Here is a 71,543-nt window from a genome sequence, read left to right on the forward strand (position 1 = left end):
TCCATATCCAGGGGTTCTTGGCTGGGCTTCCAAGCACTGGGGCAAGTTTCTGGAAACCTGAGCAGAAATCTGTAGCCTCTGCATATTTATATTTTTCTGGGACGCAGACTCCCTGGCTTTCGACCATTGTGAAGGGCCACTGAGGGTCTTATCGCAGAAGGTGGAAAGTAGAGATCGCTTCTCAAATGTGCACCCAGATCTCCCGGGGACCTTGTTAAAGTACAGATTCTGACTCTGTCTAGCCGGGGTGGGCTGGGTTAGTCCCCCTGGATAATAGGGAGGGAGAAGTCACCAAAGCGCCTCTCGGGTCTCAAAGGCCACGTGGCTCTGACGTCACCTCCCCAACTTCTATAGCTTAATGTCGTATCACACGCAGAGTCTTCCAGAGAAACAGTGCGGGGGTCGGGGGAATGGGGCGCGTGGTCTGGGGCAGACGACCCGCGTCCACTCCTGGCTTGCAAGTTACCATCTGCGTGGCCTGGGGAGGATGCTGCACGTCTCTGCGGGGCCTTGGTTTTTCCATCTGTAAAATGGAGGTGATCATCGTACTTCTCTCCTAATGTTGATGAGGGGAACCGAAGAGTTCATACCTGGAAAGGGTCAGACCATCGCCGGGCACACCAGAAGACCTCAATTCTGACAAATACTATTCGTAAAGTGCCTAACACTGTGTGCAGGGCCTGAATAAACGGCAAATCATCATCCTTTTCTGCCCCTTTCTGCTGTTTTTATCTTCATCCCGGGGACCAAGAGATGTCGTGTTTCATCGGACAGAACCTCCCCGGTCTCCTGCACTGTTGCTCAGAGGGAAGGCATCTTTTTCATCCAGATGAGGACCGGTCCTCGGCCCAGCTAGACATCCGGCATGTGCCTTCTGGAGCTCTGTTCTATGCCCCACCCAGAACTTGATCGCATCAAAACTTTTAAAGAAAAAAGTCACCGTTGCGAAGCAGCTCCCGTAGTAAGGAGCTTCATGGACGGCCACCCTGGGTCCTAGCGCATTTGATTCATTCGCGAGGCCTGGAAACCTTTTAGCCTTGCACTTGGAAGCTGTGTATTCGCCCCTCTCCTCTCTGTGTCGTGTGTTTGGGCCTCGGTTGTAACGGATTTTAGGTTTGCAGCCTCACGTGATACTTCTGGTTTTGCTTCGCCTGACCGATGGGGTCCAGAAGACGACGCGCTCACCCTGCGTGAGACATTGCACTTCCAAAGCAGAGCTGCCCGGCGGAAAGGCCTGGAAAATGATTTATGGCTGGTGGGGAGTTGCCTTGCATGAAAATAAAGGACGGGTTAACGGGCCGGTCCCCACTCGGGAAAGAGAGTGTTTTTGTTCCAGGAAGCTGAGGACCACAGCTATTTCAGACAAGCGGGCTTTTGCCAGTTCGTTTCTGCAGAGCCCCACAGAAGGTTGCAGAGCTCATCAACTTTTCCAGGCTTTGAAGCGGAGAGGCAGCTGTGGTGTGGCGGGAAGTCGGCCAGCGTCGTAGCCGCGAAACCTGGCGTCAGGTCCCAGCTCTGCTGCTTGCTACCTGGCCTCCGTTTCCTCACAGGTGAAACGGGGGTAATCCTACATGGCCCCTTCCCCACCCCCAAACCCCCAGTTACTCTGAGGATGCAAAGGAATAGCGTGTGAGATGGTGTGTCAGACTTAGAATTGGGGCGTCGTAAATGTGTATCGGACCGAAAACCATCAACCAAGCACCCACCGTCTTGGGGACGAGAGCTTCTCAAGCTCTGTGGCTCTGAGAACAAAAATGCCGGAAATCCCTGAATTCAAAATGGCTGCTGCGGCCGCAGTGAGGGCTTCCTCCGGGCTCTCCGTGGTCAGTGTTGCAGGGGTTGTGAGGCGAGAAGGAATCAGGCCTCACTGGCTCCGGGCTGGCCGTGCCCCGACTCTTCAGGGAATGCCCTCTGTGGGTGGATATTGGATATTTTATGCTGGCTTAGGAAGGATGGCCAAGAGTTCTGGGCTCATTGACTGGCTGTTTTCCTTGCTTTGTTCACATGACCAACTACACCGTGGTGACCACTGTCTCCTTTTCTTCTTTGGCCATTATAAATACTACACCTCCCTCGCTTACACACACACACACACACACACACACACACACACACGCAGCAGGACTTTTTTCTCTTGGGACTAAAAGTTGTTTATTGTTTTGTTCTAATAATAAATTCAGGGCCTACTCACAGTAGCAAATCACAATAAAAATACCTGGTAATCTCAACAGGTCGTCTCTGCTAATCACTTGACGACATATCCTTCTAGGATTGGTGCCTCCGTGTTTCTTTGACAAAAGAGGCTTCATTCTATACACTTGGTTTTGTATTTCATGATTTGTTTTTCCGCTTAAAGTTACGTTGTGAAACCTTCCGTTTTTTCTTTTTTTTTTATGAATATAATTCATTGTCAAATTGGCTTCCATACAACACCCAGCGCTCATCCCAACAAGTGCCCTCCTCGATGGCCATCACCAGTTTTCCCCTCTCCCCCACCCCCTGAACCCTCCTCAGTTCGTTCTCTATGTTTAAGAGTCTCTTGTGGTTTGCCTCCCTCCCTCTCTGGTGAAACTTGTCTTTGGAACCAAGGAAGTATGGATGTGATTTCGTGTGTATGTTTTTTAATTCTTGTAACGTTTACTCATTTTAGAGAGACAGGGTGCACGTGGGGGAGGGGCAGAGAGGGAGGGAGACACAGGATCCGAAGCGGGCTCCAGGCTCCGAGCTGTCAGCACAGAACCCGACGCGGGGCTCGAACCCACGAACCATGAGATAGTGACCTAAGCCAAAGTCAGATGTCCAATGGACTGAGCCACCCAGGCACCCCTGCCGTGTATGTTTTAAATGTCATTGTCCCTACACACATTTGGATGTGAACCAAATCCATGCGACAATTGCAAAGTATAAACGAGATTACTTTAGGCAAGGAACCAGACCTCCTCCTCCAATGGCTGTATCTTTCTTGAGAAATTTCAAGACTGTACAAATGAGTCTTTAGGACTCCTGAAAGATAATGTGACTCCACTGCTTTGTACCCGAGTTTCTTATATCGGAAACTCTAAGTATTTAAACATGTTGATTTTTTAAAATCTTTACTTATTTTTGAGAGACAGGGAGAGAACAAGTGGCGGAGGGGCAGAGAGAGGGAGACACAGAATCCGAAGCAGGCTCCGGGCTGCGAGCTGTCAGCACAGACCCTGACGTGGGGCTCAAACTCACAAACCACAAGATCATGATCTGAGCCAAAGTCAGATGCTTAACTGACTGAGCCACCCAGGCGCCCGTTAAACATTTCTATTTGTAATAAAAATGCAAAAAATTAGTTGCATCCACCTCCCCCCCCCCCCGCAACAGCCCCAATTACACTTTCCCATGCTGTTACATTTTCCTTGGAAACACGTTTCCTTGGAAACCTTTATCAGCTAATAATATTCCATAATACAGATAGACCGTTATTTACTTATATCCAATCTATTGTTGGATATTTGGTCATGTCATTTTGCTGTTCTCCTGATTATTAAAAGTACCCTTAGATGACAAACCTAATACTCATGTTTTAGTGCACGTTTCTGGGCCTAGCTCTTGGGTAGATTCTTCAAAGTGGGGTTACTGGGTCAAAGGGCATGACTATATTTAAGGCTCTTAATATATCTTGCCAAATTTCCTTCCAGAAGAGTTGCAATGCAGCACATTCCCACCAGAAATAGATGAGAATAGGTCTTAGAATCGTGGCCTGGATCATGGGGACACAGGACCCTCGACCTATCCCTGATGCCCCCCAGGGAGCTCGTTAATCCTTACTTGATAAAGAGGACAGCCTGGTTGGCTGAGAATGGCAGGCACACGTACTTCAGAGTAGGAATGGACACTGTTAGCGGGCATTCTAGAATGATCCGCTACCACACCGGGACCAGTGGGGCAGCCACATCGATTTCTAGTTCCCTCGGCACCAAGGGACCAGTGACAGCTCTTGGCCAGAGTGGCCAAGGGGCTGGCTACAGGTCTGGCCCTGTCTGGATGGTTTATCTCTCCAAGTCTGCCTTCTGAGTCCATACTGGCCTGTCCCGGCACGGCCACCTTCTTCCGTTAGTGTCTTTGCTCACAAGTTCTGCCTAAGATCACTTAAAACCCGGCCCTTATTAAGTGTATCACCAGCGGGTAGTGTCCTTGAATAGTCTCTGCATAAAGCCTTACACCAGGAACTTGAGACGTTCATTTACCTCCGTACTCATTCGTTTTTCATTCAACACGTATATGAGGACTACCTCTTGTGCCGGGCACCGTGGGAAGCACAGTGGTCGACAAGACATACATGGTCCCTCTCCTCATAGGAATTATTGGCTCATGGTGGAGCCACATAGTAGGCCACAGATAAACAAAATAATATATAATTTCCAAACTTTGACGTGCACCGTAAAGGACACAAATAGAAGCCTATGCTAGAGCCCATCGTGAACCCACTTCAGAGGAGTGGGCCGGGATGCCTCTCTGAGGAGGTGGTGTTTAGTTTGAGACTTGGATGAGAACGAGAGCGGGATGATTGAGGGGAAAGACTTCTCAGCAAAGGGAATAACATATCCTTGAGATGGGAGAGCTTTTTGTGTTTACGGGGGACTAGTGGACAGCAGTGGGCTGAAGCAGAGGGCAGCGAGCAGTTTTACTTGTGTTTTAAGTCCGGCCACTGGAGAGTTAGAAGTAGAGGCAAACGGAGGGAACAGCGTCCCGGGAGCCCATTCTCATTTGTAAGTGGATGAAAGAGAATGAGGCAGCAGAGGGGCGTGCTTGGACCCTTGCAGTAGTCCAGGAGGGGGACGACAATGACAGACACCAGGGCGAGGGTATAAAATGAAGCCAGGAAGAATGTTCACGGCATCTTGTCCGAGCCATCCTGTTGGACACCAGGTAACGCGGGGCCAGGTTGGGCTGCCCAAGGGGGCAGTCGCCTATGTCGCTTGCTCACAGAGCACCAGACCTGAGACCAGCTGTCATCTGTGAGATCCATCCGTAGGCGAGCACTCCCACCACCCAAAGACACATGTAATTTTTTTTTAAGGTTCGAGAGAGAGAGAGAGAGAGATGGGGACAGAGGATCTAAAGCAGGCTCTGTGCCGACAGCAGAGAGCCCGACGTGGGCCTCGAACTCATGAACGGTGAGATCATGACCTGAGTCGAAGTCGGCTACTCAACCAACTGAGCCACCCAGGTACCCCAAGACACATGTAACTTTTAAAGGAAAAAAGTCAACCAGCAGAGATCTTATTTCAACCTATTCTCAGCTACTGACACCCGAACAGGAAGGCATTTCTGGGACTAAACCTTGGGCCATATTGGCCTGTTTCCTGCTGTGAAAAGGGAAAGGGTGTGTCTTCTTCTCTCCTCCCTTTGCCCCTCTGGTGCCCTCGTACCTTTCCTGGCCGGGTGCCTGGGGATTCTATGAGTCAGATAAGATTCCTGCCTCCCAGAAGCTGAAGATCCAGCAAATCTATAAGGTTCCCGTTAGCCTGTAAAAATACACGTCACCGATTTCCCCATTTTGCCGGGCCCCACGCCTGACCTCCAGGGCCCTTCCTCCCACCCGCCTTCTCAGACCTCGTCTGATGGATCATTTGCTCGGTATTGACACCTCCCGCAGGCCTTCACTCTGACTCTGGGGAGGTTGAGGGTCCCGGCTGCTGTGCCCCAGAAGTACAGGCTGTTCCCTCACCCAGATGCCTGGAGTTTGCGACAAAAGCTAAGCCAGGTGACGCTCCTGCCCCTGGGACACACCCTCCTGATGGCTGCTTCTCCTGGTGGTTGCTTCTCTTACCCACACTCACCCAAATACCCCTCTTGTCCAGCCAGAAACAGGCCAGAAACAGGTCATAAATGATTGTCACAGTGAGGTTCCACGGCCTGAAAGCATTCAAACGCAGCCGCCAAGGCTAATGCCAAACCTCGTCATCGCGGCGGTAACCTGAATTCTTTCTAGAAGGGTCTTGCTCGGGAGGCCAAAAACCTGTTTGTTTGTTGAAGAGGGAGAAAAGGTGAAATGAGATCGAAGGACAGAAAGAAAGGGAAAATCTGTGACAGATACTGAAGCCCTACTCTGTGCCCGGAGACCTCACATATGTTCACTTTCAGGCAGACCATTTTCCACAGGGGCCTTCTGGGGCTGAGAGGTCAAGAGATTTGAATGGCTGGCCACTAAGTTTGAAGGCTGCGAGTCAAATCAAACCGGTTTGTCTCTGAAATGTTTCCTCATTTCGGAGGTAAATAGTGGTAAAGTCTGTGGACATGGCTTCCGTACCGCACATTTTTAAATTTTTTTTTGGCGGGGGGAGAGAGTGTGAGCAGGGAAGGGGCAGAGAGAGAGGGGGACAGAGGATCTGAAGCAGGCTCTGTGCTGACAGCAGCGGGCCCGACGCAGGGCTCGAGCACACGAGCCCGTGAGATCAAAGACACACACACACACACACACACACACACACACAGAGGACAGGGAAAGAAGGCAGAACGTGACCGAACAAGACGGTCAAGGGGACAGAAGCTCACGGGAACAAGGCGGTGCTCATCACCAGGTACATCATAACTCTGCTGATTTCTGTACGTGTGAGCTTTTCTCTTTGACTGTAGGTAGTGAGCTACCTCCACCACCAAAGGACACGAACGTGGCAAAAACGCGCTTTGGGGAGGAACTTTGTTTTACGGATATCTGACAGAACAGAGTTCTGGGCCAAGTCAGCGCCTCCCCTGTTGGATGTGCTCCAACGCCAGACTTTCAGTCCTTCTGAGTCAAATCCCCAACACCCATGGCGTTTATTTCCGCATACTCTGTAACGACGGGGAAAAGTATCCACAGCATGTTTAAAAAGAAAGACACAAAGGAGGGAAGGAAGGAAGGGAGGGGAGGAGGAAAACACGCTCGTTTTGTGTCGCCGTGTAACAAATCAGCACGAATCGGGCAACCCCAACCCACCAAGCAACACAATCGTTGTCGTTGGCAGAATTCAGTTCCTCGCGTCCTCGATGCCACGCTGGCTGTTGATCGGGGACCAGTCTCAGCTCCCAGAGGCCACCGCGGTCCTCACCAGGTGGCCCGTCCAGCTTTAGGTCAGCAAGAAGAACTTTCCCTGCTGCTTCCAAACTCTGACCTCCTCCAGCCCAGATTTTAAGGGCTCCTCTGATTAGGGTAGGCCCACCATGACGGGTCCCTATCTGAAAGTCAACTGACTCAGGATCTTAATTCCACCTGTAAAACCCCTTCACAGCAACGCCTGGGTTCACGTTTGATTGAATCGCTGGGAGGAGGCAAGGGCACACCGGGAGCCAAGGATATGGGGGAGCCTTGAAGATTTCTGCCACGAGAGAGGGAGAGGGAGAGGGACAGATGGGGTGGATGCCAAATGTCTGTGGTGGAGCATGGGGCAGAGGTCCGTCAGCACAGTTGTCGTTGAAGAAGGCGAGGGGGTGAGTCATTGCCCACCCTCCTGTGTCCACAGAGGAGGCACTGGTGGGCTTAGCAGACCATGCAGATTCCCGGGAGCCCGGACTCAGCAGACAGAACCGGTGGCCGTGGCTGACGAAGGGGCATAGCAGCTGAGGGTTTTGCTTTCTCAGCCACATTTGCTCAGTTACGAGAACTTGACTTTGGTCAACAAGGTCGAGGGGGCCCCAACCGCCGAGGGTGATTTTCTGGTTCATTGACTTTTCCAGTCGCCTACAGCTCTCTCATTTAAGGAGACAGCCTTTTCTCTTCTTTTTGCTTTCCCTTTCGGGAATTAAAAGCGACACCTTGAGTTCTTTTTCTCTTCCTTCCGGAGCAAGACATGTTCATTGTCAAAGGAGAACGCACCACGCATTAAGGAAAAGACAAAACTCTCCCATTCATAATCCCTACCTAGGCACGGCCGCTTTTAAGGGCTTATAACGTATATTTTTGCGCAGAATGGGAGGATACGATATACGTTGTTTTTGAGTCTTTTGGTTTTTTCACTTACTATGTTGAGAGAATCACGGCACATCAATATTGTCCTACTGCTGGGGCGCCTGGGTGGCTCCGCCAGTTAAGCGTCCGACTCTTGGTTGCGGCTCAGGTCACGATCTCACGGTCGCGGCTCAGGTCACGATCTCACCGCTCACGAGTTTGAGCCCCACATCGGGCTCCGCGCTGACAGCTCAGAGTCTGCTTGGGATTCTCTCTCTCCCCCTCTCTCTGCCCCTCCCCTGCTCATGCTCTCTCTATTTCTCTCTCTCTCAAAATAACTTAAAAAAAAATATTGTGCTACTGCTGTCCCGTTCTCTGTTCTATGGATGGATGGTGATTGATGTAACCAGTCTCCCATTATGAACTATGTTGTCACGAACATCTGACAACTGGGAATGAATTGCTTCCTTACAACAAGTGCCCAGAAGTGGGCTTGGAGGACAGATTACTTCCTGTGTCTCCGTTTCCACCTCTATGACACGGGGATAATAGAGGAGTGCCCGTGTCCTAGGATTGCGGGGCAGTTAAATGTGGGGCAGATGATACAAACGGGTCTGGCACATGGTAAACGTTCCAAACACGTTACTAGTAAGCAGCACCTTTTTGAAAACATGTTTTTTTTTAATGGGAGCTCCCAGCGTGTATCATACACATGCACCCGTCTATCCAGTGGCAGAAGCTGAATCTCCACCAGCCCACGTCGGTAGGAACGCAGGGTCCCTGTGGTTGTCTCTAAAGATGACCACCGCCAATTCCACACACAGGCTGCTCCTTGCATCTGCCTCCCTCCCACCTGCTTTGGCCAACAGAAGAGGCAGGGCTCTTGTGTTCCTGTTCCAGGACCAGCCTGAAAGAGGACTGGCTGTTTCCTCCCCGCTTTGGACGCAGTCATCACGTGATGTTCCTTTGAGCCGGCCATTCTGTGAGGAAGCCCACGCCGGTCGTGTGGACGGAGAGGCCCCGCCGGCTCCCAGGGGCTCCCAGCCACCCAGCTGAGGCAATGGACTCAGGCGTGGTGATGGCATCTCAGACCTTCCAGTCCCAGCAGGGGCGACGCGGAGCGGAAGAACCACCCGGCTGAGCAGAGTTAATGATCAGCTGGTGCCGTTCAGACCACTGAGTTCGGGGATGGTTTGCGCCTCAACAATAGATAACTGAGCCCCGTCCTCGGAGCCTCTTTCCCTGAGATGTCCAAGAGTCTTCAAGGGACCTCGTTCATGCACCAAGATCCTGGCTGTTCTTGCCAAGCTGGGACTCAAACCGGGACCAGAACCTCGGGGGCCGGCGGCCTCCACATCCCCGCCTGCGTGCGGTACTCTGGTCCGTGGGCTCTCACAGAGGGGCACCCAGCACCCCCGCCAAAAAAAGGGCCTTCTCAGATTTCTGTGCAGTAACACACTTAGTCTTACAGGCAAGTGATAATATGCACCGAATTTCTCTGGAATGAAACTATCGTATAAATCAATGGAACTTGATTAAGAAGCTTCCCACGTTCAGAAAAGGGCCCCCCGGGCAACAAGGCTTTCTCTCTGTGAGTCTGCAGCCCAGCAGCCCTGTGTCTGTGTGTCTGTCCGCCGGGGGCGGCTCCCACATCGCACCGACGTGCCCAGAAGGTGCCAGGCCCGCCCTGCTCCGCCGTGTCCTCCAGCGGAGACAGGCCCACGCACCTACCTGCTGAGATGCATACACTTATTTAAACCACTTTCTTTTTATCTGGTCTTCATCTAACATTAAGGGCATCATACTGCGTCGTAAAATTATATGTGTCGTTCCTATATCGGGTCTAGGAATTTTTATTTCGGGACCGTAAAAAGGAGATTACACTCATAGTTGGGAAGGAGCTCTGGGTTGGCTGGGCCGAGAACTTTCTCCAGGGCATGCTATGGTGCCGTCCCCCAAAAGGCTGAGACTTCACCACGGCACAAATATGACCTCCTGGTCCCCAACGTGAGCACTGTAACAAGGCGGGGAGACGGTACAGGCCCAGTCAACCCAGAGGTGTCACTACTCACGAGGGGCCCAGACCACAGAGGACTCCTCAAGGCTCCAGAGAACTCCCTGCTTCCTCAGAACCTTGTCTGTTGTCAGGACTACTGGGCTGGACCGATTTGGGGTCGTTGTCCTTTCAGGCCAGAACCACCAGTCCCCTTCCACCCTTGTCCCTGGGAAGGAGCCCCACTAGCTCCCTCTCCCCACCCCCCCCCCCCCGGCCTCAGTCAGAACAATCCCATCCCTCCACCTGCAAAGCCCCAATCGAGGCACAAGGTCTGCTTCGCGCCCCCTTCCCCTGCCTCCTCTACTCTCCATCAAAAAGTCACAATACACCTGCCGTCACGAGTCCAGGCGTGGCACGCTTTCATTTAATTGGTTCAACTCACTATTTTTAATGGCATCATAAGCCCCTGTCAGTCGTCTCTCAAAACATGGCTAAGACCTTAACGATGATCGCCGTTGGACGCCATGGTCCTTCCCACCGTAGCGCCTCTGGGCTTCTATTCCACGTCACCTTGTTTTCTTTTTTATATAGTTCTATTGTATCTGTACGAATTCTCATAAAATTGTCTTTATTTTACTTGCATTTAACTGTATTCAACTTGCACTCAACTGTATGCAATCCGGGGCCATGTTTTGTGGTGGTTATTTACTTAATGTTATTTCCGGCACCTTTGGAAACTTCCTAGCGTGTTGCTAAGACCCGGCCCTGTTTTGCAACCGCTCGCGTCCCTGATGGCATCACGAGTGCATTCTGCACTTTGTCCTTCCAAGCTCCGCGCCCCCCCGCCCCCCGCCGCCCCTGCCCCCACCATCAGGGGTTTGCTCCGGTGGTCAGCCGGGGGTCTGCTCCTGCGGCTACAACATTCTACCACAGGATGGGGGGCTCATCGGCCACGGAAATGTATTTCTCCCAGTTCTGGACCTGGGAGTCCACAATGGAGGCGCCTGCAGATTCCGAGTCTGGGGAGGGCCGTGTTCTCTCTGTGTCCCCACCCGATGGAAGACGGAAGGGGGTGAGGGCACTAATTAGGCGTCTCTTTTATGAGGGCACGAATCCTACTCGTGAGGGTTCCCCTTCATGACGCCGTCACCTCCCAGAGGCCTCCGCTCCTACCATCGTCGCGTTGGGGATTAGGTTTCAACGTGGGGGCACGTTTTAGGGGGACCCGAGCCCTCGGTCTGCACAGGTCAGCTCCGCGGAGTCGCGTGCACCCCTCCTGTGGCAGAGCACAAGGACGCTGTGTGTGCTGATGCTTTCTGGGTGACGTCGAGGGGACACCGTGGAGGACTGGGCCCCGCCCCCCGCTTCCCAGCCGCGACGATCGTCGTCTCAGCGCCTCATCCCCTCACCTCTGAATGGGGGCAGCGACACATTCCTCTCAAGGACTGGAATTATTTCGAGCTCCTCAAAGGGAGGTACAGGCCCTGGGGACAGGTGTGCTGGGGACAGGTACGGTGTGTTGGGGGGGGACAGGTATGATGCGCAGGGGGACAGGTACGGTGTAACGAAGGGACAGGCACGGTGCTTGTTGCTGTCTGTGCCCGGGCCGATTTGAGGAACGAGGAACGCTCAGGAGCTGGAACCCGCGGGTCGGCAAGAGGGAGGCCGGCCAAGGGGACGGGGACACCGCCAACGGGAGGGGGCTCTTCCCCCTCGGTGACCAGGCGCCGCTCTGGCTCAAGGTGCAGCAAAGGGCTGCCGAGATGCCAGAGCAGAGACTCCTGCTTGAGCGACAGCTCCAAGGAGGAGCTAAAAAGCCCAGTCAGCTTTTGGTGGGACTGACTCTGCCAAGCTGGTCCCTCGGAAGGTGCCCGTGCTGAGGCACAATCAAATCCTACAGCTTCTGTGCCCCAAACCCTCCAGGAGACCCCAGGGATGGGAAGAAGCCAACCCCTACCGTCCAACGTCCCCCGTCCCTTTCTGTCCTCCTGGGTGCCCACCCTACCTCATCCTGGGCACATCTCCAGCTTTGGAAAGGCTGGAAGCGCTCTGTTTTTTTAAGTAATTTTTTTTTAATGTTTATTTATATTTGAGAGAGAGAGAGAGAGACGGCACAAGTGGGGGAGGGACACACAAGAGAGGGAGACACAGAATCTGAAGCAGGCTCCAGGCTCCGAGCTGTCAGCACGGAGCCTGGCGCGGGGCTCGAACCCACGAAGCGCGAGATCGTGAGCTAAGCCGAAGTCGGACGCTCAACCGACTGAGCCACCCAGGTACCCCAAGTTTTACTTATTTTTGAGAGAAAGAGAGACAGAGCGTGGGCAGGGGAGGGGCAGAGAGAGAGGGAGACACAGAATCCGAAGCGGGCTCCAGGCTCCGAGCTCCGAGCTGTCAGCATAGAGGCCGACGCGGGGCTCGAACCCACGAACCGCGAGATCATGACCGGAGCCAAAGTCGGACGCTTCACGGACTGAGCCACCCAGGCGCCCCTGGCAGCACTTTGCTTTGATTGTCATTCAACTCAAGGATCCATTTCTAAGGGTCTTTCACACGCCAGGCACCAGGCGAGGGGTTTCCTCGATTTTATTTTCAACTTCCAACACACTTGAGAGGTAGAAAAGACGAGGAAGCGGAGTCTCAGAGATGGGGAGGGTGTCTCAAAGTAAACAGCAGAAACCCGACTTGGAACTTCCGGAGCACACGCATGCACCCCTGTCCTACTTGCGCACCCACGATGCCATGTGGTTAGAAGGGCAGAGTGTGGGGGCGCCTGGGTGGCGCGGTCGGTTGGGCGTCCGGCTCTTGGTTTGGGCTCAGCTCACGATCTCACGATTCGTGGGTTCGAGCCCTTCACTGACAGTGTAGAGTCTGCCTGACATATTCCCTCTCTCTCTCTCTCTCTCTGCCCCTCCCTTGCAATAAATAAATAAATAAATAAGCGTAGCGTCTGCAGCTAGACTGGCTCTGAATCCCACCTCTCTATCTTATTAGCTCTGCTGAAAAGTTCCTCCGTAGTTCCTCTATGCCTCAGTTTTCTCGTCTGTAAAATGGCTCTGATAATAAACTACCTCACAGGGCCGTTCTGGGAATTAAGGGAGTATTCCTTGCAAAAGGCTCCCAGCCGGGCCTGAAGCGCAGCATTCGGATGCCCTTGTTTTTTATGATTATTAAGCAGGGCACGGCATCCAGTTTAGCGTCAAACCCCGCCCCCCTCCCGTGATGTCCTAATCGGACTTCAGGTTGTAGGGCCCCGGGCACCCTGGCTCTGTCACTTAGTCGCCATGGGAGAATCGACCCCCCTCCCGCCTCAGTTTCCCCCTATATAAGATGGGGTTGGACTAGGCCAGGGATTCTGAACTCTAATGGAGTCTCGGGCCCTTGGGAATCTGAGGGAAGCCGTGAACACTGGCCGAGAAAGATTCTTTCTTCACGCGGTCTGAGCCCTGCTCAGCCCCCCTGCCCCCCCGAAGCCTGCTCATGAGCAGGTCTGAGGACCCCAGGATCTGTGGGTCCTTCCCAAGCTTCCGACCGGCCCTGGCAAGAAAAGGAGGTGGGGGTGGGTTGAAAGCCAAGGGATGGCTCCAAAGGTCTCCCCCCCGCCTTTTGCCCGGAATCCTTCCTCCCATTCCGTACTTCCCGCTTCTGAAAACTGCGTTGCTGCTACGAGGTTAGAGAAACGCCAGGGCAGAGGCGACCTGGGCTGGGCCTTTTCTGTCTGAGGTTTTCTGGGTCTCTTCCACGGCTCAGAAAAAAAAGCCTTTGGTGGTGTTAGGGGGCGGGGGGAGGAGTCCTGGGGGGCACGGTTGTGAGAACACAGCGTAATCCACACCAAGGGAAGAGGCAGCACGAGAAACCCAAGATTCTGGGGGAAGGTATCACTCTTTATCTGCTGGATTGGAGGCCAGCTGTCTGTGCAGCAGACCATCTCATTCCCCGCTCAGTGGCAATCAGGGGGATTTGCTGAGGCCATCCCGGCAGGAAAGCGAAACCAGCCTCTCCAAAAGGAAAGAGCCTCCCAGAGCCAGGCCTGCACCACGGAGGTGTCAGCACCCTCCCCCCCCCCCCCATAAAGGGGACCAGGAAGGCACCTGGGAGCCAGGGAGCCCCCATTGCTGGGGCCCGAGGTGGAGCCGTAAAGCCCTCTGGGTGTGTTCCCTGTTGTCCCACACCCTTCCCATAAACGGTCCAGCCGCGTGGCGGTCTGTTCTCGCCATTTTTATTTGGGGTCGTCCCAAAGGCCACGTGGCGGGGAACCAGCGCCGGGGACACAATGGTGGCACAGTGACCGGCGGCGTGGGTCCTGGCTAATCACTTGAAACACCTGGAGAAACTCGTCCGAGGAAACAAGGAACGAAATCCCTGCGATTAGGGCTGCAGGCTTCCGGTGGTCCCAGCTAATCTCTTTCAGGTGGAGCGCCCGGTGGGGAGGCCAGGCCGTCCCCGACCCGGAGCCGCCCCGGAGCCTGGGGCCTGGGGGCCGGTGGCTGGAGCGTGTCCAGCCGGGAGGCTTGCGAGGCCGGCCTGAACGTCTGGGGCGGCAGGTGCCACCCCCCAACTGCCAAGGGGGCCATCGAGACAGGCCGAGGTGTGTACAAGAACCCCATAAAAGAGATCAAGCGATTTAACAGACCACCGCCCCCCCCCCCCCCCCCCGCCACGGAGAGCTCCCCCAGCTCCCCTCAGTCTACCCCGAAAGCAGGTCAGAAGACGGAACAGCCACACGTCAAAGCTGAGGTGCAGGATCTCACAGCCCTCAACCCCTCAGACAAATTCATCTCCTCCCGTTTACTCATCACACAAGTAATACATGTTTGCGGCGAAGGATGAAGACAGCATGTAGGATGAGAGAAAGGAGGAACAAATGAAAAGCACAAAATCCCGCCACCCGGAAAGAGCCCGACTGCATATCTGGGGCTTATCCTTTATTGCTACGTTTAACGGAAATTTATAAATATCGTCTAAACGTTTTCTTCCCAAGACAGGCCCTTTACACCTATTTTATTTATTCGTTCACCCACATATCCTTAGCATCCTTCGATGCCGTTAGCTGTCCGATATCGTCTACGGCCGCTCGGCGTGGCGGTACATCGTGCAGAAACCTGAATTCGTTCGGTTGATCCCAGGCTGATGGCATCCCACACTCACGTTCAGGAGCACTTTGATGCACTTCGAATCTTGCAAATGTCATGAACTCCCACCTGGGGCACTGGCTGGGGGGGGGGGGGAACCCACAAAAGTTTTCATGAATTTAATGAGAATTTCACATGATTTGGTGTATTGATAATCGCATCTGCCTGGGACCGACTTGGAGAGAGGGCTGGTTCTTAGGGGTCGAGAGGACGACCTGGCCCGCCGCCGGCGACCCCTGCCCCCACCTCCAGTGGCACAGGAGAAAACTGAGGCTCGGGGAGGAAAGTGGGTCAGCCCAGATCACAGGCCAGGAAGAGTCAGGGGACCCGAGCCCCAGCCGCCCGCATCACATTCAGATGGATTCGGGGCAGGGTTTTGTCTTCAGCCACAAGTGAGCCTTGAAGAAAATGCCTAAGGAGGTTCATCTTTACATTATTTTTTTTTAATTTTTTAACGTTTATTTATTTTTGAGACAGAGAGAGACAGAGCATGAACAGGGGAGGGTCAGAGAGAGGGAGACACAGAATCTGAAACAGGCTCCAGGCTCCGAGCTGTCAGCACAGAGCCCGACGCGGGGCTTGAACTCACAGACCGTGAGATCATGACCTGAGCCAAAGTCGGTCGCTTAACCTACTGAGCCACCCAGGCGCCCCATGTTATTTTTTCTTTAACCAGTAAAGAGTTTTGTTCTCCAAACATCTCAGCGCTAAACCCACCTCCTGTCCTTCGAATCCTGGGTTTTGGAATGACTCAGCCTGACCGAGCTGGACGTCATCAGGTCACTGCCTGCCGCTGAGGGGGGGGGCATCCAGGGACCTCTCTGAGGACAGTCTCCTTGGGCAGAGCCAGAGTCACGGGCAACACACGCAGCCACACTCAGAAAGACCCCACCCTTGGCTCAGTGCACTGCTCCACTATCTTGAAATTCTGAGTAGGAGGGCTGCATTTTTATTCCCCCGAGCCCTGGAAATTATGCAGCTGGGGTTTGGACACTTCTGTTTCCTTCCATTTCCCTGTTTGCTTCTTCTTGGGTGTCACTCAGAGAGGCTTGGACACGTAAGCCTCCGTGCCCAAGGAAATTAGTTTAGGTGCCCAGCGGGAAAATGGCTCAACCCATGTCATGTGACCATCTGTGATGGAACCGGGTCATGTGACCGTCTCGGATAGAGCCAGGTCATGCGACCTTCTGTGTTAGAGCCCGGACCCAAACCTGGCTGACCAGCTGAGTTAGAGTTGGGTCATGTGACATCTGTGTTAGAGCCGGGACCCAAACCCAGCTGGGTCTCCTGCAGACCAACCAGCTGTTCGGACACAAACGTTTCGTAAATGAGGCCATCACCTTCCCCACTGGGATGGAAGGCCACACGAGACAGGTGATTCGAAGGTTCTGGCAAGGATGTCTGCCTGCACACGCAGCTCCCGTGAGCCTGTCTGAGGTCCATCATTGGAGAGAGCTTGGGCTCAGGGCCCCGTACCCCCAGGCCACATCTTTAGAAACTTCATGGATCTGTAAGTGGCCCCATACTGGTTCTCTTTCGGCTTAGGCTGCGCCACAACCCCGATGACCACACTCTGCCTTGGGGAAGCCCACAGTCTCTAGGGCAGGTAACTCCTGGGGTGCCCCCAGGCTTCCCCGGGCTGAGGCTTTGCAGTCCTGTGTGCTCTTGGGTATTTCACTGTCCCACCCTGATCCTCAGTGCAGCGGGGATAACACCACCTTGCAGGGCCCTTATGAAGGTAAGCGTTTAGCACCGTGACCGAGAGACTATACGCACACACAGCTACACAAAGATAAACGGGTGCCTTCTCGTCACTCAGGGCGCGCTTCCAACATCACCACCTCAGAGAAGACTTCCCTGACTGCTCCATCTAGATTTCCCGCCCTGCGAGGATGGCAGCCCTATGCCCAGAACCTGGTACTGTGCTCAGCCCATGGTAGGTGCTCAATCAACATTCCCTGAATTGAGTTGAAAGTGAAGCCGATGCAAAATTCCACCCCTTTCTTACCCATTGTGTCTGGAACCACTCCCTCCCACCCCTCGAAAGAAAGCCAAGCCCCTCACCTGTTTTTAGGTGAGGGGACAGTGACCTGGCCGCAGCTGGCCCTTCCGGCCTCGCTCCTGGGACTCGCACGTGCATTTCCACCAGCCCGGTCCTGTCGGGTGCTTGTCCAGGAAGCCAGCGGAGCCGGAGGGCAGGTTCCGGCCAAGTTGCTCGGGGAGGGACCCCCGGGGAGAGAGGGGTGATTGCACCGAACTCAGGCGGTGGAGCCGGGACAGGGAGCGGGACAGGCGGCTCCCTGGTCTGGGCTGAGTGGCCGGCGACGGGGTGGCCCTGATCTGAGAAACAGCACATGCTGGGCCCTCAGGCCATTTACTGGAGACCCCGGGAAAATGCTGGCGGAGTGGAGCCCCGGTGCCCACTCCTGCCTCACGCCCTGAGCTCCGTATATTCCCGCATCGTCACCTTGGAAATAGCACAGAGGAACCAAACATAGACCGCAGCGTGTCCCTGCTGATGAGAGGGGTCCCCAGAGGGAGGAAGCCCCGATTCCATTACAGAATCCCCGCGTCTTATCCAATCCCTCATTCCCGTCCCCCAACTTTCTCACAGCCCCAGATTGCTGAGCTGGCCTACCTGAGGTCACAAAGCCAGCGTGTGGCTCGTCCAGGACCCACAGCCCCCCTCTCAGGGTCAGACGCCATGACTCTACCATGATGCCCCCCCCCCCCCCCCCCGCCCTTCTTTGCGGGCCTGGCATCGGGGCCAGCTGCCTGCAGCAAAGACCCCCACAGCTCTGCTCCCCACCAGGACACCCCAATCCCGTACCATTGTCCCCGCGCACACGTGCGCGCACACACACGCACAGAAAAGGACGCTGGCGCTTTCCTGTGAGGGTTGAACTGTAGTGGTTAGATGCACGAGCTCCAGGTTCGAGTCCCAGCCATGGCGCTTACCAGCTGGGTGGTCTGGGGCAAATCACTCCCCCCAGACCGTCTCGGTCTGTCTCCCCATCTGTAAAACAGATCTATTATTTGCACCTCGCACGGCGCACGCTCAGCGCCCAGGACGCGTCAGCTACTAGTGGGGCCATTTGCTCAGCCCTCCCCAACCCCCCAGTCTGCAGACGTCTTTCCATATTTGCGATTACTGGTATTTCCTCGAAAGTCTGCGCAGGGCGCTGTTCACGTTTTGGGGGACGACTGAGCCTGGAACCTTCCAGGACAGAAAATGCAGGGGGGCCACGCGGGCAAAGGTCATCCTCTCTCCCTGCGGTGGGTGGGGCCAAAGCGCGTCTTCCTAGTCCCCACCCCCTCTCGGTGCGCGCGCGCCTGCTGATTTCACCGTTTGCCGACCCAAGAACAGTCATTGCATTGTTTAATCCTCAGCCCAATTCCACTCCCTTTACGTTTTTACCGCTAAATTGAATCCGCTGCCAGTAATCTAATTTACATTTGAAGGCATACACAATGCCAACACGACCGAACGCCAATAAAATTTCTAGTAAAACCCATAAATGGCTCGGTGCTCGTGTTTATGGAAATCTTAGCCTGCTCCTGCCCTAAGAACCCTGCAATCCAGAGTCCTAAATCATTCCCATATGACAGTGAGACACTCTGGATGCCCCCAGCAATGCGGGACGACGCCTTTCTCCAGGGCCTGCGATGGAGACCCCGAGGTTGTGTCCCGTCAGTGGAAGAGGGGGGTTGCGGCTGGTCCGGGGTCAGGTGCACACACCTGCCGGGTCAGGGCGGCACCTGGCGCCCCACCCCGTGTCGCCCCGGCTCCTTGCCTCCGGCCACACAGCCGAGGCCTCTTTCAGAAGCACTGACCATCTCGCTCGGGTCTCTGGAATGACACACACGAGAGAACATTTACCCAGTAATTCACCATCTCCGGCTGAGTCACGCTGATCGATCTGCTGAGCATATTTCAGGCCTTTCATAGATTTGTGAAAGTATAGATTCTCGATCTTGGAAGAAACCCGATGAAGACACAGTTCTTCTTTTCATAATGTTGAATAATGAAAATAAAAGCAAACACCCATTGAGGATTGAGTATGTGGCAGGCGCTATTCTGAGCATGTCACATATATTAACTCGGCGAACCCTCACGAGGTAAGGGCTTTTCTTATTCCCACGTAACTGATGATATGGCCCAGGCACAGAGGGGTTACGTAACATCCCAACGTCACACAGTAACTAAGCCTCAGAGCCAGCTGCTTGGCTGCAGATGCTCGGCCACCATGGTACTTTATAGCTCATCTCCACTGAAGAAGCACCTACTACGTGCCAGGCCACGGACTGAGTCTTCTACGGGGACTCCCTTTGAGTCTTGCAACAGCCCTGCCATGCGGTACTGCCGTCCCAGCCAGGTGGACCATCCTGCCCAAGGATGCCCACCTTGAGGTTTGCAGGCCCCGTTTTCGATTGTTGTGGGACCTCAAGTTCAGAGGGCTGAGTTACCACACCCCTCAGTTCACGGCTAAAGGCACTGCGGGTCCACGCTAGTTTCCCATCTTGACGGATTGACGGATGGGTCAATGTGATCTCTTTTCTTCCCATTCCCCAAGCTCACGGCCGCCATTGTTGTAAAACACGTTTTATTTATGTGCGTGTAATTTTACCGCATGTAAATATGATTGTACTTGGAGATCATGCTCCTTTTTTTTCATTCAATTAAATGTATTTATGTTCTGTCCATGTTGCTACGTGTCTATCCCTAGTGGCTCATGGTTTTCCATAGTGTATGCATCCAGCATGTCTTAATTATCCATCCCCCACTCCCCACACCCCCAGTGATTGGCATATGAGTCACGTGTGGTGTCCTTAGACCTTATCAGTGATGTGCTGAACATTCCCATAAATATCTTCTTCTGGATTTGTGTGAGAATTTCTCCGGACCAGACACTGGGGAGTTGCACTGCTTGGTCATAGGAGATGCACACAATTAATTTGATTGAGTCCTGTCTGATGACCTTCCAGGGTGACATTCCACCGGCCTCCCTATATCCTCCGTTCTAATCCATGCTAATCTGATAGATGTAAAGTGATACCACATTGTTGATTTAATTTGCAATTCTTTAGTTACTAATCAGAGCATTTGTTCGTATACTTGTTAGAATTTGGGGCTTCTTGGGGGGCCTGGGTGGCTCAGTCGGTGAAGTGTCAGACTTCGGCTCAGGTCATAATCTCATGGTTTGTGGGTTCGAGCCCCTCATCGGGTTCTGTGCTGACAGGTCGGAGCCTGGAGCCTGCTTGGAGTTCTCTCTCTCTCCCTCTCTCTCTGCCCCTCCCCCATTCTCACTCTCTCTCTCTCTCTCTCTCTGTCTCAAAATATGAATAAACATGAAAATACTTTTATAAGAAAGAATTTGCAGCTTCTTTATTATGAACTCCTACTTTATGTTCTTTGACTGTTTTTTGATTGGGATTCCCGGTTGTTATTGTTGGTGGTGGTAGTGTTGGTGTTTGTAGATTTACAGCTGATCATATATATCCTAGGCTATCGGTCCCTAATTAATTTTAAATGTTGTGCATTTCTGCCTTGTGTCATTTGTCACCTTTGTCCGGGTTGTCCTTCATTGAACAGAAATCCTCAACGTGACATACTCAAAGTCCATCTTTCCCCACAGTTCATTCAAACCATAGCTTGTACTCTGGAGGTCTTGCATAGGAAGTCCTTCCATGGCCACAAGATAATCTCCCATAACTTCATTATGTTTATGTTTTTCTTCCACATTTAGGTCTTTGATGCATCTGCAGTTGGACCTTGCTGGACCACTAGTTAGGCATCTAATTTTTTCCTTCTCCCTGTAATGACCCCGTTTCCCCAACACCTAAATAATCCTTCCTTTCCCCACTGAAATACGGTGCCCCCTTTAGTGTTTATGAAGTTCCCACAGACACATGCGTCTCTGTTTAAGCCCCCTCTTTGCTTCTTTGGTGCAGCATTCCAACTTTGTTCATGGGACAGTGGCTTTGCAGTATGTCAATATGTGATGGAATGGGATATCTCTCTTTGCTCCTTTGTTTCTCAGTTGATTTTGCTATTCGCAGACCTGTATTCTACAAAATGAGTTCACTGAATCCTTCAAAAAAGCCCAACTGGAATTGAGATTGAGACTGAGTTGGATTTATGGATTAACTGGGAGAAGTTTGACATCTTTTAAATATTATGTCACCCCATCAAAAGCATGAAATCGCTACTTGGGGGGGTTTAAATCTTTTAACAATTAATTTTTTTTTTCCACAGAGGTCATGTGCTTTCTTTTTAGGTTACTTTCAAGACACTTCATGGCTTTCTTGTTCTTGTATAGGATAAATTTTTTATTGCTATTATGTTTTCTGCTTATTGTTCACCTAGAAAAATCTGATTTTTTTTTTAAGTTCTTTTGCATTCAGTAACCTTGCCGAGCTCTCTTATTGGTTCCAATAATTTATTGATTCTGGGTTGTTTGTTTGTTTTATGTGTCTATAGCTTTCTTTCCTTGGACTGCTCTCATCTAATTTAGGGATCAAGATTACACTGATAATCTGATAAAACTAATTAAATGGTTTCTTTTGTTCTTCTCCTTCTTTTGAAATAACTGGTATAAGATGAGAGTTTTTCTCTATCTTGAAAGCTTGATAGAATTCACTTGTAAAACCATCTGGGCCTCGACCTTTTTGTAACAAAGAGACCTAGATTACTATGTCAGTAACTTTAAAATGTATAGTGCTCGATTCAAGATCAATTACTTCTTCCTGAGTAAATGTTTGCTCTTTTATTCTTCCAAAGATTTGTCTTGGTTTTAAAATGTGTTACCTTTCGGCTTTTCCTAATACTTAAAAATTCTGTTGGCATTTTTCTCGTATCAGTAGGTGTTTTCCTCAGTTTTAATCTGTATTTGATTATTTGTATTGAGTTACCTATCGTAATTGAACTTTTTGAAGAAACAATCTTTTGTTTCATTAGTTTTTTTTTTCTGTTGCTATGGTTGTTTCCTCGACTTCACTGATTCTTGTCATTAAAGATTGACTCTAACGATGAGTCTCTGTAACACTTCCACCACCTTTTGGTTACACAAAGAATATTCAGTTTCCCAGCACTACGTTTTGACTATTGCAAGATATTATTTTTAGGTACTCTGAGTTTTCCCTTCTCAAAATAAATCATCCCCAGGAGTTCTTTCAACTGCCCTCATGCGGGACTATCTCCGGTCCCCAGGCCTCTTTCCTCTGGACTTTTCCAATCTGCCGGTGATTCTCGTAAATGGCAGGGCTCAGGATACAGGACACGTCTCCAAAAGTGGTGAAACGGAGCTGAGTGAGAAAAAACCACCTCTTTCCTTTTAAATGTTTTAGATTTAGTACTGCCACCTGAGCGGGCACTAACTCCATTAGCCAACACCTCACAGTGGGACTCACCTTGAACTCAGGGCTGACCCAAACCCTGTCTCTGCATGCTAGTGACTGGTTGATTCTGACTCCTCTTCTGTTCTTGAGAAGTTGGAGTAACTGACTCCTTCATTTTAGTTGGGAGCTATTCTTTCCCGCCAACGATTCAGTTCTCTTCATTCATAACCTCAGCAAATATGTATGTAATAACTACGTACCAGACCGTGGAGATCTAGCAAGAGGACACGGCCCATCACAGCCCATTTCCCAGGGGAGTTTGCTTCTGGGATTTTTGAATGAACCCAAATCCATTCATTAAGTCATCCATTTGGCAGACACAGAGTTAAACTCTACTGTTTACTGGGTGCTTCCTTCTTTTTCCCCTTTTGCCCATCACTTACCCTCATGCCCACCCCCCCACCCCCCAGCCGTGTGAGGAGTTGTAGAGGTGAGGGGGAGCGAGGCCAGGCCATTGGTGAGAACCTCCTTCCCTGACTGGAACCCAGAGCCACAGCCCAGCCCCAGGGTCTCCCAGCGAGATACCTCCCATTTCAGCCACGAGAGAGGACACCCAGGATCCAAACTGGCCCTCCAGCCACATCAAAGGCACTGCTGGGCTCTGGGAAAGCAGAGAAATCCTGTCGGTTCCTCTTGGGAGAGAGAGTGCCTGAAATCTGAGATTTCTTCTCAGTGTGTCTGCCAGTCGGGCACCAGAGCTTGGGGCTGGAAGGGCCATCCCCCCACTTTACAAGGGTGGAGACTGAGGCCTCTGCCGGCCCGGCCATGGGCCCGGGGCAGGGGGCTTTGCTGGCATTCTACCACACCCCAAGTCAGTTTCATCATGGAGGTTGTGGTGGGGGCCAGGACCCAGGTGGGGTCGATGGGCCTCCTCCTTGGGCTCGGCAGCCCTGAGAAGCCAGAAAAGCGCTTCTGGAAAAGAGATCCCGGAAAGGGGCGTCACCCCAAGGGTGGGGAGGCTCGTCAGAAGGGGGAGAGGCTTATCACAAGAAGCTGCTGGGACCAGGCCCTGTGATGGCACAGGGGAGGTATGAAGAGGTGGTCAGGCTGGGCCAGAAACTAAGCTTCCCTTGGGTGGGCGATCGAATACCGAAGTGTAATACAGCGGGTTGCTTCCTGTCTAGGAGATAGTCTGCTTGGACCTGCTCCTTTCTGCTCACCTTCACAGCCCCCTTCTGGCCCAGGCCATCTGTGACTCTCCACGAGGTCCTCTTCTCGGGAGGTAGCCCACCATCCCTGCCAGCGAAGGGAACGCGGGCGGCCACACGGTCTGGGGGCTTGTCAGATATGCAGGATCTCAGGCCTCACGTCAGACCTCCTGAGCCAGAATGTGTATCGTACCAAGATCCCGCGTGTGCACTTAAAATCTAGGGGCGCCTGGGTGGCTCAGTCGGTTGAGCGTCCGGCTTTGGCTCGGGTCGTGATCTCGTGGTTTGTGAGTTCGAGCCCCGCGTCGGGCTCCGTGCTGACAGCTCGGAGCCTGGAGCCTGCTTCGGATTCTGTGTCTCCCTCTCTCTCTCTCTCTGCACCTCCCCTGCTCACGCTCTGTCTCTCTGTCTCAAAAATAAATAAAACATTAAAAAATAAAATAAAATAAAATAAAATAAAATAAAAATCTGAAAAGTCCTGCCATAGACTCTAAGTTCCAGGAGGGTTAGAAGCGTGTCCGTCTTAGCCACGGCACCAACGTGGCCGTTTGAGAAGCACGTGTCTGGGAGCAACTCCCCCAGTGTGGCTCTGTGAATGGCTTTTAAACCCTGCACCTCTGTTTTGTCGTCCATAAAATGGGGAAGACGATAACAGTCCGTGCCTCAATAGAGCCACGAGGGGGATTAAAGAGGTGGATAGAGAGGGGGCTGGTCCATGGTTATCAGTATTTCCGGCCCACTTGGAGCATTTTCTACACCTTCCTGGTCCCCGAGGTCATAGGCTATGTTCTGGCTTTATTCAGGTGCCTGCCTTGCCTTTGGTGTTCATCGTTTCTCCTTATTTGTGGCCCAGATACCACAGCGATGTCATTGTGGGGGTGGGCGATACAATTGTGCGGAGGACTGCATGGTGCCCCCCATCCCTTACAGCCACGCTCCTTTCCATTAGTGTGTTAACTAATACTCTTCATTAGTCAACACATCCAGCCAATATTTATTGAGCATCTACTATATGCCAGACTTCGCTTCAGGGGCTAGACTTAAGAGCAATGAAGAAAGACAGACAGAATCCCTGCCCCCTCCCCAACCTCATACACCTTATCGTCTAATAAAGGGAGACAGATATGAAGGTAAGTAAACAAACACGCAGGGTAATTCAGTGTAGGTTCAGGGTCGCATGCTTCCCTTTTTTTTTTTTTTAATTTTTTGACGTTTATTTATTTTTAAGAGATAGAGCATGAGCAGGGGAGGGGCAGAGACAGAGGGAGACACAGAATCGGCAGGAGGCTCCAGGCTCTGAACTGTCAGCGCAGAGCCCGACGTGGGGCTTGAACTCACGACCTTGAGATCAAGAGCTGCACGCTCTACTGACTGAGCCAGCCAGGCGTCCCTGGCCTTTCTTTCTCAGTCAACTCCATCCAGGAGGATGTCAGGCTGGATGTGGGCCAGCCATCACCACGAAGGGAGAACTTCTCAGAACGTAGGAAGAACAGAGGCAAAAGCCCAGAGTCTGAGAGGCAGAGACCAAGTCCTAGAAAGACTGTAAAAGCTTCCCTCACCTGTCCTTTGCCTTCTAAGTTTTCCATTGAAGACAATTTGTGCTGTTTTCCCGGTCCCTTCTCAGAGAGACGTGAGGTTCTCTCTGTTGTCATAGAAAAAAAAAATGCGGGCAGTACGTTGCAATATGGGAGACAAAGATAAGGAATTAACGCTCTCCCAGAGTAGCACTCAACCGGCGACACTCAGAAGCTGATGGGTCCACGCCCCAGCAGCCTCGCCTCTCGTGCGGGAGAGTCCTGAGTGCAGGTTCTTCCCTGGCTCCCAGGGTCCCCTAGCGGGAGCCAGTTCCGATTCCTGCCGTGATAGCTGGCTTGCTAACACCGACCTCGATAGGCTTCCCTATAGGTGCTTCCTGGATCACCTCCCAGAGAAACAACACACGCTCTGTCCCTCATTTCGGGGTCTGCTTCCGAGGGAACCCCGCCTAAGACACCTCCCTCCGCCTATCGTAGGCGTCGAATGGGGAATGCGTGGCGTGGTGCTCGCGTCTAGGGGGTCCTTAGTGGACGGCAGCTGATCTTCTTCACCTGCTACACTCCCTGCACCTTTTATCTTAAAGGACCAGGAGGAAAGCCAAGCAGCTCAGGCAGGTAAATATTTACGATAAAGTAAATATTTATGATAAGGCTTACTGATGTCAAAGATGTGTGGGTAACACACGGTTAACAATAAATACAATGGGAGTGCCTGGGTGGCTCGGTCGGTGGAGCGTCCAACTTCGGTTCAGGTCATGATCTCACGTCGAGGGAGTTCCAGCCCCGTGCTGGGCTCGCTCCTCTCAACGCTGAGCCCGCTTCGAATCCTCTGTCCCCACCTCTCTCTCTCAAAAATAAACACTAAAAAATAAAATAAAAGTTAATATAATCTACAACGCTCTTTAGATTCCATACGACCAGGTGACTCGCAAAGAAAGCTTTCACTGTGGTGATCTCCACTAGCCGTAACCAACCAATGGTGGCCACTTAAGAATGAGGGTACTTCCCCCCCCAGGAATGCTGGTTGAGGTTTTCTTTTTTTTCTTTTAACACTTTTTTTTTTTTTTTGGAGAGACAGAGAGAGATAGCATGAGCAGTGGAGGGGCAGAGAAAGAGGGAGACACAGAATCCGAAGCGGGCTCCAGGCTCCGAGCTGTCAGCCCAGAGCCCGACGTGGGGCTTGAACTCACGGACCCTGAGATCATGACCTGAGCCGAAGTCGGAAGCTCCATCGACTGAGCCACCCAGGCGCCCCTACACGATTTGATTTTTAATGGTGGCTCTGTTAAACGGACTGCTCGTAAAATTCCTGAAATTTAACTATTGGCTCTCGGGGGTCAGTGCAGGCGGGCTCCCGCACAGCACTGCCACCGGGCCTCCACAGAGAGCCTTCGGTTCCCGGGCCTCACCTATAAGGCCACCGGAAGCTTTCCAGGCAAAGCCAGACGTGCTCCGGGTAGCTCTGAACTCGGAAGGCCCACCGTGGAGCTGAGTGGGGCTGGGTCCCTTCCCAGGGCAGGCGGGGCCCTCTCCCCTGCCGCCTCCGGCCAGAGCGCTCGGCCGTCAGGTGGCTGTCGAGGCTGTCCAGGTCGGGGGCAGCTACGACACCTGGGAGCCCCACACAAGCAGCTGCAGCAGACGCGCAGGCTTCTCCAAACCCGTATTCCTCCAGGGCGCAGCTGTCCGGGGAGCGCGATCCTGCTTTTTGGATGGGAGGCCCGAGAAATTTACAATAAAAATCAAAAACAATTTTACATGGGGGGGGGGGGCGGGAATCATTTCATGGGAGAGCCAAGGGCCCCAAAGTTTCTCTCTTCACAGGCTTAACTAGCAGGGCTATTATTTTTATGGCCCTCCGGAGAGATTCCTAGAGGGCTGCCTTAAAGTGACAGTCCTGGCCGCTGAGCCTGGCCGGGCGCTGGAGGGAGCCTCCTGAAAGCTCTGACATCCCAGGCCCCGAGTGCTGGCAGCCGGGGACGGAAAGACACATCTCACGGTCCATGAGGATAGGCACCTGCAGGACAGGGAGATCTGCTCCAACACAGAAGAGGCACCAACCCAGTTCCTTGTTCAACACGCAGGCGGCACGGGCGGTGTGTGATCCGCTATTCCAAACACTTTACGGGCACGACGTTTAAACCTCGTGGGCCAGGTACCATGAAGCCCATTTTACAGATGAGTCCACGGAGGCCTCAGAAGGGTAAGGGATCGAATTTGAACTCGGGCAGTCTGGTTCCGGGGTCCACGCTCCCGGCTGCGGGGTCGCTCGTGAAGGCGGCCAAGAGGCAGAGTCGTTGGGCGCCTCCCTGTGGCTCAGTTAGGCTGGCGTGGGAGGCGTGAGCGTGGAGACGCGAGAGCGCGAGCGAGGACCTCGCTTCACGTACGTACGCGCGCACACCCACATTGGCACGTATACGTGCGCGCGGCCATGGCTGTGTGCGCGTAACCGCGAGCACACGCGGGCGCACACTCGTGCGCACACACGCACAGCCACGTACGTGCGCACACGCGCTCTATCTTTACTCCGAGGGCCGTGGCCCTTGAAGCGGGAGAGCGTCAGGAGCAGATTTGTGCTTTGGGAAGCTCGTTCTAGCCAGGGGGCCTGTGGGGAGGTCACTTCTCCGAGCCTCAACTTCCTCCTCCGGGAAACGAAGGACTCGTTTCTCCTGCGATGAACGTGAAAGTTCCTTGAAAGCCACAAACCTGACGGTGCGTGAGCCATGTTTTCAGAAGCCGGCGTCCTTGTCGAGAGAGTAAATTGTGGAAGTTACACAACGTGGCTCTGCACACCTTGTGTCAGCGTGAGGGTGGTGGTGATGTGTGCGTGCGTGCGCGCGCGCACGCGTGTGTGTGCGTGTGTGTATCAGGAGTATGTGTAGCAAAGGAAGAAACAGGACCCAAAAAGGGTAAGAAAAATGTGCGGGGTCACCCAGCAAGTTTACGACTGAGCTGCGATCTGAATCCAGGCCTGTCTGACTGCGATCCTTGTGTTTCCTGCCTGATGCCCCAAGGCTCGGGAAACGCCCAAAAGTCAAGGTTACAGAATATTTTTCCCCAGGCCACTTGTCTCCTCTGACCATTTGACATCCCCATCCCAGCGGCAGGGCCAGCGGGCACTTCCAGGAGGCCTCGCGGGACAGCTCTACACGCCGTTAACCACAGGCGACCCTTGTCAACCCAAAAGTATTGATGTGTATTCTGCATAGCCTGGCAAGCTGTAATGTGCCTTCGTCTGTCCCTCCCTCTTTCCTGACTTTCCTAGTCCTACGAGCGAGGCTGCACCGCTGCCCCCCACCCCCCCGTAGGAGGAGCCTCTGGACATAGGAACAAGGGGGGCAGGTTTGCGAGGCTTGCACATTGGATCAGACCTGGGCCCGACTGCGGGCCTCATCACTTCCTACCTGTCAAATGGGCACAAAGGAGCAATAGTTAACACTAGGTCACCTCTGAGACACGCGGAGCCCCGTTCTGGATCCGAAGATGGGCATGATGAGTGCTGAGGAGGGGGCGAGCATAGGCGAACAGCCCTCCGGGGTGTGAACGCTGTAGGTGGGAGAGTTGCGCAAAACGGAGCGCTTGGCCTGTCGCTGGCCTCCCGCCCGAGAGACGGTCCCAGCTGTTACGGAGAGCTGCCAGGGCCACACAAGAGACCTCTGAGTCCACAGGTCCTGATGCGTGGAGGGCAACAGAGCATGGAGAGAACAGGGGCCGCAGACGCAGGAAGGTCGCGGAGTTGCAAAGACACGGGCTTGAGTCCCGAGCTGTTACCCGTGTCCCGAGCCACCTCGCCACATTCACACCGCCTCTCTGAGCCCGGGTTCCCTCTTCCCTGAAGGGGAGAGGATTACACCCACCTCTCAGCTTGCGTGACGGTTGCAGGCTGTGTTAGGAAAAGGCCAGGCACGGAGCAGACGTTTGAGAAGGAGCAGCCCCCCCAGGGGAGGGGGGGGGGCGGGTTACTGTCGTTTGGACATTTCCCGTCACTGAGGCAGGGAACCGACGCAGCAGGGCCTCGGGAAAACTCCAGACTGCCTGCGGGGAGGAAAAGCTTCCAGCACCTCCTTGCCAGCCGGCACTTGGGGCTTCACTTACCTCTCCGAAAATTAAATTAAACCTTAACAGTAGTACCATTGTGGCTTCTACATCGCTGGCCTTGCCAGAGAATAGTCTTTAATATCCACCGCTGACAGGATGGAATTAGCTGCATTGTGTTTTTCTTTTTTTTGTTTGGGTTTTTATTTCTTGCTGTAACTTTCATCCCCCCCCCCAACCCCCCCCCCCCCCCCCCCAGGGGTGTAAGCTGGTGTTTAATCGCATCCTGAGAGCACCGGGCAGCTCTTCAGTAGGACGGGAGGGAGGCCTTGGCCCCCGAGCCGACCAAGGTGAGTGCTCCGTGAGCGGAGGCAGAGGGAGTTTCTGTTGGTCTCCCCCCCATCCGAGTCGGCCAACACAGGTTCTCCAGGCACAAGAGAATCAGTGAAGAATTATGGTTAAGCCTCCTGGTCATTATCCTCATTAGAGGTAATCGGAGCCCGGCTGGCCCGAACGCAGCTCTAAACCCCACTAAGACGGGACACACTCGGGAAGAATACGCTGTGTGTAATTTAATAATCCTGGAAACAAGTCCGCATTCTTTTTTGTCTTTGGCCCAGAGGAGAGGTAATTCCCGACGCAGCCAGGGAAGCAGAACCGTGCAGACTCGAGAGAAAGGCCTAGATGGGGTGGACAAGAAGGACTTGGGATTTGTGAAGCGGTGCCCTTTCTCCTAGGTGGAATCGCGACATCCCGTTCCTCCGTGCCCCCGGCAAGGCCTCCGAGAGCCCTTCAGAACCTTCCAGAACCTTCGCGTGCATCAGAGAACGCAGGCCCGGCCCACGACACTTGTGTGGCAAGTGGGGAGGCGGCCGGCTCTCAACCCCACTCTGCCTGCTTCAGAGAATGCCTGTGTAGATGGCCCCCGCCCCCATCGCCCCCCGGCACACCGACGGCACCTCACGGTTCACAGAGCACTTTCACATCCTTCCCCTTTCGGATTCTCCCACAGTCCCGTGGGCGAGGCGAGGTGGGATCGTTACAGCCATCTCACAGATGGGAAAGTGGAGGCCCAGGGGGGTGAAGTGGCCTACTGAAAGCACAGGGCTTCCCAGGACCACGGCTGAGCTGCAACTGACCCCGAGTCCGGGGAACCCTTTATGTGTCCTCCAAGGCTATTAGCAAGAGCTGAGTTGCATGCACCCCCAAGTTTATGTGCTGAAGCTCTTACCCCAGCGCCTCAAAATGTGACCGTATTCAGAGACCTTAAAGAGGTGATTAAGTTAGCGCGAGGTTGTTAGGGTGGCCCTGATCCGGTCTGACTGGTGTCTTTACAAGAAGAGATCCAGACACAAATATACGGAGAAGGTGGCCGTCTACAAGCCAAGGAGCGAGGCCTCGGGAGGAAACAACTCTGCACACACCTTGACCTCGGACGTCCAGCCTCCAGAAGGTGAGGAAATCAACGTCTGCTGTTGAAGCCACCCATCTGTGGGATGTGTTATGACAGCTCAAGCAGATGAATGAAGGCCGTGCTAGGCCTCCCTGCCTCCATGGAGTCTGCTCTGCTGAGCTGGCCTTCGTTTCCTTTGTTGGCTCCCTGCCCCCCTTTCTGCCCTGGCCGGCACTTGCCATCCCCCTCTTGGGACTGAGACCTGACCTGTGGGGGGCAGCAGTGGGTGGGGCACAACAGGCCCCCAAACCATGGTTACCCATTGAGGCACCTGTATGATAGAGCTTGAGGCTTCTTAAGCCAAGGGGGTTTTTAGGGTGTCCTTTCTCACTAACTTGTGGCTTCATTCTCATTTATGCTGGGTCATCTGCATGTGTTCCAAGAGTGCTAGAAATTTCTACACCCTGGGGCGCCTGGGTGGCTCAGTCGGTTGAGCATCCGACTTCGTCTCGGGTCACGGTCTCGCAGTCTGCGAGTTCGAGCCCTGCGTCGGGGTCTGTGCTGACGGCTCAGAGCCTCGAGCCTGCTTCGGATTCTGTGTCTCCCTCTCTCTCTCTGCCCCTCCCCCGCTCATGCTCTGTCTCTCTCACTCTCAAAAATGAATAAATGTTAAAAAAAAATGTCTGAAACATTAAAAAAAAAAAAAACAGAAATCTCTATATCTGGAAACATTACTTCCGGAAGAACTCTTGGTAAATTTCATTCTTAGCATCACATAAAGGTATGTGTGGATAGTACGTACAAAAACACATGCGGATATGCTCCATGGTTGATTTTCTGGTACCAAGTTATCTGTTAAAAATTACATATTTTTGGGGGCGCCTGGATGGCTCCATCGGTTAAGCGTCCAACTTCGGCTCAGGTCATGATCTCAAGGTTTGTGAGTTTGAACCCCGCGTTGGGCTCTGTGCTGACAGCTCGGAGCCTGGAGCCTGCTTCGGATTCTGTGTCTCTCCATCTCTCGGCCCCTCCCCTGCTCATGCTCTGCATCTCTCTGTCTCTCAATAATAAATAAACGTTAATTTAAAAAAATTTTTTAAATTACATTATTTTTGTATTCATATTCATATTTTGCATTTTCACCATACGAATAAACTTCTATGTTAAAAAAATTATTTTTACTGTTTATTTATTTTTGAAAGAGAGAGAGACAGAGTACGAGCGGTAGAGAGAGAGGGAGACGCAGAATCGGAAGCAGACTCCGGGCTCTGACCTGTCAGCACAGAGCCCGACGCGGGGCTCGAACCCACGAACCGTGAGACCATGGCCTGAGCCCAAGTTGAAGTCAGACGCCCAACCAACTGAGCCACCCAGGTGCCCCTAAACCTCTAGGTTTTTATTCAGCCTGTTTGCCATCAGCATATGAACGTACCAAAATAAAGACATGTTCCCCCCAGTTTTCTCTTCTAAAACTCCGTTGACACATCATTAATAGAGGTGAAATTACTATAATATTCATCACGTTTTGACCCTGATATTTTCAACGTTCTCCTTTAAGGTGTTTTGAAGCTTGCATGTTAGACCTTTGAAGGAGGCAGAAATCTTCGAGACCAACAAACTACTCTCCAGCAACCACTTTTCCTGCAGCTGTGTCTGCCTGTCCCCCCCTGTCCACACAGGGTGTGTCAGTCCATAGACGTGAGCACAGAGTGAAGAGTATACAGCAGGTACTTAATAAAGGCTGGTACTTCTCCCCACCCTCCCCGCCCCCCCCCCCCCCAAGGCTATGTCCAGCTTGTTGGGTCCTGGCCCACCTGGGCGAATCTACAGGAGTCACCAAGTGGCAGCCTGGCACGTGGAAGCGGGGGCTGGTCTTGACCTCAATGCCCCTTGCCCCGCCCTCCAGCATCCCATTCGAACCTGGGAAGGTGGGCACTCTGGCCGGGAACGTCCATGAGGCCTCGTGCAGAGGTGGCGGGGGCAGCTGTCCCAGCCTGAAGCCACAGCAAAACCCAAAGGGCTCACCTGACTCTGGTCCAACTGGGGGTCAACCTGGGCCGGCCTCGGCTGCTCGTGACTTCACAGGGTGTGGTCACTGGGACCCCCAGCAAACAAGAACGCGGCCCACAGGGAGGGCAGGGCAGGGAGAGTCCCGTCCAAGAGAAGTAGCCAGGGGCTCCCGTTGAGACATTTACGACTTGGGGCTGGGATGGCAGGGCCGAGGGGTGAGCGGGCACAGCCTAGAAGGGCAGGGAAGGCTTTGCAGAGGGGTCACATTTTCAAATGAACTTGGCGGCGGACGAGAGTCCGTAGGTAGGGAATCAGCCGTGCCCTTCACGCTGTTTCAGCATCTTGGTGCATGCCCTTAACCTGACTCTCCACGCACGGACTCTGTGACCTTGGCTCCGTGACTTTGGCCGAGTCTCCCCGCCGAGAGAGGCAGGAAAAGCCAAGCGAGGTTCCTATCGGCTCCCGGGACCCCCGTGGCAACAGCGTGAGTGGGTTGGCTGGCCTTTGCGGAGGTCGCCGCGGGGGCAGGTCGTGCGGGGAACCAGCAGGATGGAGGACCACCCTCCCCAAAAGTGAAAGCAAGAACCGAGGAGAAAGTGGCTGTCCCTGGGGAGAAGCCCGCCTTCCCCAGCAGCCGGCCAGGAATGTGCTGACGGGGTCTGAACCCTGTCCCCAGCGGTGCCAGGGCCCTTTGGTCCCGTTCTTTAATAGAAAGAGCGTCTGTCTCGTAGACCAGAGCGCCCTTCCTTCCCGAGTGGGCCCTGGCCGTACCTGAGATAGATAAACAACGCTCCGGCCTCAGACTATTGAATTAGGCCGCTCCTGGCGTTGCTGTCGTTGGCAAAGCAACTCCTCTGTGATTGTTATCAGCTATAATCAAATCTGGAGGGTGGCTGGAATGCTAATACCTTCCCCAGCCGCGTGTCCTTCGGCAGACACAGGCGGGCGACTCCCCCGTTCCTTGTCCGAGTCGCCCTGGCGGCTCCGATCCGTGGCATTCTTGTTGTCTCGGCCAGGCGGTTCCGTAAACGTGTGCCGTCGGTGGGCCAGCTGGTCAAGCCGGGTCATGCTGTGTCCCGGGAGAGCCCCCTCCCCCCGCCCCCCCCACGCCACTCCGAGGCTTTGTGTCTGATGGGGCAATGAGAAGGTGACAGTGATGCATCGGGGCCCCTGCCCCAGCCCTGCTAGGAGGGTGCACAGGTGAGCCCAGGTGGGCTCGAAATGCGATCCCTTTGGGCCCCGGTGGAATTCATTCATTTATTCGTTCGCTGAACAAAGGTGGGTTGCACCCTTCCCCATGGGGCACAGCCAAGGATAAGAGGAGGCTCCTGACCTCCCCGGTTCACAGTCAGGGCCGGCTCTCCAACGGACGTGGCACAGACATTGCTCCATGTGTGTTACAGACACCAGGATGTGTGCAAGATGGAGGTCTGGGGGGCATTCCAGAGGACTTCCTGGAGGAAGCTCCATGAAAGAGGAATCCAGGGCAGGGTGGTGAGGGGTGGGTGTTGTGGCAAGACACTCTACTCAAGGACCTTTGGGAATCCCAGCAGAAGGGTTTGAATTGTCACCAGATGCCTGGGACAAACAGAAGTCATACCCTCAACATGGGGTAGAAGAAAGGAGGGGGATCTCATGGCCCCCCGTGTTGAGGAGCGTGGCTCCCTCCTTGCCAGAAACGGGGACGTGGGGAGGAGGACTGGAGGGAAGGGTTTAGCCGGAGATGCAGCGGTAAGAGGGTGTGAGGCTGACCGCTAACCTGGCCGGAAGAGGTATACATCTTCTCCTGACTTGGTGCGCTTGGCAAGGCCCCGACAAGGACGGTCGGGCTGGCCTCTGTTTCATGCCCAGCAGGGGCCCGGAGTCCTCCCCGGTGATTTCCTAGGCCCAGAGGCTCAGCCATGAAAGAGGCAGATTGTTGGGGGCCCGCACGCAGCCTGTGGGACACGTCAACCCCCAGAAAGCTTATACTGCGGAGAGAGGACGCAGGTGGGTGGCAGGGAAACACAAAACCTAGTAAGGAAAGAGCATGTCCAAGTATGGCCAGTGCATTTCCTGTCACTTGCTAGCTCGATGAGGCCACTGGAGAAGTGGTTAGGAGACAAGACCCTGGCGCCCAAACGCCCGTGACCAGGTCCCGGCCCTGCCACGCGCTCCCGGTCACATTGGGCAACGCGCTTAATGTCCTGGTGCTTTGGACTCCTCAGTCCTGCTCCACGAAATGGGGATTATCATGGGGCCCGACTCAGCGTTTGGCACATAGGTGCATGTACAAGTTCAATGGCTCACAATGGTGCCTGGCGTACACCAAACTGCACAAAGGTGCCGGGTTGTTTGTTGCTGGTGCCCTGGGTTGAGAAGGATGCTGAGGTCCCTTGGGCTCTAGGGCTCTGGGACCAGGAGGAGTGGGGGATGCCCTTTGTCTCGTCATCCCTAGTGACCGGCTGGCTCTGCTCTGACTCTCCTCGTCACAGCTCTGACCCGCATCTCCTCAACCTCCTCGCCCTTCCTCTGCTCTCTTGACCTCGTTCATTCATTCTTTCCCTTGGCCGTTGGGGTGGCAGGATGGGGTCTGGACAAGGGTGGGAAGTGGGCTGGAGGGGAGGGACGAGGAGCCTCTGCCTGGAGTGTCCCTCCCACGTCTAAGAGGGGCACACACGCAAGTCACTTCCAAGGAACACTGGCCTGGGAGTCTCTGCCCACTCCACCTCACTGTGGGTTCATAGGTAAGTCCTAGGGCTCAGTTTGTCTCAAAGAAGAGACCTCAGCAATAAGACACACGTGGACCGTCTCTGGTTAGGGCTTGGGGTCTATGGCCCATCCGTTCAGACTCGTCCTCCCTAAACCCTGAGGACCCTCCAGTCGGTCCCCCCTTGCCCGGGGTTGGGGGGCAGGGAGGACAGCTCGGCAGTGTGGGAGGGAAAGGCCCAGGCTCGGGTACTTTGGATTCCAAAGCCAGAGTTACTACTGCGACCCTGAGACAACATTTAGCCTCTCAGAGCCTCAGCCTCTCCACCTCTCAGAGGGGGTAACGGTCAAGGGGGCAGGTACGCAGAAGTAGGGGCTCGAGTTGAGGCTGGAAGGAGAGGTAGAGACCTGTATCTCCTTGGACAAACCCTCCTGGGCAACCAGCCTGTGCTGTGAGGAGCCTCCAGTAGACCCCGGCTTCCTCTGCCTTGACCCCGTCTGCAGCCCCAAACCTTCTCCCAGCAGGGCCAGGCCAAACCTTATCTCTGGGAGGACGTTCTCTGCCCTTCTAAGTCCAGCTCCAGCCACACCTCCTCTGAGCAGGCTTCCTGACCACTCTAGCCAGGAGCCTGCCCATCACCTGCTCCTAGAACAGCCTTCTCCGTCTTCCTGGTGCAACCAACTCCCCTCCTCCTTTCAAGACCAAGTTCAAAGCCCTGCAACTCAGGTTTCTTCTTGCCTTCACTCTTGGCAAGAGGAAGTGGACAGCACACAGTCAGTCATGGGCACTTTGCTGGCTCCAAACCCATGCGACCCCTGAGCCTCGAGCAGCACAGCCGGCCCCCAGAAGGACAGCTAAGGAGCCAAACTCTTAATGTGCCTGGGGCAGCCTGGTTTCACTTTCATCCGTGTTGCTCATTTTATCCCTCCAGTGTGACCCCGTGGGACACACATGGGACAAGGATGTTTAGGCTCACTTTTTAAATAAGGAGAAAAATCCAGGGCTGTTCACAGCGGCCCTGGGTCCCCAGCTCACCTCCAGTGCCTCAACTATAACATTTATCCTGAATGATGCAAGAGGCAGAACAGAAATGCTCCCAAGCACGAAGGAAGGAGGCAAAACGTCCCCCCTGGGTGGCTGTGCTCACAGTCTGTCTTCCTCCCCACTGGTAGGTCCACCGACGACCAGTTATCAGGCGGAGTGGCACCAGTTCACTCCGGGTGTGAGTGGCTGGGACGAGGCTAGAGGGAGCCCAGTCCAACTGGTCCGCCTGACTGTTTGGACCAGAACTCCTGCCGGGACCAGGGGCTCAGCAGATTTGTGCCGCAGGGTGAGCCTTCCAAAGACCTGCTTTGATGAGGTGGAGGAATTTCTCACACCCTATCTCCCATAATCCCCATCCAGCCCCAAGGCCAGCATTATTATTATCATCCCCAGTTTACAGATGAGCAAACTGAGGCTCAGGAGGTGCTAACAAGCTGCCTAGACCACGTGGGTCATAAGGCAGAAGCAGAAGTTAAGGTGGGACTTGGCCTTCCCACTTTTCCCTCCGCTGCGCACCCCTCGAGAAGGTTCCTGTGACAAGCCCAGAAACTGCTACATGGACCCGGGTCCACCCCACTCCCCAACCCTGTCCTGGACGGGATTCTAAAACGTCCAGGGCGTGGGGCACTTTCTACATTATTACAAAGACCTTTTGCAGGAAAGAAATGCTGTCCCCTCAAGCGGCGATGGTTTCTACCTCGGAATCTTTCTTGTCAATGCGAAGAACGCCATCCTACCTGGAGAAGAGACGCTTAAAAGCTTTGAACGTATCCGCCGTGTCGCTAAAGTTCCAGGAGCCCTCGAGGCTGCCAACCCCAGACCACCAAGAAATACTCCATGCCAATTCGCCATAAATACATCGCATGTCTATAATTATGTCCCTGGGTGGCGACTATGACATCACTTCAATACATCCTAGTTTTAAAAGCGAGCTCCTGGGTCGCCTGGGTGTCTCAGTCGGTTAAGCGTCCGACTTCGACTCGGGTCATGATCCCACGGTTCGTGAGTTCCAGCCCCACTTGGGATTTTCTCTCTCTCCCTCTCTCTCTCTCTCTGCCTCTCCCCTGTTCACACACACACTCTCTATCTCAAAATAAATAAAAATAAAAAATAAAATGAAAATGGCTCTCCATTAAAAAAAAAAAAAGCGTTCCCGTGGACACCATTTACTCATTCATGAAACGCCTGTTGGGAGTCTCCCAGGTCCCAGCCGTAGGTCTGGGGGCTGGGTGACAGTGGGGCACAGAGAGCGTTCCCACCTTCCTAGAACTCATATGTGGGACGGTCAGCAGACAGCGGTCCATGTCGTATAATCAGAGCTGCACGCAGGAGACAGAGAGAGCGCCGTGATGAAGACAGAAAGGGGTTTGGGGTTCTCAAGAGTTCACCACTCTGAGGGTGGCCGGGAGGCCAAACCCTGAAGGGCCAGTGTGGACCCTCCCATCTCTCTCTCTGAGGTAGGTAGACAAAGGACTATTGATTCCCATTTTCCAGCAGAGAAAATCCAGGCTCAGAGAAGTCAAGTCACTTACCCAAAGTCACACAGCGAATGGTCCACAGAGCCGGGACTCTGTGGACCCCAGGTCTGGGGCTTACGCCTTCTCCTCTCGGACCCTCACTGCCTCCCGTATCTCCCCCTGCAATTTATTCAGTGGAGTAAAAACCCAGAGTTCACGTGGAAAAGCTGAAAAGGGTGCCTCGAACGGAATAAGGTATTCTTTTTCCATTCCGAAAGGGTGCCCGCCCATTCTGCCGGTGAAACAAAACACGTCTGGGGATGGTCTGATGGTCGCGTGATGAAACCTTGGCGTGGAGCACTGGCAAACCTCACGTCCCGTCAATACTTTTTTAGGAATGTCGTCACACCCAGAGCGTAAAAGCCACTGACGATAAAAACCAGACGCGGCAGAGGGTGACGGGGGCGTACGCGCGTGTGTGGAGGTGATCACGCGCGTATGCACGCGTGCGGGCGCCTCCACGCCTGCCGCTCGGCGCTTTCCTGCTCACGGTGACAGGGTCAGGGAAGAATTTTCTGTGACTAATTAGGTTTTAACTTGCCAGAGAGAAAGTGGACATTGGCAGCCTCTTGTATGAGTGGAACACAATTTGAACTACAGTGAACTTAATTTCCTTTGCACTGAAAGGAAAGAAAGATTAATGAAATATCCCCAAATCCATCCTGTTAGTTTTTATTAAATCAGCAAATGAAATTTAACCTCCAATTCTGTTAGAACGTCCTTTCCTGTAGATTGGGTTTCAACAAGCCTAAGTGAAATAGACACCCTCCCTCTAGAACAACATTTCGATATGAAAATTGCATTATTGCAGTCAACATCGGGTTACCTGAGGAACAGCCACTTGGAAAACGATTATTTCCACGGAGAACGCAGAGACACATACGTGGCCTCAGATCTGCAAGGGCCACAATGTTCTGGTTGTGGTGTTTCTGTAAGGCTGCCTCTCGCCTCTTTGCTAAACGCTAATAAAAAAAAAAATCCGTTGAATTTTATGTCCCAGCGGCTGTGACATAAAACAGGGATGAGAAAGAGGAAAGAGGAGGGGAGCGAGGACAGCCAGAAATGATCTGGTTTGCACCTCTCCTTTGCCTCTCCCCCAGCGCCTCTCCTAATGCTTCAACGTGGCAACATCTACCCATTATCAGGATGTGCAAACTGAGGTCTTAGGGAGGCAAAGTATATTCATTAAGGACACAGATTTGCCGCTCAAACTCACTCAACTAACCTGTGATTGTTTCCTGGTTTTCAGGGCGGGACGTGTAGACGGCGGAACAACTCAGGGGTTAGGGGCGCCAAACCCCCATGGAGCGGAAAACGCGAGTATAACTTCTGACTCCCCCGGATTAAACTACGAATAGCCTACTCTTGTCTGGAAGTCTTACCGATAGCACCAACCGTCCATCAACACGTACTGTGTACGTTTATATTCCGTATTCCGACAGCAATACCTAACCTGTCCGGGGGTTTTTTGTCGTTTCTTGGCTACGCGGTTCATCTGCTTTTTTCAGATTGTCGCAGATCTCCAAACACGTTTCTGACGCGCTTACTGAAAAACAAATGTGCAAGTCAGTAGACCTGCTCCGTTTAAATCCACGCGTGTTCTTTAAGGGTCAGCTGTGTATTCTTTTATTCATTTCCTGGACAAATAGAGACAAGCTAGGCATCACCCTGGGCTAGTGATCTGATGATCTCGGAAATTCCAAGCTTCCAAGCAGACGACAAGACTTACGACTTCGGTGCAGTCCTTGGCCATGCAAGACTTCTGTCATTGGACCCTCCTGGCCCCATGAGAGGGGATACTTAATGCCGCTTCTTAGGGTTCCAGAGAGGGGAAGTCACTGGTCCAGGGTCACGGACAGTGGGAGGCAGGGCCGGAACTAGGTGCCTCGGCTTCAGCCTCCGGGCCCAGGGCAAACCTCTCAACTGCAGTGTATCCAAAGGTGGCCATCAATCGTGTCCGTATTCTTCTGTGCTTGTGGACCCTGTGCTGGGGGAGGGGAGAACACTTAGGATCGCTTCAATGGGGTTTTCAAGTGAGTTACACAGAAAAGCCTAGTCTCTTCTCAGTTTTCTGCAGTCGTCGGATTGAAGGAAAAGTGTAAAATTCGAAGTGGTGTTTGAGGGAGGCTTGGGAACCATCTCTTTATTTCTGCAGGAGAGAGAGACAGTCTAGTCGTGTGTCTCCATGGGCCTGGGGGGCAGCACCTTCCTGAAGGATGGGAGAACCTACCAGACTTAGAGCTCGGCTCAGGAAAAGCTTCCATCGGCCAGAGCTGTCCTCGGATGGTGTGCCTGCTTTAGGGACAGATGAGACGCTCGTCGCTAGAGAACTGGAGGCCAGCTGACCACGTCGGGGGAGGGGAATGGTTGCGATGCGGATGGGGCTGGTGCCTCCGTCATTCTGGGACTCTGCCTTGGGACGCTTCATGTCCACAGCTGTTCGGATCCAGCCCAGCCACCCCAAGGACGAGGCACAGAGCAGCATGGAATGCGTTCAGGAGACGTGCCAACCGGGAGAGAATTTCTTCTCTGGCCTGCCCCCTGTGGTGGAGCGCGGGGCACTGCCACTGACCGCCTGTGGGCAAGTGACAGACACCTGTGAGCCACCTGTGAGCCTCAGTTATCTCGTCCGGGAAATGGGGACGATGCTAGACCTTTTGTCACCGGGTTGGGGTTAAATGAGAGAGTGAGTGCGTGGACAGAGCCCAGCACCCAGCACTGTTCCCGGCCAGTTCTCGAGACCTCTTCTTCTTTCGGAGCAAGAACATTTCATGCAAAACTCTTAGCTTAGAAACCTGAACGTGAACGCCTCCCCCGAGGGCCTCCAGAGAGCTCCTCTCAGGGGGAGGGCGCACATCCGAGCTGAAATTCAGGTGGGCCCCTGGGTTTCCCAGTGCCCACATTTTGGGCTCTATCACAGCTCCATTAGCTGCATAAAATACCCTAGTGATAGCCAAGAGGGAGGCCCCTTTGCCAAGGTTCCCCCCCGCCCGTCCTCTGGAACTGATTACCCGGAGCCTTTCAGAAACGCAGAAATAAAACGATGCCAGGGCGGATGGACAAGCTGGGGACCAGCTCGTGTTTCTAATCCAGCGCCCCCCCCCCATCCCCCCACCCTGGAACAAAGTCTTCTCCAGTTTTTAGTAAACTTAACTTGACAATCGTCAAAGGGAATCAAACAGCGCAGAAACGAAGCCTTTAAAAGATGTCAGAAGAAGTCAGAATCGGTAGAAATCTACTACGCTTTCCACCCACCCACCACCCCCCTCCCCTGAATTAGTATTTAAATCTTTCAGGAACAGGCTCCAGGGGCTGGGCTATTTAACCCGCTGGCAAGAATGCACTTAGGAAGGGCACTCGTGTTTATTTTGGGTATTACCTCCTCACCTCCTTAACGTAATCCCCAGACTTAATCTCGGGTTGTTGGGACGATACCAATTAGCAGCACCGGGCTGTCCCTCTCCCCGCCCCAAATCCCCAAATTGGAGGAGGGAATCCCCTGGAAGGTAGCTAATTAGCAAAGGGTACTGCTCTGTTCTCTACAGGCCCAGGGGTGGGAGCTGGCCCAGACCACCAACAGACCGAGGGGCTCTTTGCACACCCCCTTGCTTTATCAGAAGGGCCACCGCCAGCTAAGTGGATCCCTCCACCCCCCTGCTTAGTAGCAACTGCAGCCGGGGGGCTTCTCTCCACACAATGCCTCTTTACGGCTCGAGGATTTAGCCCAGAATAGGCCAGAGGTGCACCCCAGGCACCTGGGCCCAGCTGGCCGGGTGGGGCGCGCCCCCTGCGACCTGATTCCTGGGCCCAAGTCCCCGAAATTCGTATTTGTTGCTAATCCCCCGTGTGTGCCAAGCCCTGGGCCGGACGATTTTACAAACGCTTCTTTATTGAAGTCCACACACAGAGCCCTTCCCACATTCCTGCAGCTCCAGCCCCACCACCCCATTTCTGCTCGGGGGGGGGGGGGGGCCCTGAGCTCTCCTCTGCGGGCCCCGCCCCCCATGGAGGGGAGGCGTTGAAGGCCAAGGCGGGGAAACGCACGTGTGTCACAGGTGTGGGGTCTGCGCCTGAAGACCCTTCCCTTCGCTCCAGAGCCCCTGCCTTCCTGGGCGGCTCCGCGATGGGGGCTCCTCCTGGCCCAGAGCAGCGGATGGGGGGCCTGGATATGCGCCGGGACCGCTGGGGCAGGCCCGCCAGCCCCGTCCCCAGGAATGCCGACGCCTCCCCTTTTCACCAGGAACCTTGGGGACCCGGTTCTAGTGCTCTTTCCTTTCTAGCAACCGAAGAGAACGTCTCTAGCACATTTGGGTCAGGGAATCTCCTCTCCGACCACCAGACTTAGGGATTGGTCTGTTGGCAACCAGCATGATGCGCTGGAAAAGCTGGAGGTCAGAGGTGGGGCCGACATTTCTACCTGAGCCTGGCCAGGTGACACGGGTGGGTCACCTGACGCCTCCGGCCGCTGTCCCCTCCTCCGTAAGGCTAAAGAATAGCCTGCTTTCTGGGGAGCTGGAGGACAGAGTAGGGTGGGTGGGGTGCCGGCACAGTCACAGCATATGGGCGGGACGCAGCGAAGGAGCTTCCTTTTCACTCCTGTGCGTTGAGGTCACCGAACATTCTGGAAAGGTTTTAACCACGAAGGCGAAGTTTTCTTGCGCTGAAGGAGACACAGGGCACCTTCCAAACAGCTTTGGGGCCTTGTGGAAAAATGGCCAGGCCCAATGTTCCCTGGCCGTAAACATTTTTTTTTTTTTTCAACGTTTATTTATTTTAGGACAGAGAGAGACAGAGCATGAACGGGGGAGGGGCAGAGAGAGAGGGAGACACAGAATCGGAAACAGGCTCCAGGCTCCGAGCCATCAGCCCAGAGCCTGACGCGGGGCTCGAACTCATGGACCGTGAGATCGTGACCTGGCTGAAGTCGGACGCTTAACCGACTGCGCCACCCAGGCGCCCCAACATTTTAACATGAAATGTTCCCAGAACCCCACGCGAAGATGTGAGTCTGGGGACCTGTCTCAAGGCTGCCCTGTGACCCCAGGGTGGGTTCCGACCTCTGTTCCTCTGTTCTAACAGGTGAAAGCCCTGGGCTAACGCCATCCACTTCCGGGTAGCCAGAGGAGGTAGGGACCCCCCGGCAGATGATGAGCATTGGTACCACACATGTGAGGGAATGAGGGTCCGGCGTCCTGAATCATAGATCCGACCCTGCTGCTGAACCACCCCCTGGCCGCAGCCATGTCCTGTCTGGGCCTCCCCGTTCTCAGGTCCCGATGAGGGTATTGGACAGATGGGCCCGTTCTGAGATTCTGTCTTGCAGGTGACCGGCCTGTGGCCCGGAGATCCCTGGGCCGGTCCTCCGTAGACAAGCATTCTTGAGTTAGGCGAGTGATTCTCGTGGTCTCAAGCGGGCCTCTCTGTATGGCCAGAACACGCTCACAAGGGAACGTCTTTACAAAGCAGATTCCAGCGGTGGCTTCTGGGCCGGTGACCAGGGCCTCCAGGAGCCACCCAGAGCAGCTCGTCTCATGCTATGACTGTGCATGTCAGTTCAGCCCCCTTATCTCCCTGCACGAAATGACGGGTTTCATGGGACACACTCGGAAACTCCCGTGCAGGAAGGTAGCATGGAGCAGTGTGGAAGGGTAGGGACTTGCAGTCACATGGCCAGTTCCAATGGCTTGTTGTGTGCGACCCTGGGTCAGACCCGGAGCTCCTCAAGCCTCGGCTGTCTCATCTGTGTGCTGGGGATAATGGCACCTACTGGTTGGCTGTTGGGAGGGCAGAAGGAGCACAGAGAGCCGTACCCACAGAGTAGAAGCATGGGGCTCCATCATCGAACTTCCTCCTGTAACCGGCCACCAGCTCCTCTGGCCGCCCCGGTACCCTCAACAGAGCCGTTTGACCCTGGGCACACGGGAGACCCGTGCTGGCCTCCTCTTTCCTCCATTCCCTCTTCCGTTCACTAGTGTGAGACCCTAGGGATAGAGAGACGAGGAATCCTCACTTCCTGCTTGCTAATGCTCATCATCTAGAAGACAGAGGCACGTGAGCAATGATACGAAGGTGCAGAGGCAATGGACACACGTACAAGGGCCCATGAGCCCCAAGGACCCCCCAAGCTTGCAGGGGAGGGGGTGGATGCCATGATCCCAAGAAACTTTTCTACCTGCCCGAGACAGAGGAGTGGCCAAGAGGAATTCTCTGAGTCCTGTGCTGTGGGGTCTTTGCCTAAATTAATTCCTCCCGCTCGTGTGCAGATGACCCCAACTTCCCATGGGGCTCTGTCTCCTGAGCGCACCTGGCCAGGATCCCACACCATAGGGGACCCTATAATCCCTAAATGATGCCCCAACCACATCCATCGTCCTTACAGCTGTCCTCCTCTGCTGCCTTCCAATCATAGCGGCTTCAGCTAATATTTGATGAGGATCCACAGGAGACCCCCTCCCGACAGGATCCTGAACCTACAGATCCCCAAGGAAGGCACTCTTAAAGGTAGACACCACTTTTGACCTTCCTGGCTGCCTTCTGGCCCCCTCCAACCTACACACACACACACACACACACACACACACCCTTCCTCTGTTCACAGGTTTTCTCTCACACGTCAGAGTGAGATTTCACAGAAACACGGGAATTATGGAAGAACAGGCTAAGATTGGCCACTGACTTCTGGGCATTCCTGGCGAGTCACTGGGTCTCGGAAAGACCTCAGGGCCTGAAGATGTTTGCCAGGGAGGCGATGAGCCAGCCCCCAGGGGCTCATACGATCCCTCCCCTCCCTCCTCTGCAGCGAAATATGGGGGAGGGGGGGTGGAGGGAATTATATGAAGAGATGCGGTATTTTGTGAAATACAAGAAGAAAAATGCTCTAAACCCCATAATCATAAACACAGCATATGGAAAAGGGAAAGAGCTAGTTTTGAGTAAGAAGTGTCTTTACTCCGAGTCCCTCCCCTTTCTGGTCAATATTAGATACATAATCAGAGAAATGCTTAAGTTTCACCCGAGGCCTGCTGGAGTTGGGAGCTTGATTTTTTTTTTTTTTTTAAAGAAATTCCCTAGCATGCATTTATTGCAAGAAGGATTTGCTTTCTCAAATGCTTTCACCTGTCAGAAGCCCTCTGTCAGAAACTTAACAGATCGCTCTGTTTTCTCGTTTCTGCAAAGCAGAGAGGGAGGGAGACCACATCAAGTGTCTACTGTGCGCTGGGCACAGATGCAGACAGCTGGCACCTTCTGCCAGCCTCGCTGCACGTCTCCGAGGGCAACGGGCCCCCCCACGGGCTCACAGGCTCAGAAAGGCCAGGAGCCTCGCCGGGGAGCACCAATTAGGGGATGGCAGAGCCAGGACTCTATGTAACCCCAAAGCCCAGTGTGCCCCACCCCCGGCACAGAGCTCCCCGTTTGAGCAGGTTCCCTGTAACAATGCAGAGACATTCGGGGTGTGTGGGTGGCTCAGTCGGTGAAGCATCTGACTCTTGATTTCAGCTCAGGTCGTGATCTCACCGCTTGTGAGATCGAGCCCCGTGTCTGGCTCCATGCCGACCGTGTGGAGCCCGCCTGCTATTCTCTCTCCCTCCCTCCCTCCCTCCCTCTCTCTCTCTCTCTCTGAGATTCCCCTGCTTGCAGACTCTGTTTCTCTCTCAAAATAAATAAATACATAAATTGCAGAGAAATTGGAGTAGAGGAATATTTTCCTCCCAGACAACCAGGTCATGCTTCCGTATTTATTCCTCTCCTGGAAATGGCCACGTGAGCTGTGTGCTCAGTCTCTTTCCTATTTGATACGTCTCTTTCCTTCCTCCTTCCTGCCTTTTTTCCTTTCTCAATTATTAGCTTTCTCTTATTGAGATCGCATATGTATCATCAACATGCACACATCTATCAACTTGCGATGACTTTGTGCATATACATCCATAGAATCACCAGTCAGTACCTTCCCCCAGCAAACCAGGTAAGGACCTGATCTTTAACACCAGAAATTCATTCCACTGGTCTTGAGTTTCGCTGTCACACGCATCACTGGTTTTTCCTTTTCCTTGCTGTATAGTATTCCACTGGAGGACAACACTGCTAATTATTCATCCATTCTACCGGTAACGGACGGTTGGTGGTTTCCATTCTTTAGCTAATGTATACGATGTTCCTTTGAGCATTCCTGTTCTTGTCTTTTGATGGATGTAAACACTCAGTTCACTTGGGTATATAACCAAGAGTAGAATTTCTGGGTCATGATGCTTCTCTTGATTGTCACTATTTTTTTTATTTTTTTTAATGCTTATTTGTTTTTGAGACCGAGAGAGACAGAGCATGAGCGGGGGAGGGGCAGAGAGAGAGGGAGACACAGAATCCGAAGCAGGCTCCAGGCTCCGAGCTGTCAGCACAGAGCCCGACACGGGGCTCGAACCCATGAACCCCAAGACCATGATCTGAGCCGAAGTTGGACGCTTAACCAACTGAGCCACGCAGGCGCCCCTGGTTATTACTATTTTTATTCCAGCAGTGATAGACATCACTGCAAACAGTTAAATAAAGAAAAGGCTAAACCCCACCCCCTCTGGTGCCATCCCCCCAGGGTGTATTCTAACACATGCTCATCCAAATTACAGGGACACGCATACCACACGCACAGAGCATTCTGAATTTTTCTTTCACTTCTTCCTATTTTCTTTTTTTCAGCCGAAGATCATCCTATAACTTATCAGTTTAAACTTGGCGTATCTTAGCCATCTACTTGTTCTGTTTAGTGGCTGAAATAATATCCCAGCATATGAATGCGAAATTACTTACTCAACCGGTATTCTCTCTTCAACGAGGTGATTTCCAGTGTTCCTTGACCCACAATGCAGATTTTGAGACGTGTCATTGGGTACCGCTGATCTCATGTTCCTTGTAAAGCAGATTCCCTGCGTTGTCATTTCTTGGATCGAAGGATATGGATGCCTTCCAAATTGAACATGTCCAAGTCAGACACAAAAGGACAAATATGACAAGGTTCTACCTATATGAGGGACATAGAATAGTCAAATGTGTAGAGGCAGGAAGCACCAGAGGTTCCCAGGGGCTGGGGGGAGGGGGAAATGGGGAGTTAGTGATGGACGGGTGGGGACCCAACCTCCGCTGGGGAAGAAGAGGAAACATTCTGGAGGCAGATGGTGTTGACGCCCTCACAACAATGCGCACTCACTCAACACCCGAACCGGACGCTTAAAAAGGGTTACAGTGAGAGGCACCTGGGTGGCTCACTCGGTTAAGCATCCAACTCTTGGTTTCGGCTCAGGTCATGATCTCGCAATCCTTGAGTTTGAGCCCTGCTTGGGATTCTCTCTCTCTCCCTCTCTCTCTCTCTCTGCCCCTCCTCCCCCTGTGCTCTGAAGCCACAAGGATCACCCGCTTGGGGATGTACCTGCTGCTGGCTTCCTCCCCTACCCTTTTGCTTCCCTCCGGCCTTCACTGTGCTTTCTGGGATCACCTCCCGAGTAACCACAACACTCACACGCTAGTCCCGGGGATCGGCCACCGCGGGACCTGACCCAAGACACCAGCTATCTGTTGAATGGCTACTATGAACCTGGTGGGGAGACAAAGGTGGGTTGGCACACGGCACGGCCAGGTGCATAAACAAAGCTCCATGGGGTGCAAACTCATGGCAGCGAGTCTCAACAGAAAAAGTCCAGAGAACGGCACCATGCCTGAGGCTGCCCACATCTGGACATCCCGGGAGATGTCTGTGCGGGACCGTGGATCCGAGAGGGACGAAGGAGGGAGGTGGCGGGCGTACCTGTCAGGGGGACTGGCCCAGGCAAAGGGCCGGAAGCTGGAATCTGCAAGCCCTGTGCAGGGTCGGAATGCCCTGGCTCCCGTTATGGGTCTGTGACTCCCCCCCGTCCTGCAGTAGCTGGGAAGGCTGGGGCAAATCCTCAGATGGGGGGAGGCTTTGTGCACCCCACCCCCCAGAAAACAGGGCCAGAAGCTCCAGGAGGACCGTGTGAGTCAGCGTGCGTGGGTCGGATTTCCCAAACGTGGTGCAGGTGGCAGTTCTTTGGGGATGTGTTTCCTCAAGAGGGTGGGCATCGGTGCCTGGGGGCTTAAAAGACAGTCACCCCCACCGTCCCCCAACACACACACAGCTCAGAGCTGTTAGAAGCGCTGAGCTTCTTGAAATAGGAAGGATGGGGAACGGCTGCCGTGCCAGGGGCCGTGATGTGGAAACCAAGGGTAACGATGTGTTTTTAGCGACCTTCCGGCACAGCCGGGGTGCTCTCTGGCACCACAGAAAAAGGATTCTTACCGATTCCGTTCTCCTCGTGTTTATTAACTGACTAATCGGTTATTAACCGATCCGTGAGCCGCTCCCGTTCCGGCTGGGGGTGTGGCTGTGTATACAACCAGGCGACTCCGAGCAAGCCATTTCGCCTGTGCCAAGAGACCTCGGTTGGCTCATCTGTGAAATGGGGGAGAATGCCACTAACCCTAAACAGATGTTCAAATGATTCATCACGCTAGTACAACTGAAAGAACCTGTCAGGCCCTTGCCTGGGAGCCTGGGAAATTCGGATTGTGGCCGAGAGCAGCCCGCTCTGCCCTCACGATCGCCCAGGCACGTGAAACGGAGAGCTTCTGCACCACACAGCCAGTGTGGCCTGCAAAACGCAAGGCGTCCAAATTGCAGGGAGGGGCCACGTTTTATCTGCCCACTCATTAGCTAACGGGTATCTGTGTTGGCTCCAAGTTTGGGCGATGACGAAGGATGCCGCCATGAACACCTTTGTCCTTGTCTGCGGTGGATCTGCGTGCACATTTCCGCGTGGGGGGGGGGCACTAGGAGAGGAAATGTGGGGACGCGGAGCATGTGCACGCGGAACTTGAACAGGAAAAAACCTCACGGTTTTCCAAATCAAGCGGTGCCCGTTGTCACCCCCACCAGCAGCGTAGGAGCCCTCGTAAGCTCTGTGTCCTGGCCGACCCTTAGTATTGTCAGTGTCGCCTTGGAGCCGTTCTGGTGGGGGCGTGGTGGACTCGCGTGGTGGCTTGATTTTGCGTCTCCCCCGTCACCGATTCAGTAGCACGTCTTTTCACATATTGGCCGTCTGGGTGTCTTTCTTCAGGAAATAACCTGTTCCAACCACTTGCCTGTTTCCCTACGGGAGTGTCGGTCACTGGCTTATGGATTTGTAAGAGTTCTTTATATATTCTGGCTACCAATCCCGGGTCAATGATATGTACTGGAAATATCCTTCCCCACCCCGTGAGGGGATCTCAGAGAGGTTAATTGACCAGGACACGAAGAGAGTCATTCTTTTCCAGGAACGGATGGTAAGGGTCCATTGGGTCTGTCTGCGTGCCCTGCTGGCACTACACAACCTTTATTTTTAACTGTTTAAAAAGCGTCTATTTATTGTGAGAGACGGAGAGGGAGCACGTGCGTGCGTGTGAGCGGGAGAGTGGCAGAGAGAGAGAGAGAGTGAGAGAGAATCCCAAGCAAGCTCCCTGCTGTCAGCACAGAGCCCGACACGGGACTCCGTCTCACACACCATGAGATCATGACCTGAACCAAAATCAAGAGTCAGACACTTAACCGGCTGAGCCGCCCCGGCCCCCCAGCGCCACTAAACCTTGAGATTTAAGACATCTTTGGGAAAACACAGAACACCGCACCCGCGATTGTGGACCACGGATGGGTAAGATATTCACCTATTGCTAATTGGAAATAGAACGCGGGGATAAGGCTCATATCCTTACAAAATATTCTACTTAGTTGAGATACACCTCCTAGAGATATTCTTGAGGAATTCTCTATTTACTGAACTGTGTTCTGAACATCGAACAAGGCTCTCGGTGAATCCCTGAGGTCCTGTTCTCACAGTGTGGCCCTCGGACCCGCTGCTGCATCGCCTGGGGACATGTTAGAACTGCAGATTCTCAGGTCCCACTTCAGACCTTCGGAATCAGAACCCTGGGGGTCGGGGGGGTGGTGGTGCCCAGCCATCTGTGGTCTCACAAGCCCTCCAGGTGACTTTGATGCGTGGCTAATACCCAAGGCCACACAGCTCGACGGTTGGCGGAGCTAGGGTCGCGGCCTGTGCCTCTCTGACTCCAGGTCTATGATGGCCCCACATGTTGCTCCTGAAATCAGCTGTGAGCAGCACTGAAGTCCCGACATAATCTTCCCAAAGGAAAGTCCCTGTTGGAACCTCGACCTCTGCCCTCCACCAGATGCCTTGGATGGAGAACTGGGAGTTCAGCAGACGTTAAATTATAGAATGTCGGGCGAGCAGACCCCTCAGCATCCAAACACACCAAACATTTATTAGGCCTACCGTGTGCCGGGCACTGCCACACATCATGGGGGCCACACACGCCACCAGTCCCGGCCCCCGCCCTAAAGCAATTCGCAAGGCACTTGGATCCAGCAAGCTGAACAGAGAGCTTTGAACACCACCGAGGGGTTTGCAAGAAGGACGGGAAGAGGAGGGAGGGAACGGGTCCTGCCTGGAATGCCCTGGGCTGGCTTTCTGCAGAAGCTGTGTTCAGGAGGGCACTGAGGGATGGGCAGGCAGGACCTCGGCAGGCCGCTAGGACACACAGGGCAGGGCAGGGCAGGAAGAGGAAGTCAGGACACAGAGGCAGGGGTGGGGAGTGGAGCAGAGGAAGAGGGGTGGGGCAAGGGGTCAGCATCAGACTGGCGAAAGAGCTGGGGCAGGAGGAGGGCATGGTCTGCCTCACGGACACAGAGGGCTTCTGGGAACATTCCTTCCCACCCCCCATTTGCCCAACCAGTCCCTGGAGCGGACGGGATGCCCTGTGCAGGCACAGACAGAAAGGTGAGGTTGGACTAGTCCACGGCCGGAGTCAGGAACAAAATATTTCCCAGCCGGGACGGTGTGGGCCCTTAGGAACCAGAGCGGACATCGGCCGCCATACAAGGCCTGCACAGATGTGCTAGTGCGAAGCGACCGGTCACCGGCCCTGATTCACACCGGACGGAGCACCTGCTTTGAACACCAAAATGATTCCCCAGGACCTTTAATCGTTCCCCCAGGGCCATTAATCTAGAAGAGTCCAGCGGTCTTAGAAATTTCCACTCGGTCTCGAGTGGACCACACCCACGTCGACGCGGTTTTGGAAGGTGGGGGGGCTCCCTGCCTGGGTACTGCTTGGGAAAGAGCCCGAAGTTTGGGGGGGGGGGCATACCTGTCTATACCTGCAACAGCATCACCTTTAAGGAGCTGGGAGCAAACCAGACCAGGGGCCACCTGACGACAAGCATGAAACATGTTTGGGGGCCAGTCTTTGTTAGTGTTTGAGAATCCATCAAAGGTTTTTAATTAAAGCTAAGAGGATCTTGAAGAAGCTGTGGTTTTCCAGTCTGTGTGACGGTGAGATTAGTTCTGGATGATTGATGGGTGGTGGGCGGTGGGTCTGAGGCCTCATTCAGAAGACTGTCTTTGAGAGCCCAAGTTACGGTACTTGGTTCCAAGGAGGATTAAGCCCATTGGGCTTAATCTTTGCGGTTTCCTTTGCTGTGAAAGCCCGAAGTCAGCAATTCCAAATCTTTTTACGTTTTTGTCCTAGAACTCAGGTGTCCTGACCTGCAATCCAGGAGTCTTTTCGTTCCCCCCTCGGGCTTCCTTTTATTTATCGTTTAAGAAAATGGCCAATGGTGATGACCATTGGAATGGCCGTCATTTGCTAACATTTCTGACCAGGTCTCACTCTGTCCTCCCTTCCTAGCTCCGAAAAGGGGGTAAATTCCTGTGGTTCTGTCAGATTGGCCTGGTAGCAGTACGTGATTTAAGAGAGAGCTCAGTTTTAGAAAACTCGGTGTAGAGAAATTAAGAAATGGGAATTCAGAAAACGGAACCCTTGAGGGTTGAGAGAGGACAGTTCATCACATGATACAAGGATTCTCTGCTTCAACAGAGCTCCTGTCTGGTCTGGCGGGCCTGTGCTGCTGCCCTAGGGTCCGGTCACCCAAAGCACGTACTTGGCACTCACGGTGTGTTGAGCACTGGACGAGGAGTTAGGAACAGCGAAACGATGACAATACGGTGTGAAGTGAACAAGGCCACCCAAGAGCTGGGAACAGAACAGTGAACCGGCTACTGCTTTGGGACACCCTAATTATCCCCCTTCTTCGTTCTAGAAGCCTTGTGTTCCGAGAGCCTAGACCTTACCATTGCTGTTTTGCATGAGAATTGGCTGGGGAGAGGCATCTCAAGAGCAGCGGTCAACACGTTTCCCTCGGGTCTCCTAGTCCTTAGCTCAGTGACCCGTACACAGTAGGCGCTCAATGGGTGTCTGGTGAACCAATAAATCAATGCATGAGTGAGGTGAGGAAAGCAGACAAAGAAACTAGAGTCTAAGACCTCTGCCGGTCGGATCTCGGAGGAGACAATTACATCATGAGCCTGTTGGAAAACAGAATTCGATTTCTTAAAAATTCAAATTACACGGTACATTTTCAGGCCTCGAGTGTCGCACAATGGGAAATGCTGGTGCTTGTCAGGTGGAGGGTGGCGACGGTGACGATTAGTCTCGTTGTGGCCGTGGGGACAGGAAAGCAGGATGCAGGGCCACTCGTAAAATGATTGGGGGGTTTGTGGATTCCACCAGGGGTCTGTTGGGGAAGAACTCTGGGTTTCTTTGCCCCCCTGGAGGATGGAGGCTCAGTAGCCTGGGATGTGGCTCAGTAGCAATTGAAGGTGGCATCTGAAACCCCATCTGGGTTTCGCTTTTCTTCTGAGCTTTGAAAATCTTAGCACGCGCTCACTGGTTTCCAGTGCCCTTCCCGGGTAACCTCCCCAATCCCATGCTGTTCCTCAGTGGGGTGGCCAGCCATCTCCATTTGTCCGGGACTTGACCTGGTTTCAGCACCGGGAGTCCCATGTCTTGTGAAGATCCCCGATCCTGGCAAACAGAGATATGGCCATGTGAGTCTCTAGAGCCCGTTAGCAGACCCAGACGGACCCGGGTTCAGCCCCTGGGACGTCTGCTCCTTGGCACGTGACCTTGGGTGATGAGCTTTGCCCTTCTAAACTTCTGCTTCTTTATCTCTAAAGCAGGGAGACTGAGTCTTGTTTCACGGTAAAGGTGAAGATTCGTACGTACGACACGTAGCACAGTGCGTGGCCCCCACGCGCCAGTCCGTAAATCGTAGTGGCTGCCGTCGTTGTGGTCGTATTCGAAACGCTTCACCTTGCAGAGGAAGTCCGGAAGGAACCCCAACAGATTGAGGCCTTCCAGCCGGGCAGAGTGGCAAAGCCAGGACTCAAAGCAATGCCCCGACTCCCAATCCAGTGCTCCTCCTTAAACCAAACCGATAGAAGCATGGACTGCCCCCCACCCCCCACCCCAAGAGGCTCCCAAGCCTCACAGGCCACACTCCACAGCACACACACGCAGTTGTCCCGCGTTCAGTGCGAAAGCCATCGCCACGGTTGGAGTTCTCTGGTCCCCAGAAACGGAAACAGACGCCGGCTCCCCCAGAAGCAAGGGGGTTTATGGAGGCACCAGGGGCCCCCGGGGACCACATGGAAAGCCGCGGAGCCAGCTTGAGACAGATGAGTCACATGGGTCAGGCAATCCCTGAGAGCCCCGCCGGCTGCTGGGGCACCCCGGACAGCATTCGCACCAAGGTGTCGCCCTGAGAAGGAGGGCGTCGCAGACGGTTTTCCGTCTTTGAGCCCTCCCCTCCCAAGGGCCCGGCGCCCAGGAGAGAGAGCCCGGCTGGCCCAGCTGGCAGGGGAGGGCAGGGAGAGGAAGGATGAGACAAAAGAGCCTTCGGAAGTCATCTGCTTCCGCGGCGGGAGGGCCCAGTGAGCCACGAAGGCTGCATGCCACAGAGGTGCCCCAAAAGGAAGCCAGGGCCCCCTCAGGAGGCGAAATGGGTGCGAGGTGGGTGCCCCCCCCCCACGACCGTCCACTCCAGCCACAAGCTCAGGCAAGGTTGCTCTGCCACTCGGTGTAGAACCACTTTGCGATGGACCCGCATCCCCCCCCTCTCTCTTCCCTCTTCCCCTTTGAATCTGGCCCGAGCTCAGTGCCATTTCCAGAAGGGACCTGCCCGCCCACGGGATGGAAGGTGCTCGTGTTGAAAAGTCCCGTGCCCTGCCTTCTCTCTCCAGCGTGCCACTTGCCCACCCCAGAGCCCACTTGCCCTTGCTCGGCCCGCCTCACTTCACTTCCCATGAAACCAGGACCCCTTGCAAAGGAAGCCCATCTGGGGCCGGACGGAAATCCCGGCCGGCTGGCTATAACCTTGGAGTCGGCGTGAAACCCAAGTCAAAAGTGCTCCTTGGAACAAAGTCACTGCAATTTTGGTGAAACCACGCCGATGGAACAGTAGTAAACATCCCAGAAACGCTCAGGGCGAGCCGGGCCCAGAAGCCTGTTTTCTCCCAAATGGATCCGTTTTTCACTTTCTCCGTTTCCAAAAGGGTCCGGGTAATGACTTGCTGAAAACCTGGAATCGCCCACAGTGTTTTCAAGTCCAACCTGTCTTGTCTTCAAGGTTTTTTTTTTTTTATTTTTTTTTTTACCTTCGATTTAACTTGCTGGGCGCCTCTGGAGTCTGGTATTAATAATAAATATTATTGCCATGCATCCTTATTTTTCCCTTAATTTAATTAGAGAAAATGTAATAGCCCTTATGAAAACAATATACGAGTTTTCAAACCTAATTAACATGATACGAAGCGCGCAGGTCACTACAATTGTTGTTTTCTCTGGAAAGCTTCCACGCAAATAGATAAAAACAAAACTGCATTTAATTCCATAGCCTGGGCTAACAGGCAAATCAGAGATGACGGGCTCCCGCCCTAGGGCTCTGTCTGCCTGGTAATGAATACTTTCCTTTTGTCACGATTCAAGGGAGGGCCAGAGCGATACGCGAACCCCGTCAAATATTCTGAGGGGGAATCAAGTCAGCCGTGACCGGGGTCCGGCCTTCGACCCTTCACGATCCTTACGCCGAAAAGCAGCCCAGATGTAAGCGAGCCCGCTCTCCTGCGTGGCCTCTGTGATCCGCATGGAGCACCCCTCCTTTGTTCCTGGGGCGCCAAGCATCCTTCATCCTGCTCCAGGATTCCCTGGGCTTTGGGGTCTGGCCGATCCCCAGGCGGCGCCCCCCGCCCCCGCTCAGAGCCTGACTCTCTGGGGTTTTCTCCAAGGCTGAAGAGGAGGCATGCGGTTCCTCCCTCGGTGGGGAGGAGAGCACTCTTAAATGTCTGGTCTGGTCTGGTGGGAACCCCACCACCCTCAGCCTCCCCAAGGTGCACCCTGGACTCACTTCTCCGGATACCCCTCTTCTTTCCTTTCAGCAGCAAGCACCGAGAGCGCATCCCACTTTCCTCTCCTGGGTTCGAATCCACAGGGAGAGCTGGGGGAGGGTGTGTCACCTGTGAGAGGTCCGTGAGCCTGGTCCGCGAACTGGAGGGGGCAGTATCTCCCCGCCTGGTGTCGGGGGCGGCTTAATGCACCTGCCGATGGCTCCCGGCGTCGGAGGCGCTGTGTGAACCTCACTTCCATTTCCCATCTCGAGAGCTGACAGTTTCAGCTCACTTTATCCAAAGTCGGAACGTGGAGCGGGACACGGCTCGCTCACCCCAATCGTCTCCTCGTTTGCCGTCCCAGAAAGCAGCAGCCCACGGGCCCTTTGGCTCGCCCCAGCTTTTGGGTTCGCGTGTCTAGAGAAGTGGCCGGATCTTTGCATGCGGGCGGTGACAGGTGAGGGAGCTGGAGGTCCAGAGGGAGAGTAGGACATGGGAAGTAGGGTCCAGCCCCAGGGGCAGAGGCTTCAGGACCTGGGGAAGAAGGAGGGTTCCCAGCACACATACTGCATTCTCGGTTCTGGTCAGCTCTCCTTAGCGACCCAGAACATCAGACCCATACGGAGAGTCAGTGGAACCCACCTCCAAGGACAGCGTCGCTCCGCAGGGATGGCGCCATCGGCCAAGATATGAGGGTCACAAGCGGCCAACGTGAGGATCTGTCCCAAGCCCGCTGGTTCCAGACACGACTCTCCTTCCCTTCCTCGGGCAGACGGTGGCACGTTTCATTATAAGATGCCAAACTGGGAGAGAGCTTTGTTTGCACTCAAATGTGATCATATTGTCATGGTAGTTGTTATGTAAATGGTAATTGTTATGGGCCCACAAAAAATAAGACAAGAGGGGGAGAGGTAGGCTCCAGAAGACAAGAACTGACAAAAAAATATTGGGTAGATAATAGTAACTGACTTAGCAGAGTGATGCCTATGGGAAGGAAGGAGTGGGGGATTCCAAAATCAAGCAGAGTCAGGAACCAGACCCCTAAAGACTCAGGAGCTGGCGGCTGCAGATACCTCAAAGAATTAGGAGCAAGGTGTGTTTTAAAACAAGGTTGTTTCCGGAAACCACGTAAAGAGCTTCCCTTTCCGCACCCTGCTCTGCCACGGGGCACCTACCCCACATGCTAGCAGAAGGCGTTAATCTCTGAAGAAACCCAACGAGGGAGGGTGAGAAGCCGAGGACCCCAGACGCTGCTGAGGGTGCAGTGGGCGCCATATTGGGAACAGGGGCCATATTGAAAAGAGTTGGCATTCAAAATGGCGGGACCCCTACCCTCCTCCATCTAGGCTCCCAGGATGCGGGCAGCATCTTCCACAAGCATGAGGCAGTAGCAGACTTCTCTGGAGAAACTGACTAGTCTGGGAAAAAAATAACCCCAGCTACTCAATGAAACAGCCATAATTCTGTAGAGAGTCTCTCCCCCCCCCCCCCCGCAACAAGGCCCACCCCCGCCTCCAAAGCTCCCCATCCCCCCCCTTTTTTAGAACAATCTAAAACACGAACAGACAGACAAGAATCACCAGACCTTTGAGGAAAGCACTAAAACCAGCAAACAGAACAAAGGAACACGTCGGGGATAGAGACTTCAAAAACACCAATATCCTCGGAGAGATAAGAGAAAATAGCATATCCAAGAACAGGATGTCATTTATAGAGCTCTTAGAAACTCAAACCCACTTCAAATGAAAATCCAGTCAAGGTTTGGAAGATATAATTGAGGTAACATCCTGGAAAATACGACAGCAAGACAGGGAGCAAATGAGAAGCTCGTGCAGGAGGTCCGATATCGAATTAGGAGAATTTCCAGAGGATGAGAGAGTTGAGGAATGTAATTTTTAAAGATCGAGGAATGTAATTAAGGTCAGCAGATTACAATCAAATGAGTTTCTGGATCGAAACGTCCCACGGAAGACCCAGCTCGCGGTAGGAATCAAAGGTGTTTGCCAAGGCACATCATAAAGAAATTTTAGAAAGCCAGGGACAAAGGGATCTCAAATGCTTCCAGGATATGGGAAGGGCAGGTCACCTGCACAGAATCATCAATCACAGAGGCACTGAATTTGTCAGTAATCGGAAGGTAAAATATGATGGGGGGGGCAGCGGGCGCCCGGGAGGCTCAATCTGTTCAGCGTCGACTCGTTTTCTGCTCAGGTCACGATCTAACGCTTTTGTGAGTTCAGGTCCCGCGTCAGGCTCTGTGTCAGCAGCCCAGAGCCTGCTTGGGATTCTCTCTCTGCCCCTCTCCCACTCGACTGTCTCTGTCGAGATAGATGAGTAAACTTAGAGAAAAAAAAAGATGATGGAACAATGGAACAATGTCTGCAATATCCCAATCAAACATGATCGAGCGGGAGGCTCGATCTCACGCACCATGAGATCACGACCTGAGCCAAAATCAAGAGTTGGACGCTTAACCACCTGAGCCACCCAGGTGCCCCTGAAATAGTTTAGCACAGGACTAAGGAAACTTTTAGGGTGACAGCCAGGCGGCAGATCGCGAGAACCAGAAAAACTAGAGGGTGGAAACTGATTAATTACCCAAAGTATTTGACTGCCGCCCTTTTGGAGAGCGCACAGTCAGTGGGAGACGAAGAGTGAACACAGTAAATGAGAACACCACAGCAGGTTAGAAGATGTGAGGATAGGAGCCCACAGGACAGGGTCAGGGAGGTGGGGAAAGGCTGGAAGACGGACCAGTCTGAAGGATTAAGTAGGAAACAGGGATGGGGAGCCCGGGTGGCTCAGTTAGTTAAGCGTCCGACTCTTGATCTGGCCCAGGTCATGATCTCACGGTTCATGAGTCTGAACCCTGCCTGCTTGGGATTCTCTCTCTGCCCCTCCCCTGCTCATGCTCGCTCTCTCTCTCTCTCTCTCTCAAAATAAATAAATAAATAAATAAATAAATAGGAAATGGGGAGCCACTGAAGGTTATTGAGCAGAGTAAGGACCTGATCTGATGCAAGGCTGCAGAAAGACCAGTTAGGGGCTGTCGCAGCCATCTGCTAAGAGACGATGGGGACGGGTCGAGGTGGCAGCAGTGAAGGAGGAAAGAAAGGGTTGGGTTTGGGATATATTTTGAAAGAACGAATGCACAAAACCAGCCGTACGAGATTCGATTTGACGGCAGATTTTCTTGGGAAAGCCGAAGACGGAGAAGGGGGCTCAGTTTAGAATTTTGGCTTGGAGATATAGACAAGGTGCGCCTTGACGCTCAGTTTCTGCTTCCCAAAAGCCTCCAAATGTGCAAGTGCGTCCAATCCAGTCTGTCTGGTCCAACTTCTTTTGAGGACCTGGGACCCCAGGAGGGGAGAGGCACCAGAGGGGCCCGGAGTCCGTACCCCCCATTCCTCTCCTGCCACTTCCCGCCCACATCTCCTGCGGGGCCACTTGCGGCTCTGAAGCCGGGGGTCCTTCCAGGCCCCCTTTGCCCCCACGGAGCCCCAGTCAGGGGAAGAGGCCCGGGTGGCAGGACCTCGGTCCCTGCGTGAGCATGGCGTCTGGAGGTGGACAAGCACACAGAACGCCAAAGGAGAGAAGGAGGTGGGGGGGGGGGGTCTGCCGGTTCCCCAGGGGCTCAGGCTGTGCTGAGCTCAACACCAGACATCAGGCACCTGGCCTACACCATCTCCTTGAATCTGAGCAACGATCCCATTTTCAGGCTCCAGAAATCCAGGCTGACAGAGAGGAAGCGACGTGTCTGAGGCCACCTATCCACAAGTAGGAAGGGCTGAGCTGCGCGAAGCCCTGAGGTGGCTGGTGCCCTCCGGGTGAGGTGGGGTGAGGCCCTCTGGGGCTCGACCCCAACCTGCCCCCGAGGTGGTCGAATTAGGAATCTAGCCGAAAACAGAACCTTGGGCCGTGCAGTTTCCAGAAAAAAAGCAAGCGGTGGGCAAGAATCGCCATGGGCTCCTGAGAGCCACCTGTCACTCAGGCCTGCTGGTGCCTCGTCTTGTCCTCCCCAGGCTTCAAAACAGGGGGTTCCGGGAGGCGAGGCAAACTTTCAGAGCCCTCCAGAGGGAGGGGCTCGTCCTGCTGTCTCTGTTTCCCCAGCACGTTCCCTTTGCTTCGGGACACCCCCCCCCCACCCCCGCTCGCCAGCGCTCCCCCCACCCCCGCCCTGGCACGCAGGCGGTGTGCATTTACGCAAACACCGCGGACAGCTTCTGCACAGAGGCTCATATGGGCGGCAGCTGGGACTCCCAGGTTCCTTTCTAGAGGAACCGAAAAGGAGCAAGAATCCCTCATGTTCTGCTTCCTCTGGTGGCCCGGAGTGGATAATGGAGGGGAAACAGCACATCCGAGTTGAATTTCTCTTTTCAAGATAAAACACGGAAGCTTTGGAGCCGCCCGGGGCCAAGTTGGAGGCGGAGCCCCCGTCTGCTTTCCTACGGGGGACCTACGCGGGATATTCGTTTAAACTCTTGGCAGTTCAGATTCCTCACTTCTTAAAAGGGGGACCTTTGGGGCGCCCGGGTGGCTCAGCCGGTTGGGCCTCCTGACTTCGGCTCAGGTCATGATCTCGCGGTTCGTGAGTTCGAGCTCCGAATCAGGCTTGCGGCTGTCGGCAACGGAACCTGCTTTGGAGCCTCTGCACCCCCCATCTCTCCCTGCCCCTCCCCTGCTCACACTCTCTCTCTCTCTCTGTCTCTCAAAAATAAATAAACCTTTAAAAAAAAAGGGGGGACCCTTTCGGGGCAACTAGTGCATGTCAAGTCGCCAGCACGGTGCCTGGCACGTGGAAGGTCACCGTTGCAGCTGGGAATTAGCATTTCACCACCGAAAGGACACGGGTCTTCTAATTCCTTGCCACTGGAGACCCAAATTTTCTGCATGTTTTGCAATGGGGAAATACATTTCGATCAACGTGTGTTTTATTTCATTGAATCTGCCCTGTCATCCCAGGAATTAGGTGCCATCAGTTTTGTTTGAAAGAGGAGCAAACGCCAGGACAGGGTGGTTGACGGTCACACAAGAAGAGGGCAGGGCTGGAAACTTCAGACTCCCAAGCACAGGGCTGGCCTCCTGGGAGCACTGCCGGTGCGTGTCAGGGGAAGCTTCCCTGCACATCCTGGGGTGAGGACGGTAACCATGAGTTGGGGAGGGGGCGGCGGGGCAGGCAACGGTGACAGCCCCAGTTGATGGAGCAGCCAGCGTGCGCTAAGCCCATCCGCCCATTTCCTCATTTCGGTGCACCCGGGCCGCCCGTTCGGCGGGTAACAAGGGCCGGAGTAACCTCAGGACGACTGCTCTCTAGCAGCGTGACCCGTGGTGATCTGTTTCACCTCCCTGTGCGGTGGTTCCCCAACCCGGAAAATGGACTAAGAGTTGTACCTACCCCTGGGGCTTGGGAGGAGTTCATGAGATAAAGATGCACGGAAAGTGCTCGAGCCATGCCTGTCAGGTGGTGAGTGCTCAGTGCTCACTAGCATTGTCTCCGTGATCTGCCCGAGGTCACCCGGCTTATCAGTAGGGACTTGCCAAATAAATAAATAATAAACCTCACAAGCCATGACTGAGCTGTAGACCAGCCAGTGTGACAGCCAGGGGCATGAGATACAAGGGGGAATCCTTTCTAGAGGCATTCCCTCGCCACTCCAACTGGGAGGGACTGTCTGCCCCCCAAATTCCTGTGTTGAAGTCCTCAGCCCCCATGTGACTGTGTTTGGATGTAGGGTTTAAGATATTTGTTTATTCGCTTTTTTGAGAGATAGAGACAGAGCACAAGCAGGGGAGGGGCAGAGAGAGAGGGACACACAGAATCCCAAGCAGGCTCCAGGCTCTGAGCCGTCGGCACAGAGCCCGACGTGGGGCTCGAACTCACAGACCACGAGATCATGACCTGAGCCAAAGTCGGACACTCAACCGACTGAGCCACCCCGGCACCCCTGGAAGTAGGGTTTTAGAAGGTAATGAAGGTTGAATGAAGTCATAAGCACAGGGCCCTACTCGGATTTGCCTGGTGGCCTTATTAGAAGAGAAAAAGAGATGTGTCTCTCCCTCCTCCTCCACCCCAAGGCACGCAAAGAAGAAGCCACAGGTGGACACAGGGCGAGCCCAGCCACCTCTCCAAACCACGATGCAAGCTGTCACCAGAAACTGGACTTGCCGGCCGCCTGATCTCAGACTTCTAGCCTCCAGAGCTGGGAGGAAATACATTTCTGCAGTTTAAGCCTCCCGGTCTGTGGTACTTTGTTATGGCAGCCTGAGCCCACTAAGACCCCAACATAATCGGGTTCCGGGAGCAAAGCAGACAGTGGACGGGTGGCAGTCATATCGACTGCTCAGAACCATGCGGTTAACCCAAGAGCACTGAGAACGAGGAGGCCCGTCTCCAAGGGCTGGTGTGGAGATCTGCTCAAGACAAAAATGTTGACCAAAAGGGCAAGTTGCAAAGATGAGTCGTGAAGGATAGGCACCTTACGAAAAACAAACACACGCACGAACGCAAAACAATGTTCGACACTCCTGCGGGATCTTATCTACCTACGAAATATATTCAGACAGATCGGGAAAATCAGACTCGTCAAATCCCTTCCTTGAGTTCCCCCCAAGGAAGAGAACAGGATTGTGGGCGCTGGGGGGGGGGATCAGAAGGACTTTCGCTTTACCGAAAATATATGCATGCAGTGCGTCCCTTGAGGACTAAAAAGTAGCAACATTTACAAAGAGGGAAACCAGGAGAAGAAACGTCTTTCCCGAGGTGATCCATGCCTCCCTCACGCACATAAAAGCTGCCGGCATAATTTTCTAATGCCTCTTCACCCCACACCCCGTTACATCTCCTAAATGAAAGACTTTTTGAAAAAGAGGAAGGCTTGTAAAAAGAGGGTGAGGAGGTGGTGAAATCCATCCGAGGAAGAGAGCAGAGGAAGGTTCCGGCAAACAAGAGCTAGAGATAAGGACGGGAAATGTGATCAAAGACCGGAACGCCATAGGCAACACTATTTGATGCACGTGCTCTCCCCGACTTTTCCGGGCAGCCTCGTGGGGACTCAGCCTGGCTTGCAGGGAGGCGGTCCCCCCAATACCCTGCCAGGCCTCCCGCACCGGCCCCCTCCACCCCCGACGGCTCCTTCCAAAGAGCAGGTCTGACATAACTCGGTTCTTCCTACCAGACGCAGGATGTAGAGGGTCCGCCTTCTCCGGGGTCACCCACGCTCCCTGCCCTGCGGTGCATGTGCTGTTGGAGCCCGTGGGAGCCCACGGCAACCTGCTCACTGCTTCACCACCCCCTACCCGGGTCACTGAGTGCCCTCGTGTCCCTGGAAGGCCACCCCCCCCCCCCCACCTCTTGGTGGGTCCAGTACCAAAGAGCACGGACCCAAGTGCCTCACCTCCCGAGGGGAGTATGTGACCCGGCCAGAGTTCTTGGGGCCTGCGGGTCGCTGTCCAAAGGCTGGGGCACCGACGAGAGCATCTCTTCAACGGGCGTTTAAAAGCCTTGGGTTTTAAACCGAAGTCCTTTTGAAGGCAATTGGGAAAACCCAGACCGCATCATCCATAGCCTCCTTTCCGCAAGAAGGGCAGGACGGTGGTTTTTGTTGAAGGCCAGAGGGGAATGGTAGGACACCGAGCAAAGAGATGTTTTGTTGATGTTGCTGTTCATTTCCTATTAATTCGCTTTTGTAAGTTGAAGAGGGGGGATGCATGTGGGAGAAGAAAGGTTGTCACCGGAACTGCCTCCTTTCCACCCCCAGAAGTAAATGCTACTATCAGTTTTTGTGTTTCCTTGCACACACACACGCACACACACACACACACACACACGTGTTTTTTCATACATTTGGAAGTAGATCATACGTACCACTTAGCATTCTGTTTGTTTTTCAAATTGACAATATATAAGGAAACTACCGGGGCATCCCAGTGGCTCAGTCGGTTAAGCATCCGACTTCGGCTCAGGTCATGATCTCGCGGTTCCTGGGTTTGAGCCCCGTGTCAGGCTCTGTGCTGACAGATCAGAGCCTGGAGCCTGCTTTGGATTCTGTGTCTCCCTCTCCCTCTGCCCCTCCCCTGCTCACGCTCTGTCTCTGTCTCTCTCTCAAAAAACGAGTAAGCGTTAAAGAACAATTTAAAAAAAAGAAAAAGAAAAGAAACTATGGATGAAAAGGCCTCCCATCCCTAAGTCTTCCCAAGACCCAGCCAGACTTTGGTCTCCTTCATGACCCGGAGTGCTGAGTTGTCGCAGAAGGCAGCCTAAAATTGTTCACGTTAAACAACTTTGTTTTAATTATTTATTTTTGAGAGAGAGAGAGAGAGAGAGAGAGAGAGACAGGGAGAGAAGGGTAGGGACAAGGAGAGAGAGAGAGAGAGAGAGAGAGAGAGAGAATCCTAAGCAGGCCCCGCGCTGTGAGTGCTGAGTCGGCACAGAGCCCGATGGGGGGCTCGAACCCACGAACTGTGAGATCATGACCTGAGCAGAGATCAAGAGTCAACCGCTTCACCAACTGAGCGCCCCGGGTCACACTTTAGCAACAGGTCACATATAATACTGCAGTGCAGTCTGGGGGAAGATTCTCCTAACCAAGTAACATTAATATTTCTGTAGAAAATGTTTTGAATAATTTTTGATTATTAGAGCTTCAACCTCAGAAATGCATATCAGCGATTGTGGACCTCAATAAAAACCTACCGCAAAGAGAGAAACATTAGATCCAATAAAGAAAGGAGTGGGGGGGGGGGTGCCTGGGTGGCTCAGTCGGTTAAGTGTCCGACTTCAGCTTAGGTCACGATCTCGCGGTCTGTGAGTTCGAGCCCCGCGTCGGGCTCTGGGCTGATGGCTCGGGGCCTGAAGCCTGTTTCCGATTCTGTGTCTCCCTCTCTCTCTGCCCCTCCCCCGTTCATGCTCTGTCTCTCTCTCTCTCTCAAAAATAAATAAACGTTAAAAAAAAATTAAAAAAAAAGTAGTGGGATTCAAGAAGCAATGGCAAGGAACAAAATTAGCAAATGTGTTGCTAAATCTATATAAACATTGTATAAAATGAAAAAAAATGGTTTCGGGGAATTTTTTTTAATGTTTATTTTCGAGAGAAAGAGAGAGCATGAGCGGGGGAGCAGCAGGGGGCCAGAGGGGGCCAGAAGATCCGAAGGGGGCTCTGTGCTGACAACAGAGAGCCTGACGTGAGGCTCAAACTTACAAACCGTGAGATCATGACCTGAGCCAAAGTTGGACGCTCAACAGTCTGAGCCACCTAGGCGGCCGTAGGTGAGTTTTAAACACAAGAAGGAAGAAAGATACTGGACAAAAAAAATAAAGAGATGAAAACTGAGCAGTGAGAGATCAGAGTTCAAACATTCTCACATCATTATATTGTCCTGAAGGATTTTTTTTTTAAGTGGGCTTCACCCCCATTGCAGAGCCCGGCACAGGGCTTGAACTCATGACCCCGAGATCAGCATCTGAGCTGAGACCAAGAGTGAGACAACGTAACTGACTGAGCCACCCAGGCGCCCCAAGAGAAGCATTTTTTAATTTAGAAGTTAAGCTAAGTTGAAACACGTGAGGTCAGGCCCGAAGATGACAAAAGGAATAACTTGCAAATAATTAAAAGGGGCAAAGAAACTAACGAAGGCTTGACCACACTTGCAAAGCAGGAAAAGAGACCCGGGAGAAGCAGTAGGAACCACAGAAGTAGAGAACACAGGCCCAGGTGGCAGAAGTCAGCTCACCCACAGGCAGCAAATGTAAATGCATCAAACTCATCTGCTAAAAGACTGAGATTTTCCCGGGTGAATTTTGTAAGACGGAATTCTACGATGTTGAAGAGACCTGTCGAAAACACGAGGTCCCAGAAACGCTGAAAGACAGAGAGAGAGGGACGCAAGACAAAGAACCACCGAGCAAAAGAAACCTGTGTTGCAATGTATCGCATAAACCAGTCTTGAAGATGTTATTTAACAGTGTCTCCGTTGATACCAAAAGCCCAATCAGCTATAGGAAGGGTCTAAATTTATAAAGGAGACAAACGCCAATGTATTAGTCCCAGCCTTCGCCCTGCAAGGGAAATTGTCTGCTTAATGTACCTGCGCTGGCCTCTAGACTCTAAGCTCCTGGGAGGAAACAAGTTGTGTCTTATTACCAGCACTCAATTCCCAGCTCTTCGTCCAGGCCTGACTTAGAGGCTTCTTAATAAATGTTTATTGAATAAACCAGTGGTTCTCCAGCCTGGCTGCACATCAGAATCTTCTGGGAGTTTTTAAAAATACTGAGGCCTGGGCCCCACCCCAGACCAATTAAAAGGAACTCTCTAGGGGTGGGGCCTCAATATGGTCTATTTTTTAAAAGCTCCCCAGATGATTCTGATGTTTGGCCAGGACTGAGAACTGCTGGAATAAATAAATGACTGACCAAATGAATGAGCATCTCTGATTTACAAAAGAATTCATTGCAGGATTCCTTTTAAAAGCACGCTCCCATGGTGCATTGCCAATGTAATTCGATTTTAAGAAATTTGATTTACACCCAATATTGCGGGGACAATCTATTTTGTAAAGCAAGGAACATCTGTATTATCTATCAATTTTTTTTTTTTATGGATTTGGGAATATTCTGTTTCTCCATTTAGAAGTGAACTGGAGACTTGAACAAAAACTGTATCATTTCCTGTACTCTGAAAACTGCTTTCTCCCACTCTGGCATTTAGGGACCATTTCCCGGCAATATTAAGCATGTGATGGCCTAACGAGTCATTTAAAACGGTTTTGAGAAGTATAAAAACATCATTGTCCGGGCGTCCTGCTCCCGATGTTACGGGAGCGAGGGAGGAAGCATCGAGGGCATGTTAGGGTCCTTCCTCCCGGGACCCGGTGCTGTGTCAGACCCTGGGAGCAGAAAGCGAGGTGGACGCCAACAGGTAGGCAGGAGGAGAGCAGGTGAGCGAATTGGTGTCCGGGTGTCAGGTGAGGCGGGCAGCTGTGGCACCTTCCCCAGGTGGCGTCCACCGTAGCTGGGCAACAAGAGGACAAGTCTCAGAGAGGCCAGAAGGAGGACACGTCCCAGAAAGGAGAGAGCCTTGGGGCCCCGTCTTCCCAGAGGGGGAGGATTGCTCCCGAGGTGAAGTCGCGGGGAGAATGTTCTGGCAGAGGGAACAGTGTGAACAGCAGCAGCGGCAGATGAAGCGATGCTGTTGGAATCCTTCCTGCTGCTTTCCTTCCATGGCTTGAGAGCCCCTCGTGGCCACTGTGCTCCCAGGGCCCACGCCAGCTGGCCACACCGGGCATTTGCCGCCGCTTCCTGTTGACCTCTGCTGTCCTAATGGCTGCCTTCGTGTCCTAGGGCAGCCATAACAAAGTGCCACAAATGGGTATTTATTCTCTCACAGCTCCGGAGGCCAAAAGTCTGAACTCAAGATGTTGGCAGGGCCATAGACCCTCGGAAACCTGAAGAAGAATCTTTCTGTCCTGCCCCTTCCTAGCTTTTGGTGTTGCTGGCGATCTTTGGTGCTCCCTGGCTTGCAGATTATCTACTCTGCCCCAACCCTCCCTCTTCCCATGGTCTTCCCTCTGTGCACCTGTGTCCAAGTCCAGCCTCCCACCTTTTTTTTTTTTAAATGGTAGAACACCTGGAAATTCATGGACTTGCAAACACCTGTTTTTATTTTTTAATGTTTATTTTGAGAGAGAGAGAGAGAGAGGGAGGGAGCACATAAGCAGGGGAGAGGCAGAGGGAGAGAGAGAATCCCAAGCAGGCTCCCTGCTGTCAGTATAGAGCCCGATGCAGGGACTCGAACTCACAAACCATGAGATCAAGACCTGGCTGAAATCAAGAGTCGGATGCTTAACCAACTGAGCCACCCAGGCGCCCCCAATCTTCCCCTTCTTATAAGGACACAGTCATGTTGAATTATGGCCCACCCTAATGACCTCATCGTGACTTGATCTCCTCGGTAAAGGCTCTATCGCCACGAGGATAGCCAAGACGTGGAAACAACCTAAGTGTCCATCATCGGATGAACGGATGAAGGAGATGTGGTATATACGTACACAATGGGATGATTCGGCCATAGGAAAGAAGGAAATCCTGCCTTCTGCAACAACATAGATGGAACCTAAGGGCCTTATACTAAGTAAAACATGTCAGAGTAAAAGAACTCAGACAAATGTGGTATGATCTCGCTTATACGCGGAATCTAAAAACAAACAGCCAACCAACAAAAACACACCAAACTTACAGATTAAAGAGAACAGATTTGTGGTTACCAGACGCAGGGATGGGGGGTGGGGGAACCGGGTGAAGGTGATCAAAAAGTAGAAACTTCCAGCCACACGATCAAGTTCTGGGGATAGAATGCGCAACACAGTGACTCTGGTTAACCGTCCTGCATTGCACATTTGCAAGCTGCGAAGACAGTAGATATTTAAAGTTCTCAGGGGCACCCGGGGGGCTCAGTCTATTAAGAGTCTGACGTCAGCGCAGGTCATGGTCTCACAGTTTAGGAGTTCGAGCCCTGCATCTTACAGCACAGAGCCCGCTTCGGATCCTCTGTCCTCCTCCGCCCCTCCCCCACTTGCCCTCCCTCTCTTGAAAAAAAAAAAATGAAAAATAAACATTAAAAAAATAAGGCATAAATAAAGTTCCCATCACAAGAAAAAATGTGCAACTCTATGTGGTGACGGATGGTAACGAAACTTATTGGAGTAATCACTTCACGATAGACACATCTATGGAACCATTACGTTGGATCATCCACAACGAATACAATGTTATATGTCAATTATAACTTGACAGAAGAAAACCCTCACCTTATCTCCGAATAAAGGCACATGCTGAGGGACTGGGCGTCAGGACTCTAACAGATCTTTTACGGGGAACACAATTCAACCCACGACAATTGTCAAGGTTGAAGGATGGCCCCTTCTTATCTTTTCTTTCCTTTTCCCTAAGTTTCCCATCCTGCCTCTAAGCACTTAAAATTTCTCCTCCTTTTCCCCCAAGTCTTGAGTCTTTTGCATCATCCCCCCCCCCCCCCCCACCTTCCCAGCCCGCGTGATCCCCTCTGGCCACCCTGGAGAGTTTGCGGGATTCATCCCTGGTTTCCCTGGAGTACCGCCAAGCTTTCCTCTGTCCTCCACCCCCCCCCCCACCTTGTCCCTACAGCCCAGTGGTCACAGCACACCTGTCAGTGCTTTTCTCTGCCGTCCTCAGGGCAGCCCCCTGGCCATCTGCTCCAAGTACAGTCCTTTGATGCTGAGCCTTGCTGCCCCCACCTCTGGGACCATCTCACTGGGCCTCCAAATCCTCAATTTCCCCCCTGCTGTCAATAATAGCATCTTAGAGGTAACCCCGCAGCCTCCTACAACCTCTTGTCTTCTCCTTTCTCTCCGAGATAATCCAGGCAAAGTCCGGTCTTAACTTGTCCGACTGGATCTCGGCTCCCCGTTCAACCATCTCCTGGAACATTCTTGAGTGTCTGCGGCCAAAGCTGTATTTCTTCACTGCTTCCCTTTTCCTTCTCCCCTCTTATCTTGGCTGGCTCCCTGCCCTCTTCCTTTGTTCCGCTGTCTGTTATTCCCTGTTCTTCGGCTCCTGGAGATCCCCCCGCTGAGGCTCAGAAGGGCAGTGCTCCCTCTCGAACTTGGCTCGTCCCAGCCAGTGTTTGCTCCGTCACTTCCGGTCATCTTGTGACACGTGTCACCTGGTGCGGATGGGGCCTGGGCTGTGGTCCCCGGAAGCCCCGGGGGGCGAATCCTGCAAGGTCAGTCGGGCAGAGCCAAATTTACTGATGGAGAGAGCTTGGCTGTGGCATCAGACAGGCCAGGACTTGGAACCTCACTATCACTTACTTCTGCTGTGTGACATTGGGTAAATCCCTTAACCCACTTAAGGGTTGACTTCCTCGTGTGGGCAAAGGGAGGCAGAGTAGCAACTACCTGGTGGAGGTGAGAGATCAATTAGGTTCCAGCAGGAAACAGGCCATGGTTTTGAAATAAGATAATTCTAGGATTATTCAAGGAGCGTTTACATACAAAGGACCTATTTGCAGAGTGATGGGTTGCAGCCAGCTGTAACTACCCCAGGCCCTAAGCAATAGGGGCAGTGGGCTGGGGGTATTGGGGGGCACTTACTAGAACCCAGGACAGAGTTCTAGAGAGTCAGACACCTTGAGAGAGGAGTAGCTGGGGTCTAGGACCAGACTCAGCTCTGCAGGGCAGGGGCTGGGGAACAGAGGCCCTGCTCTCTTCTTCCCCCCGCCCCCCTGCCTCCTACTGATGCCTCCCACCGGTTGAACCGCAGGAAGCCCAAGGCCAGGGGGCCCTGCCCACAGGGTCCACGGGGGGTCAGCCTCCCCAGCAGCCAGGGCATTTGGAGGAGGATTTGGATGAATCAGCAGAATTCCGTATAAATCAAGTAAGATGAAGTATGTAAGACCAGCACCTGGTACATTCCAAGAATTCAATAAATGGGTTGGCAACTTTTCCTCTCCCACTATTATTATTACTATTATTTAGACAAAGTAAAGCACAGTCTTTCCTGACTTTTCTCTCACCAGTTCTCAGTCTCCAGCAGGGGGAAACTACCAGAAACAACTTCCTCTTTGGGCTGTTGGGGAGGGCTGGCCCACACCAGCCCAGGTCGGCGAGCCTCCCGAGTCTTCCATCCCGGCCTTAGCTGATTGGACCAAGGGTGGGCGCCTCATTCTCGTGGGCAAAGCTGATTGGGCCAAGGGCAGGTGCCTCACCCTGGTGGGCAAAGCTGAGTGGGCCAGGGGCGGGCACTTAGGCAGGCGCCGGCTAGTGATTGGCCAACCTCATCCGCTCTCTGAGGGTTTGCAGGTAAGCTCCTCGAAGGAGGCCTCGGTGGGTAGGTCGGGGAGCGGGAGGAACGGTGCTGGTGGGGAGCCGGGGCACCACGAAGGTGGTGGAGTAGAGAAGGGCCAGCAGACGTCCACCTCTTGAAAGGCCGGAGATGGCGCTGGAGACGCAGAGCCACTGCTCTATTCCAAACACTGCACTTCTCCGGCTTCTTCTGGGGCTGGTGAGGCAGCGCAGAGCGTTTCCTGACCCCTCGCTCTCCGCCTCCTCTTACAATAACCCGCTCTTAGCCGAGCTTGTCCCTGTCTGCTGCGACAAGAATTGCCAGACTCTTCTCAGACACCTTGTCAAAATCGGCATGCGTGGCGGGCAAGCGCGAGGCGCTGGCCACAGCCCATTTGCAGCCCCTGAGTGCTGAAGGTTTATGATGTATAAGCCCCCCTCTCTGGCTTGTCAAAGCAAGAGGGGAGAGGCATGAGGCCCTCGAAATATTCGAAGATCTCTCTTGATTATGCAGTTACTTAGTTTGTTATTTTTATAGTCAAAAGCGCCCACTAATATGTTAAAGGAATTTATTCAAAATAAGTATTGGACGGATATTTAAGCTACACTGAGCGGTGGGGGAGTAAAAGAGCAAAGCAACCAGCTTGTATCCTTTCTGGCTCAAGCATACGCGTTCACCTTCACCAGACAATTTTGTGTACCTTTTTATCATTGATTGCTATTGTTTTCATCTCCAGAATCAAAATATTTTACTCTCTGACACATCTGTTGGGCATTTGATGGATGTTTTCTCCTTTGTCTTTTTCATGGAAAGCCAGTAAGGTGGAGTCTGGTCTGGTCTTTTTTTTTTTTTTTTTTTTTTTTTTTTTTTCAGATGAGAAAGCCAACGCCCCACAGGACCAGTAGGTACATTGCCGAGATCTCAGGAGGTTAGAGGCACAGAAAAGACCAGAACCGGGGTCCAGAACTCCCGACCTGCTGCTCCTGCCAGCATCCCACACCATCCTCTTTATCTGAAGGCCACATGCCCTCATGGAACCTGGGCATTGCGAGCCTGCTCAGGCTTCCAGAACTGCTGGGAGGCCACCACCTCCTGGAAACCCCTCTGGACGGTCTCAGCAACAGGGCCACCAACAAACTCAGATAGATCTGGGTTTGCACTGTGTGCTTCCTCCACACCTACCTTGGTGTAGCATCCTTTCAGCAGCGCCCCGAGTCTTTGTGCCTTTATCCTTGGGCTCCAAGACCTCCAAGGTCAAGATCCTGGTAGATCGCCTTCATGTTTCCTGTAGCGCCCGACTCCGAGCCGACATGCACGGAATGGATGAATGAAGGCATAAGTGATTGGAAGAAGGATGAGAACAGCATTTGATTGGAAAGTGGGCAGGCCACTTCTTGTCGAAGCCAGCGATGGTCTGAGAGATGAGATGGGGTGGAGGTGAAAAGCCAGAATGGCAGGGACCCGGCTTCCCACTCACAAGCAATGTGACCTTAGGCAATCTCCTTCGTCTCCTGTGCTCAGTTCACCTGTCTGCAAATGAGGATAATGATGACTGAGCCTCCCCGTTGCATTGTTGTAAGAATTAAATGAGAGAAGGCGAGTAAAGCATTAATACAATTCCTGGCACATCGTAAATGCTCAAGAAACACTTGCTA

Source organism: Prionailurus viverrinus, chromosome B3 (assembly GCF_022837055.1).
Source record: "Prionailurus viverrinus isolate Anna chromosome B3, UM_Priviv_1.0, whole genome shotgun sequence".
In the NCBI taxonomy this organism is placed as follows: Eukaryota; Metazoa; Chordata; class Mammalia; order Carnivora; family Felidae; genus Prionailurus; species Prionailurus viverrinus.